The 51,230-nt window shown below is 44.0% G+C and overlaps 1 protein-coding gene across 1 annotated transcript; it reads right to left on the minus strand.

Annotated features, from left to right (window-relative positions):
• Window positions 1-8,414: 8,414 nt before the first annotated feature.
• Window positions 8,415-18,040, minus strand: LOC119443213 (uncharacterized). Its single transcript, XM_049662117.1, has 7 exons — window positions 17,885-18,040; window positions 16,946-17,062; window positions 13,722-13,789; window positions 11,163-11,306; window positions 10,983-11,070; window positions 9,303-9,473; window positions 8,415-9,185 (listed from the first exon to the last, which is right to left on the minus strand). Exons 1-7 carry the CDS (start codon window positions 18,038-18,040, stop codon window positions 8,904-8,906), a joined length of 1,026 nt encoding a protein of 341 aa, XP_049518074.1. The 3' UTR covers window positions 8,415-8,903.
• Window positions 18,041-51,230: the final 33,190 nt, after the last annotated feature.

Here is a 51,230-nt window from a genome sequence, read left to right on the forward strand (position 1 = left end):
GCTAGCTCCAAAAGCTGGTCAACTCGAATTCAGTCTGTCCCGGTGAAAGTGTCGGCCAATCAATGACGGCCAAGATAAAATCACCTAAAAGTATTATATTAGTGCCTTGATGCATGTTAGACTGCATTAATTTCCTTAAGTGTAAAATAACATCCACAGGTGAGTTAGGAGCCTTGTAAATACAGCCAATAAGGACGTGACGTTCACCCAACTGGTTTTGATCAAGACTGTTTCCATCGCTCTCTCAGTCTAGAATAGCATACGGTACATTGTTCTTTATCAAGAATGCTACGCCAACCTCGACCTTACAGATCTCTTCTAACGATCGAATACCCAGGGGTGTGACCTCTGCATCACTTACATCCTTACGTAGTCGGGTCTCTGTTATACCCATAAAATCTGGTTCATGCTCCAACACAATTCTCTCTAGGGATTCCAACTTATTTAGGATACTTCTGGCGTTCACAGTAACAATTTTAAACTTAACCTCTTTTGTAGGGGGTTGTCAGGCGTTTCTTGCGCCAAGTGACTACACAAGTTTCACCCTTTATTTTATCTTCATCCCAACCGAACATTAAATTATTAACTTTCAATTTACCGAAGATCAATGCCACTTTTGCTCCACCTTTCCTATCTCCAAAACAAGAGTTCCACAGCTTCTTTCGTAATTCAACAACCTTTTTAGAATAATCTTCGCTAATACATTGCCTTTCAGCTTGAAACATATTAAGTTATTTTCTTATCGCTGAAATCTACGAACTTTACTATGATCGGGTGGTTCAACCCAGGAATCTTCCTTCCAAGCCTTTGAATCCTCTCAGTAGAGCCTAACTTAAGTTGAGTATACCTTCGAACATGTTCTGGCTTACTTTTTCATTAGCACTTCCTCACTTTCATGCGTCCTCCACAACTCCGCGAACAATTATGTTGTTTCGTCGAGACCGGTTTTCTAAATCATCAACTATACTGCCGAGCGCAGCCAAATCAGCATCATTTTTATAACTAAGTTCTCAATTTAGTGAGCCTGTGGCGTGCTTCTTCCAGACACGGCAATTTATTTTCTATCGTTGATAGCCTTTTTAAAGAAGTTGCAAACTAGTCTCAGAGGAAGCTTGCTTTTCTTGTATTACATTAGGCTTGTGCAGGATTGTCTTCTGCTTCTCAAGTAGTTCCTTAAGCATACCGTCAGTTAAGAGGACCAGGGTTTTCTTCAACGTCTCCGGATATCAGAACAGCAACATCATCACCACCTGACAAACAATGACATAAGCAATTCCAAAGGATGTGACACGGCAACACGACCAAGCAAAGCTAATTGCTACGGAAACCAATTTTTTGACTAACCTGCACGAACAACGGTATGTCAGCGACATAGTCACGGTCGGGTTGCCGTGTCCACTGAAGGAAGGGACCGGTGAACTTACTTTTATAAGCGGTGGGCGTGTGCCCACGTCAGATTCCATTGACGTCATCGTGCGCCCAAATGTTGCGCGGTAACTGATGTACACGTGCGACAGCGTGTGGTACGGACGGAATGCGCCGTCTTCGCTTTCCAAACAGAGAAAGGCGGTGCATGATCGAACGCAAGCTCCTGCGGGCAGGAGCCATGGTCCGCGCGATGTAGATGATCAGCTGCAGTGAAGAGCACGCCGAAAAGGCCGAAAAGACCTGCAGGAACAACGGTATGTCAGTCGACATAGTCACGGCCGGGTTTAGAAGGTGAAACTAGAAGTAAATAAAACTGAGCTCAGCTCAATTTTACTTACTTTTATAAAACATTATCGCCACCGAAAGCGCGGGTTGGAATGAGCCCATCACAGCTTACGCTGTAAAACAAATGTGCTCCTAAATGCAGTGTGCACAACAATCCAGGAGAAAATGTATGTCTGGCTCGTTGCAAAGTAGTTGCTTGGGCTAGTTGGTGCTTGGCAGTCTGAATATAGCCAGAAGTGAAAAATCTAAGCAGCCCACTTAATCAATATGCACAGCAATTGTGCTTTACATCGCATTAGTTGCAAGACCAAGAAACTGCCAAAACGACAGCATACTGACCTATGTAGAACTTTTCATGGCAGCGAGAGGAATCGAACCAATACTCCGTGAACTGCCTGGTCACCCAAACTAACACGCGATGCATGTACTCCACATTGTAGCACTCGACAAGGTCCAGGTACTGCAAAGGCCAGGTACTTAAGGCCCTTTTAATCTATGACTGGAGTCTGTAGCTGCATGGTAAGTTTCATGTCCCTGCGTAGGCCTGCTGCTGTCCTCTCTGGTGATGGCGACTCCGAGTTGATGTAGAGACGACGTCCTGAAATGCAGATAGACATTAGAGTTCAATCGCACGTTTAATAGTGCTGTTATAATCTATCTACAGACTAAAAAGCTCACTGACAGGTTTCCTCCTGAGCATGCAGCTACTTCTGAGAGTCAAGTTTACAAGTTCAGTGGTAAATTTGCCCAGAAGTAAATTTTACTAACAAGAGTGCTTTTAGAAATCCAAACAAACAATGCATGCTGCTTATGTAATGACCCTCGACACTAGCCATGCAGGAACGTCATGTGTAATATTATTTCGTGGTTACTAATTTCTAAGGGCCAAAAACACTACACATCCTACAAGTAAAATAAGTAAACTATGTTAATGGTACCAAAAACAAGAACAAAAAGCTAAATCAGCTAAAATTTACTTTGTTGCCACCTTTAACTAAACTTAAGCTTGATACAACGTTTGGAACCCTTACAACCCTGGATTTTGCAAATATAAAATGTGTATTTAATACAGCCGAAAAGTTGCGAGTTCGGCACTTGTCACACTCAGTTTAGGGGCGAGGCACCTTAGGGCCGAGCCTTGTCCCTCGTCGTCCGTTGCCCGTAGCTCTGGTTTGCATATACTGTACACATGTACAGTACGGGGCCTGTTGCAAACCTAGATTTCCGCAGCCGGACAATCCCTGTCACATCTGCCATGCCTGAGGAGACTCGTCCTACCGATCCACCCACGGCACCGCCTTCGGTCGTCTGTCCTGGTGCGCCATGCCAACGGGATCCTCCCGTATTCACTGGCACTGACGATCATGACGTAGAGGACTGCTGTCATCGTACGACCGAGTGAGTACCCACAACAAATGGAATGACACTGACAAGCTTGGTTACGTACCGTTCTACCTGTCCGGGGTCGCCCATCTTTGGTTCCGCAACCATGAGGCTGACTTTTCTACCTGGACAGCATTCAGAACGAAACTTCAAGAAGTATTCGGTCGCCCTGCTGTGCGTAAACTTCGGGCTGAACAACAGCTTCGCTGTCGTGGCCAACAAAAGGGCGAAAGCTTTACCTGCTACATTGAAGATGTAGTTGACATTTGCCGGCGTATCAACCCAGATATGTCCGAAGATAACAAAATTAAGAACATATTGAAAGGCATAGAGCTCAAAAGGGCTACGACCTCACCTCGCTTTGCCAGAGCTATGAAGAGCTACGCAAACAACGGCTTTCTACGCGCCGAGCTTCCGCTCCGGACGTCGCGCTTTCAGCTCTGGGTGACGGTGTCAGTGCTACTTCTTCCAGTTCCGCAATCTTCGACCAAATCAAGCAATTTGTACGAGAAGACGTGGCACGCCAACTCTCTCTTCTGCCCGCCAGTCAGGTGTCGGAGTCACCCTTGTCTCCTTATCTCCGTCAGGTGATACAAGACCAAGTCGCTAGCGCCGTGCCACTTGCTCATCAATCGCCTCCTACGCCTGTTCCACTTACCTACGCTGCCGTTGTCGCAAATCCAAGGCCTCCGTCTGCATCTATTCAATCCAGACTTACCAGCGCTTTACACCGCACCTCCACCAAATGTTACGAAGCACTTTAGGAAGTCAGCGTTCGCGACTAGCACGATAAAGCAGCGAGAGGTAGCACAGCCAATCGAGCACGACACAAGGCTTATCTCTCTCGTCGTTTTCTCTCACAGACACATCCCCACTGCTCCTTATTTCACAGTACAATATATATATATATATATAATATATTATAAGACCGAGACCGACCAAACGGTCAAGCGTGTTTTATTCCAAAAAGGAAACGCCCCAGCTCATGCGCGAAAAAGTAGGAGAACAGGGAAGGTGCTGATGGCTATGTACAAATGAAAACAACGAAGTACGTTAATAGTGCTTACACTAACTTCCTCCTGTCATGGCAGCGGCCAGCCTGGCCGCAGATGAGAGATTAAACGCTGAGTGAAGGGCTTCATCCACGAAACGTGACCAATTTCGGCATTCCGGCGGCGCCGGTCAGTGACGGAGTGTACTGGGGGCATGAGATCTGCACAACGGTGTATGGGCCAATGTAGCGTTGAAGGAACTTCTCACAGAGGCCTGGAGTTCGGGCTGGAGTCCAAAGCTGGACTTTGTCTCCAGGGTGAAAACGGAGGTCACGGCGTTTGTTGTCGCAGCGACTTTTGCGCTCAGCTTGGGTAGCTTCCGTGCTTTGCCGGGCGATTTGACGGCAATGTGCAACTCGGGCAGCAAAATCTTCTGGAAGGGAGGCGTTAGGCGAAGAAGGTACTAAAAAGAATTCTCTGTCGAATATGGTGGAAGGAGATCTTCCATATACAAGGAAGAAAGGGCTGTAACCGGTAGTCCGTTGAATAGGAGTATTATAGGCGAATGTCACAAAAGGAAGAATTTTATTCCAGTCAGTGTGGTCAGGACGGATGTACATGGAAATCATGTCAGACAGCGTACGGTGAAAGTGCTCAGTGAGGCCATTGGTTTGCGGATGATAGATAGAAGTAGATTTGTGCACGGTATCAGCGGCCCGAAGAACTTCCTCGAGAACTTGGGAAATAAACGCCTCGCCACGGTCACTCAGAAGAACGCGAGACGATGGAGCGCAAGAAAAACTCAGCAACCTCAGACGCGGTACCGGATCGCAGAGGGGCAGTCTCGGCATATCTGGTTAAATGGTCGACCGAAGTGACAATCCAACGGTGACGGGAGGGTGTCAAAGGCAAGGGACCATATAAATAAATACCAACAAATTCAAAAGGTGCGTCCGGGCAAGGGAGAGGTTGTAGTAAACCGGCAGGAGGGGATGTCGAGCGTTTTCGGTGCTGATATGACGCACAAACAGTAAAATAATTTACACCCCTAAGGGTTTTTTGAGTGTCTATAACTAACCCCTACCACGCCTTTAAAAGGGTTTTTAAATCAGCAATCACACCCTTAAGCTGGGTATTATTCATTGAAGTAACACCCTCAAGTGAGAGGGTGTTTGAACAGCATAACACCCTTTGTCTCAAGGTTGCAAGGGTGTTTTCAGCAGCTTTCTCTGAGGGTGCGAGGGTGTATTGCAGTGTGTTATAAGGGTGTAATGGTGTTTTGAACAGTGTGTTATAAGGGTTTCAAGGGTGTTTTGAAGAGCTTCGTGGAAGCGTGCTGCATTGTTTACAGTGAAACACAACGAGCCTGCTTGGGTGATCACCAAGGTATAGTAAACACGAAACGGTAATTTTCAACATTAGAATAGAGACAGCTAATTTATTTGTGAATTAACTCTATATTCCGCTTTATGAGCGGAAATGAACCTCCTAGCAACACATTTTGGCTGTGATACGTTCACATGCAGGAACAGGTGCTCTAGCACACATGACAAGTTGTATGCTGGCTTGGCATAGCTAAAGTCAAATGCCCAATAGGCAGCCATCATGGCAGTGGTGCCCTCTTCAGCATCAATCACTCGAGCAAGCTGCTTCTTCTCGGCAAATAAAAAGAGCTCGTCTGCAGCTTCAAGAGTAGTACCCGTGTAAACAATGCACGGTGTGCAGGGCTTGTCTTCATCCTGCATAAAGAGACAGGTATAGTAATCTTTCCTGCTCCACCAATATGGGACCAGTAAAAGCTTACTGCACTGCCCCGATTACTTCCAGAATGCTTATCATTATAAATGAAAAGTACCGCACATGTGTAGCTTCCATCCATAAATTCGGAGAGAGAGATGTGAAATAGTTCTCCTTCGCCTGTGCACCAACACAGTGGCAACATGACTTAGAGATGTGCAAGATCAAATCTTGTAGCTTTTCTTTCCTAGTAGATCATGTAACTTTAGCCGACTTTCAACTCATTTTATTTTTAGAAGTTACGTGTGTACAGAATTACAATTCAGTGAAATATGCTAGTTCTGCTACACAACATAGGAAACTCTTCCAATAAGTGCATTTGTGTCACACGAATCTGTCAAATGTCGTCGAAGAAATGCGATATATTTTCTAATAATTATAATACATAATAATTCCAATTATAGTAATGATTATTATAAATTACATAAAAAGATTACAAAACATGTCGTACATTATTCTGTAGAACTTTAGCAAACTTACCACATGCACAAACATTGCATCAAGTGCCTTGGGTTCGTTCAGGACATTTGAAAGCAACTGTAGGACTCGCACAGCCCGGATATCTGAAAATAAAAAATAAACAGTCATTACCTTTCGCATTCTCAAAACACACTAGAGTGTTTCCTCAGTTCATGCATTTCGCCTGGGATTACTGCCTTTGTATCAAGCTCATGCAGGTAGCTTGTGTGTTTCTCGGATTATGCCACTTATTCAATGGTAAATTCCCTCAGAAGTAATTTTTAAAGCTTGAAGTATAGTCTGTATCAATGACGTATTCGAGGCACCAGTTTAAGAACTTCCAGTACAGGGGCGGTATTCTGCAAGAGTCTACCTAGTGGACTGTCCATTTCGGCTGTTGCTGATTGGCTGCTGCTTGACGTGCAGGAAAGAGACTGGCTGGCACCTTCCTGCACGTCAAGCAGCAGCCAATCAGCGACAGCCAAAATGGACAGTACAGGTAGACTCTTACAGGTAGACTCTTACAGAATACCGCCCCTGGTCTGAAAAAACGGAGGCTATACCAGCTGTGCCATCAAATCTATTATGAAAAAATGGAAAGAATTCCAGGACATCAAGAAAAACCACCCTAACATAACTGCAACAAAACACGTTGAACCTGAATAGTCACAATAAACAATTTTTAGCAAGAAGGTAGTCTGCACCTGAACTGTCTTTAAGACCTTTGTGTGTTTTCTAGCACCTGCAATTGCCAAATAATCAAGAAAGTGAGAAAACTGGCACCTCGGGTTGTTCTACTCATCCAACCATAGTTGCTGTTCACCAAAATTTCCAAAAAGACACGTCGAACAGTGCTACTGCTTGTCGCACATCGCGGATCTGCAGTTTTCTCCCCCCCCCAGCCCCTTCTCTTAAGTTCACCCACGATTCCAATTGGTCTTAAAATAGATGAGCAGAGTTACAGTTGCACAACCCTAAAAATTTCATGTGACAGGCTAATAGGCAGAAAGCAAGGCCTAACGCACAAACATGCAGCGAAGTACAGTTATAAACGGTTACACCAAGATTTTGGCGCACACTTTTGTCACTTACGTTTCCTGCGCCTTGTTGAACCATTCACAGTATGGGCCTCAATATGTGCGTAATGTCTTTCTTTTTGGCTCCCAACACTCCTCTCATAGCAAGGCACTGCGTCTTTTCGAACCCATTTCCAACACTCTTTGTGCCGTCCTTCTTTATCAGAATGTTGAAGTCCTCAAGGAACTGAAATATAGTTCAAATAAAACATGCACAATACCTTGTAAGCTCACATACAATAAAAAAGCTACAAATCAACACCACCGCTAAAGTAAGCCAGAGTATAATACATAAGCGTACCCCAATCGCATTAGAGCATAATATGTTGCAACTGTCGACCTATCGCATACAAGAATAGACTGGCTGCACTGAAAAATGAAAACAAGAATTGACTCGCCATCCCGGCCCTGTGAAAGTGGATGTCCAGTGAAGCTGTTGAAAACCACCCCTACAAATGCTGAGGGGGTGTGCAATGCTTCATTGCTCATTTCCTCCTCCGGCACATTAATCAGTGACGGGAGAATGCAGATGTGCGGACTTTCCCTGTGTTGGAATTCCACGGCATGCCACAGCTGGTCTTAGTGCCGTTTCTTTTTCCTAATTATGCATTGCCTATCCCAGTGATCGAAGCGCTGCTCCAATTGCTCCAAAAGAGAAGCACTGCTACCTGCTAATCCAAAGTGTCATTTTTGTTAGTAACTGCTCCGAACCTGCTACGAAACAGTGCTATGGACCACTTCCGTTGGAGTGGTCCATAAAACTTGCTACCTGCAGACATGTCAAGTTCGACGGTGAAATGTAAGATTACTTTCAAGTCATACTGATGAACTGCTTGCGTCGTCGCAGCAGCGATATGTGACCGATTACTTTTATCATGCGATATTCAGGTTATTGTATAAGCAATATGTTTCATAATAATTATTAATATGTATGAGACACTTTGGTGATGCTTTTAACTCCAAAAGTCCTATGGCATATTTTGCCATCTGCCCCGAAAACACCAATGGCTGCTCGAAAGTAGCATTTTTTTCTGCTCCGAAAAGACTTATGGCTACTCCACGTAGCATTTTTTCTGCTCCGAAGGCTGCTCCAAAAAGTAAAATAACGCTTCCATCACTGCTATCCATAGCAGGGCTGCAACAACAATGAAATCAGTTGTTGGGCTGGTTCTTTTATATATGAAAGGCTTACGACGTTATTCCCCCCGTTGCGCAAGCGGCTGCTGCTGCAACAGTAAACCTTACTGGGAAACATGTACGGGGAGCACTATGTGCTTCACATTGTTAGCAGGAGTGCTTTATGAATTATTGGCGCCGATTTTATGGCAGTGCAGCTAAAGCTCATTGCCTAATCGCTATCAATAGTAGTACCACACACATACCAGACTGCACTTTGGGCATGCAAATAGCAAGATCAGAGATAATTTCTTGCACCTGACATTAAGATCTACTTGGAGCATTGAAATACAGCCAAGCAGCCACATTATTTGCAGGAACCTCCAAAAGCTTTCACTGAAAGTTCACGACACATAAAATATGTAATGAAAGCACATACCCATTCCTTGTCTGCCAGGTACGGATATTTCTCCATAGCTTCCACGGGCGACATCTGGCAGAGGTCCTTTGCTCTTGCAGTGTGGGTCAGCTGCAGCCTGCAGAGCATTTGCGGCCTGTCAGGGTTTGCCTTTTTAGATTCGGAAACCAGCCAGGCTTCATGCTGTGCAAGGCTGCAGCTGTCCTCACCGCTGGACACCAAACCTTGTGCCTGCACAACAAGATATGAATTGCATTTTCTCAAGATGAAATGGAATGATAGATGCAATGAATAGAATAGCAATACTTTAATGAGATGTAGGTAGAATGCAAAGTATGAAACACTAACCAAAACGGGTCCAACTTTGCCACGCTGCAACACTTCTGCAGCGGCACCGTTCGATGTTCTCGGCCGCTTTGCCGCAGTGCCGAACTTCTGCCTATTTATTATCACTCTATCGGTGGCCAGCTTCCTTCTTTCATTCTTAAATTTATGCCGCAGCATCACAACCCAAGAAGCCTGCAATTTCAAATAATCTTTAAAAACTCACTACATAAAAAGTATCCCCTCTTGGTCCAATGATAATGGTCTGCAATAAATGACCAACACAAGACAAAAAAAGACAAACAATTGTGAGGAAACATGGTACCAGCAGCTCCTATAACAGATCTGTTTTTGCAAAATATTCAAAATTTTAAAAAATTGTGACTGGACATTTTTAATCATTTAACTTGATTGCTAAATGGGGTAGACATTACTTGCACATTAAATCAAAATACGAATTGAAATTACCTTCTAACCAGTATTGCACCTTTTGAATTGTAGCCAGTGAAATTGCAAGGCATATCTACTTGCAACAAATTATGAGGATGGTTTGATTTCAAACGTGCAGAGTCCCACTTCTTAAACAAAATGTCATTTTATGCTCTAGAGCAAAAAAATAACTAAAATGTCCATCTACTTTGTCGCACACTTTTCGAATGAATATCTTGAAACTGGTGTAATCCTGAGAAATCATTCACCGCGATTATGAATCGTGAAGTCATTGTTTACAAATTGTAAGTTGCAATATGCCCTAAAGTGATTGAAAACTTTAGTGCAATTTCGTTCACCAGTTAGTGAATAAAAATTTTCAAGGAAGTAATGTCCTCCTCTTCAAGTAAACCAGTTCCAAGGATTACAGTTGTGCCATACGCCACACGAGATTTGGAATCGCTGTTTGTGATTAGGCTTCTGTGACGTATGTTTGGCCACCTCACGCAATCCCTATGCTCGTACAGCACAGTAAGTACTACTCAACTAATTTGTGTTCATTCTTCACAACTATGACTACGAATTTGGATGATTCAACTGCAACAGTTAAGTGCTTGCACATATGATTGACAGCGCTTCTGGCGCTGTGCCAAGTATACTATCTTCGCACTGTGGCAAGAGCACTGTAATTCGTGCGACGCATCCAGTGCTGAGTCTCGCGAAAGTGATCACCGCAGAATACTGCCCTTGATATATTGAAAAAGCACAAAAATACAAGATTAACAGAGAACGACGAGGCTAATAACAAAGAATGGTGTGCACAAAACCATCTAATATAAAATACTTAAGCAAGTACCAGGTCTCTAAATAGGTAGCTACTGAATGCCCCGAAAGTTTAGCCTTCTTACCCTGTGTGCATCCTAGCTCGGCTAAAGTAGGCACTTGGTCGCCAGTTACTATACTCCATTGCACGAATAGTTTGAAGCACTATCGAAGGTACGAGGCATACACTGGAAATATCATTGCGCAGCAGAAAATAGTTCTGTGCGCAACTGCCTGACTAATGGCTGGATTAGAGAGTTGTTATCGCTTGGCACTAGATACATTACAGCAACACACAACCAATATTTCATTACATATTTGTATTTTTCAAGCTCGATCACAAACTAGATCCCTACTCTGAGCAGATTAGAAAAACAGCACAACTCATGCAGTGGTATCACAACTCAACCCCATAAACGAAGATATATGCAAGTATTCTGAGAGCCTACTCACATGTCCACTGCCACAGGGATCAGCAAGCTCTGGGTAGCGGCGCACGAGCGTGGACGCAGTGCCCTGGTGAAACTTGTGTGATGGATACCTGTAAAATTATTTAACTTTATGCAATAGTACCTCTTTCTGAAAGTAAAGAAATATTGCAATTTTAACATTGCTGCATGCAAGTTTACTCACATTGTATGCGCAGTCATTTCCTGAAATAAGGAGTCGACAATCCTTGTTGTTATATACGATGTGAGTGGGATGTTCTCCTTCACAACACCGTTGAGGAAATGAAGATCTGGGAGGGCAAAGCCCATCCCATCATCGTCCTCTTGGCTAAACAGCAACAAAGGCACAGAATTAATTACTGTAACTATACGGCAATAAAACTGCTAGTAGTGCTGACATTAGCAGAGAAATGGCAATGTTTTCAATGGCCAAGCTGCACCGTACACCAGTGGTACTACACGACCATTATATAGTATGTTAGTATTTGCACAGCAATCTGAATGTTAGGCTTTATTATCACTCCTTAAAGAAAGCAGACAACCCGCTTTTAGGGTACTAGTTTTTAAAAGTTTTTTTAGTGCAACATAAACCTGCGAGTAAGAGCCCAATGCTTCTAGAGTGGCAGCACAAAACCTTCCACATTTTCTGCATCAAAATTTATCAATCTGCAGTCGCGATCGTGTTATGAATATGTACACTGAAAACATTGATAAGCAAGCGCAATAGTGATTCTCCACCGGCTTTGTTGGCAACGGCCAGAATCACCAAGTAGTGCTATTGATGTAGGACTGGCTGGCACCCATTTCCAACACTATAACCCGATCGCATTTTGCATCTCACAAAGAAACCACCAAACTCGGGGTACTTATTCACAAACTTGCATGCGTACAAAGGCCTCATGTGTGCCGCCATGCAACAAAGGTCACCACAGGTTTGGGGCTCAGCACGATTTTGGCGTTCTACTCATTGCCACGATAGTAGCATTATCTAACATGCACACGAGATCATAACCTGCACATGAGTAAGCGTAAACACCTTTATAGTATATATGGTTTAAAACAATACATATGGTGCACCTAATAGTTGACCTGCATACAGAAATCATGCTTATGTGGTCTACATTCTACTTTAGAATTAAGGTTTCACCACGAAGTGGCACTTTATACTATTTTTCAAGACATAATGTGCCACTTCATAGTGATATTTCCTACTTAAACCATGAACATCAATGCTCAATTCAAAAAATATAAATTGGCCTTTTCAATTCCATCTACATTTTATGACATGTTATGGGCAGTTTTCCGTCCCTTTAACTTGCTAAAAAGCAGGTTGATTGCGTAAACAAAGTCTACAGCAAGAAAGCCTGTTAGCAGAAAAGTGGTCAGGCTGAAATGTTGCAAGCAGCCATAATTTCAAGGGACCAGAACTGATATTGACGGTTGCATTTGACAGCTATAAATGTAATCTACGCGATGTACTATGCCCCGAAGCAAGTTTCCACAAGTTGTTTGCAATATACCCCATGTTCAGTATATTGTCGACCCCCCAACACCAGAAAACTTCCATCAGAGCAGACCGCTCTTCATGTTGACTTTTACTGCTGCTACAATATACCATACGCAGATTGCAAATTCAGTTATGTAGGACACTAGAAATCTGAATAAATTTTTAAAGAGCACTAAAAAAACGGCTTAGCTGAGCACATGCAGACATCTGGGCAATAATAGACCAAAATGTCAGCAAGTTCCCTTTTGGAATCGCCCATTATTCAAACCTGACAACGCTCTTAGCCAGGTGGACGGAAGCCTTCATCACATCTATGTGAAGTCACTTCATCACATATTCAAAGAGTACTTATCCTGTTGCAGTGTTGAGCTTACTGCACTGTGAAAAAGGTGTTGAACGGACATCGAAAGTGGCAATTTTCACGCGTCATTCATAACAACATTTACAGTTGCTTTACGATTTTACCTGGCCATATGATTTTTGTAATACAACTAACAAAGCGCAGTAAAGACGAGGGACTAGTCGAGATAGGACAAGCAGTAACTTTCAACAAAGGTTTTAATGCAGATCCTGAGCATATGTATACACCCATCTGAATCTACAGAGAGAAAGAAGGAAAACTGCCACGTGCTGTCAATGTCAAGAATGAAACCTCTTTTTTTGATAAAGCTACTGACGGCCAACTGGCTGCCCAATGTAAAAAAATGTGATGTTCAGCCCTCCTTGCCGTCCTCTTTTCGATCAGACTGTTCTCGTGTATCGCCACTGCAACAGCTTGACCAGGGAAAATGTAGAAGCTACCGAGATGGCACGTGCAAGAGATGATTGGCCATCAGTAGCTTTATGAAAGAAAGGTTTCATTCTTGACATAGGCAGCACGTGGCAGTTTTCCTTCTTTCTCTGTAGATTAAGATAGGTGTATATATATGCTCAGGATCTGCATTAAAACCTTTGTTGAAAGTTAGTGCTTGTCCTGTCCCGACTTGTCCCTCGTCATCACTGTGCTATGTTAGTTGTATTACGATGAATAACCAACATGCCCAAACCTATTCCCTTGAGACGATTTCCTGCGAATAAATTTTTAATCAAATGTACCAGACCTGCTAATTCTGGAAATCATGTAAGCTAATCGAGATTTCACAATACCGCAAATATTCTAGCAGATACACAAGCCAAGCAAGGACTGCTTATATTTTAATAATGTTAGGAATGGGAGCCATGCTCAGCACTCTGTACCTTGTAGCGACGTTAAAGCTTCTTTCAAGGGCACCTGCTGAAATCTCTGCATCGTATAAGGTCGGCTCCTGCAAAGTTCAAGTTATTGTCGTTGTGCTAATACACAATGTTACGACACACAACATGGAATTCAAACAAACCTTTATTTGAACCTAAATTTGTGCCGACACGAAAGCTAAAAGGTGCTAGTCACCGTTTGGGCTGTCACTGATGCAGTCACATTCCCGAGATTAATTGAACAGTTCATCAGTGCAACCACTGTCACTCTGTCCTAGTGTCCCATGGGTCACTGAAGGATACTTGAGTAACTTAAACACGAAGATGCACGCATGACGCTACCAGAGAATACGTTTTCCCCAGTGCAGGTAGAGGGCACACTCATTAGTGCACCTGGAACAGCTAGTGGCAGACACTAGACCGTATCTGAACTGCTGCCTTTGTTTTGACGGCATGAAGTGATCTGTCTTTGACAATGAGTTCTGAAAAGTAAAACTACCTCCTGGGACACTTGGAAACAGAGGTGTATAAAGCAAAGTATCATTTTGTTAAAGGCTGTGCCATTTTTTAAAGAAAGATGTGCTTGGAAATGGAGCCGAAATGTAGCAAACCTGACATTGTCACAGCTATAAATCAGCAAAAAATATGCAAATGCATGAACAACCTCTCTCAAGTCCTGGATCACTTTCAAAATCATAGCCCTACCTTTTAATTTATTGGAGTTCAATGTGTCAATACAGGGGTTAATTTTAATGGAACACTCCTGTTTGTTCCTACTTGTAATTGCAATTGCTATTTGTGCACACACAATTTGTTACACGCTACCAACTGCGTTATTCTATCTCAAGTGTACCAGTTCGCTTGTTTTTATCATTCTTACCTGCAACACTTATTGTCTGTTATGTGAGGGCTATCTTAAATTATGAAGTTTTAGGGCCAAAACCATGATCTCATCATTAGGCACGCTGTAGTGGAGGGGGGGGGCTCTGGATTCATTTTGACCACCTGGGGTTCTTTAACATGCACCTAAATATAAGCAGCACAGGCATTTTTGCATTTCGCCCCCATAGAAATGCTACCGCCATGGCAGAGATGTGATCTCGTGACCTCGTGCTAGCAGCGCAACACCATAGTCACTAAACAACCACAGTAGGTACTGGTAATCTTTCATGACTATTATTGTTTTATTGCTATATGCATTTGTTCAGCCATGAGAAAAAAAACAATGCAGACAATGATAAATTTTATGCAAGAAAAACCAGTTGTTCTATACGACATAGTGTAACAGTGTGGGCATATAGAGCATTTTATAGTATGCTTTGACATAACGAGGAAAGTTGTTTTTAACTGAACAATGACCATGTTGCACAAATCCGGCTTGCTTTCCACAAACTCAAAAGATGAAAGAAAAGCAAGCTGATCTAGCATGCTGACCGATGTGCCATGCTGCTAGGGTGACATATCTGTGCAGCACTGCAATTGTTTAGAGCAACCAAATTTCTCGTTGATATCAAATCAGAATATAAAATGATCTATAACCCATATTTTTATTTTGACTGCTGCACTGCGTAGTATCCTATGCTGCAATCCCCCCCCCCATGTCGCAATGCATTTCTTCCCAACTTTACCCCAATTTTCGCAGAATTTTAAGCTTTAATTTCTTGTAAATATAGTATCAGCTACCATGCAAAACTAAACAGCTCACAATGTGCCAACATTTGTTATAGAACACGTCAAGTTCCCTTGCATGAAATATTTGCTGCATTCTGAATTTCTCTCTCTTCTCTGTTAGCCATTATTTTTTATCTCATTGCTAGTAAATTATTTGCGATAATTATGAAACATTGGTTTTTTCAAATTGCAGTAGTAGGCATGAACAATAATTTTGTAGAAAATATTCTGCATGACATAGTTTCACTTGTTTGCACAAAATTCAGAGCACCCTCATGGCAACAAACGTTTTTCAGAAGAAAAAAAATCGCTCAAGGTAGTACTGCCCACATTCAGGTGAAATACTATTTTTTATGTATTCTGATACGGTCGACGAGAGAGCTGGTACACTTAAGATGAAATGACCCAGCTTTGAGGCAGAAGTACTTTTAATTAGGTGTTGCCCTAAATAAGCTCAATAATTAAAACTATCATTCCTTAAAGTGAATTTGGCTGTCAAGGTACTGAGGTGCATGAATTTGCATTCCATTGTTTTTTTTCGGTTTAACCGGAACAGATCAAGCAGCTCATCTATACACATGAAATGAAAGCAGAAAGCTTTGCAGAAACAAGAATTAAAGGGGGCTGAAAGTGAAATCCTTCTATTCATAGGAAGCCCCCATGCTGACATTGGCCATTACATTCACCACAAAATCCAAAAGCTATGAGCACATACTACAGTGGCTAAAGTAACGTCAATGTGGCTATAGTGTCACAAACAACACATACTTTTGATTAGGAGATCAACTGTACATTCACTGTACAATACTACATTGTAAAAACTGCAAAATAATCTAGCATAATGTAGGAAACAATGCACTACTATTATTAAGGCCAGCATCATTGGAAATTGAAACTTGGAATATAATACCCTCTCGAACCGCCCTTAAAAAATATATACATGATCTTTTCCTTTGAAAATTAACTATTGAATGTTTTTCACATGTTATAAAGGCCCGGCATGGTGCATTTTTATAAATGCACAAATTAAAATATAGATTGTGTAATGTTTGGAACAATTTCCACATGCACAGCAAGATAAATACTACAGGCACATATTCATGGCAAACATTATGTAATAAAAAAGTAGGTATAAAGCACATGACCTGCACAGTCAGCACTGATGAAATGAAAGCCATCTCACAGCTCATCGGAATTGGCATATCAAATTTGGGTATTGAAAAACCTAATCTAGATGCATATAGCAAGTATTCACTAATTAGTAATATTTCCCTTTTCTTAATGTGACATGCTCCAAGCAGTTTGCATGCCTTTATCTCTGCTCTTCCCAAGAGTTTTCATATTGCCAAAGTGTGGCTTGCATTTGCCTGCATTCATTGTGAAAGGTTTTGTGAAGTCTAAATTGGGTATCACAGTACATATTATCAATATGACATAGCTTTCATTCGGCCTCTGCTTGCTGTACATGACAGGTGCTAGACCTGATGCACCCAGTTTGACAAAAATTGCAACACAGGAATGAAGGCACCTCAATTGTTTCAAGGTGTGGCACTAACCTCTTCAATGAATGCTTCTGCCTGATGTGCTGGCTTCACAACGCGCAAAACAGCCATGTCAGGGATTGGATCCTCGTCCAACAAATCCACAAAATCATTGAAGTCTTGGTCAAAAATCTGAATAAAACGTAGAACATGCTGCATCAGAAAAACAATGAGGAACGAACCACAATATGCAATTCTGAACAACGTTATGATGCCAGAAGACTCAAAAGTTGCTATAATGGCCCCAGTTCCCAGCGATGGCGCAAAAAGCGCCGGCCGCAATGTGGGCTGATTATTACGTTTGAACTCCTGAGCAGCTGCAAGGTGCTGCAAAGTACCACATTTCTCTCTTACCACAAACAATATATTGCAATTGTCACAGCGCACTAGAGAATTCAAAACAGCAATTTTTCATTCAAAGCTCCTCTGTTGACTGGACGTGCATATAACAGATTTAATTTTACGAGGCCTCATTTTTTACGAACCAAACACTAGACATGTTCCCTTTCAATTTGTTTAGAACTCAGAAAAAAAATCAATATTCGAAGTTCAATACTGTTTAAAAGTTTAAGTGGTTTAAAACCTTCGAACCACGAGTCGGCATACACTCATCACTGACATCACAGGCGTGAGATAGAGCCGCGAGTGTGAGCGGACCCATGCACGAGATTTAATGCGAATACGAATTAAAATTGGTGACAGTTATTTTAATGTGAAAGAGAGTGCAAGTGGACGTGTGTGAGCAAGTGCCAATGAGTGGGAGTACGAGCTTGAATGGGTGTTACAAGTGTGAAGAAGCAGTTATGAACGCGAGGGAGTGTTGATGAGTACGAGTGGTTGTGAGCAATAACGTGAGTGCACATGGGTGTGAGCCTGCTAAAATATCGTTAAGTATGAGAGTATCGCCTTATTCTGTAGACCTACGCTTAAAACGTTAAAATTTGCAAAGCTTACCTGAAATCTGTCGGTATCAAAGTTGATCTCTGCAGCCAGAAGACTGCAAACACTGGCGGATGCCTTCAGAGCACGCCAATTGGGCTCCTCCGCAAGCCGCATCTTCCTCCGGGCTCCATTGATGCCCACGGTCACTAGGCATGTGATAGCAGTCATGTCACCTCGATGGACGCAACGGAGCTAAAGCAGACTGGCAGTACGGACGACGCGGGTGAAGTGAGAGCTGAAGTGACGCAGATCGTCGCGAAGCAGCCGCTACAACGCTTTGAAATGACGAACCCCACAACCCGGTCTTATAAACACAGAGTACTGCCATGATGGCCATTTTGAAAAGTTGATGCTGATAGCGCTGCCTTCCTTGGACCGAGCATGCAAACACAGGGAGCGAGGAGAACGAGGCTTGGCCAACACACGCACACACATCAGCGCCCGCGCACACATCAGCGCCCGCGCACACACACATCAAAAAGAAGACGTGGGGGGAGAGCTGAACGGGTGATTGATGTGGTGTCCAAATCCATGCCACCTGTGACGGATTTTTCAGGAAAAGAAAGCCAGATCTCGTATGCAATGCTTATACTGGCTGGAGCATTTTGAGAGCCGAGAACACGAAATAAACGCCTTCTTTAAAACATTATTTATGCATATTCAGTGCTAAGCGTCTGCTTCATCCAAGTAACAAAAATACATCGAAGGCGTGCGATAGTGGATCACATAGTCATCATATTTAGGACACTACTCATTGCGAGTGCGCCGGTTTTGCATGCCCTTCGAGATCGTCACTTGCAGTCACAGAAATGGAAAGTCATGTTCACGAACCTAAGTGAATCGCAAAAGCTAAATCTGTTCAGCTGCATAAACTTTTTTGGCTTCGAAGGAAAGAGCAAAGCACATAATAGAAGTTGGAATTTGGGTAGCGGGGAACTGATTGCGCAAACAGACGTTGTTATAAACAAAAAAATGAGGCCGGGAAAAAGATATTTGGAGCTGTATTGCCCTGACAAGTGTCATAAGCAGAGGCGGCTGACGTGCTTCACTGTACGCCTCGCCCCCAAATCTGGCTAATTCATTGCTCCCAGGCAGATGTAATTGGAAAAGAAAAGTTGAAAGGCACTTTAGCATATGCTAAAGAGGATGAATGTGAAAGCCTGCGCGCTCAGAGACATTCATTAAATTACTTTCACATTCTCATTCGAATGCGTTGTTACTTGTTTTCTCTTGTTCTCTTTTTCGGTTGCGTAGACACCGCCACTGGTTCTGCACGTTAGAACGGTCTTGACAAGTCTATGAAGATCATTAAGACACGTACGCAGATTCACTGAATGTTTTTTTTATCACTTTAATCGACGAGCGTAGCTACATGGGCTTGTATATACAGTACCTTCTACTTCATTGTAGCGTAGAGTAGGAGGTAGACGGAAAGGCAAATTAGACAAACACAAAGCGCTAACTTTCAACAACAGATTTATTTCCAGTTCTCGCAGACGTACCTATACTCCTCAAAACGTTATAAGACACGTGTACATTGCTCGGCAAATATGAATTAGACCGGGCAAACAGGATGCTGACGCTTTTGTGGCCACATTGATTATTTTAAATGGTGTCCGTCAACGCGAACACAGATAATTGAGCTCTATTATTGATAAAGAAATTGATGGCGTACTGGCGCATGCATTCGCTTGAATTTTGGCGCCATAGCACCGACGGTCAATTTTCTTCTTCTTCTTTCCGGGATTTTACGTGCCAAAACCAGTTCTGATTATGAGGCCGCCGTAGTGGAGGGCTCCGGATTAATTTTGACCACCTGGGGTTTTTATTGCGATAGCAATTATATGGACACTTCCACCGGATTTCTGCCGTCGGCGTCGCCGTCGTCGTCGCCGTCGTCGTCGCCGTCGTCGTCGCCGTCGCCGTGAGGTTCCGTATAGATAAAATCTTCGCCGCGCGCCGTATGCCCGAGCGGAAGCGTGCGGGGACGCACGCTGTCACGGAGAGCGAAAGCATTCAATCTTCCACGCGCAAGCAAGGAAGCGGGAAGCGAGCGCCGGAGGGATCGAGGGGGGGGGGGGTGCATTTCTACTCTGCCAACAACCGCGGTCGTCGCTCGCTCGTACCGTCTCTTATCTCCACACGGCTCTGACCTTTACGCGCTGTGCATTCGCCGCTCAGTTTCCGTTGAAGCGATAGACCGCACGTACCTTCGTCCGCTGCGGCGTATATGCGCTTGCTGCCAGCGTTTTGACAGTCGTTGTCTGCAGTCATTCAGTGTGATCTATTCATGTTTGTTTGTGCGCGCTCACACCACAGTTAGTAATAGTCGGGCCACATTTTCCAACGCACGCTACACATGCAATGCTGCCCGGATCGGCAGTGCAGCGCTACAGGTGTGTCCCTTCGCACGCGCTGCCCACGGGCAGCGCTTCTCATCAACACCACCGTTTCACACGCGCCTTCTCGTGGTCATCGAGTCTGTCTTCATGTCGGTCTACTTACGCCGCAGCACACCTGCTTACTTAATCAGCTCACGTTTAATACAATTCATATTGCTACCAAAGCCGCTCAACTTACTTCGTATGACATTGCTGTGTTGCTATCGCATTCATTGCTTCGCCCTTAGGGCGAAACTGTGACATTTTTTAACGTGCACTACAATGCAAGCACGCGGGCGTTGTTTCGACACACGAGCCATCTTTCACCCTTATAAATGAGGTGATCATCGAACACTGCCACAAAAACAGTGTTGTAAACGCACTATTCAGCTGATAATGTCCTCAATATTTAGGCTATTTTTCAACAAGATGAGGATACCCAAAAATTTGCGTAAGGTAGTTGAAATGTTACCTTTTGTAGAAAACATCAGATTCACACATGCGCCGCCAAGCAACTACGTAGCTTAAGTAAGAGCGAATAAACAAATCTTTAATTGTATCGCGTACATTCTCTTCTTATACTTCTGCTGACGTGAACAACAGGTGAATGCTGATTCAGGAAATTTCAGGGCATGTATATTTGGATGCACCTGAAATAGCAGATTTTGAGTTTTGTTCACGTATTTTAAGCTACTGACGAACATCTGATATGGCGAACAAGTCTTTACGGTCACTTCGAGTAACGAAAGTGTACCAACTAAATAAATAAATAGGCGGCAAATGATCCCTACATATTAGTAACCGATATTATTACAGAACTTCCACGACCAAGTCAGCTTTGAAACAACAGATGCCAAATTTTTATATCGTCATTGAACTAGTTTGCGAAGCTGCACGCTCTCTATCGTAATTTACCGAATGAACCACAACCCTCTACGAGCTCTATGCTAACTCCGGCATGCCATGAGAAGCAGTACAATCTTGTCGGAGAGTTACACCGCTTATATCATTCTTCCGCAATTCCGCCAAACCCTCGATAACGTAGAAAACATAGAAAATGGCGCGAAAATGGGTGCCTGACAAGGTACGTAAATGCCATTTTAGTTCCGAACTTTCGATTTTTTAACTGATACGAATGTTTGCTGAAGACAACAACAAAAGCCTGATTGCACTGAGCCGCGTGGCAGGACTTTGTTGTTCTCTGTTAACTATATAGTATCAAAGTGTTGAAGTAAAATTCTTTTAACTGAAGTCGGATGTCTATACCTACACATTTTTTCTCTTGGCTACGCAATGACGCGGAAAGAATCAAAGCTTAAGAAGCTACAACATTTTTGGAAGGTGAAATAATGCCTTTCGGCAACTATGTCAACGCGCCAAACATTTTCAACGGTGATATTGAGCATCTAAAATACAACGCTTGATTTAAATTTTGTGTAATGTGATTATTTATGAGGGGTCACAAGTTGATTTGGAATAAAGAAACTGTTTTAGGATAAATAAAGTGAAGTGTACTGTGGAATAAGATAATTTGATTTTAGTAACGCAAACATTTTTTTTTCTTGCAGTATGTGACTCAGATTCACACATGCGCCGCCAAGCAACTACGTAGCTTAAGTAAAAGGGAATAAAGAAATCATTAATTGTATCGCGTACGTTCTCTTCTTATACTTCTGCTGACGTGAAGAACAGGTGAATGCTGATTCACTTGTTTTCAGGTCATGTATATTTGGATGCACCTGAAGTAGTAGATTTTGAGTTTTGTTCACGTATGTTAAGCTGCTGACGAACATCTGATATGGCGAACAAGTCTTCACGCTCACTTCCAGTAACGAAAGTGTACCAACTAAATAAATAAATAGGTGACAAATGATCCCTACATATTATTATCCCTACGCCCGCCAACAACTTGAAAGTTGGAGGCAAAGAGTTACTTCCATTAATAACTGCTGCTCTACTCAGATTAAGTTCTCGCGAAATATTAAATAAACCGTTTCTCAGTTTCCGGAATTTACATGCCTGGTACTCGGTAGCCCATGTCATATAAATAAATTTAAGGCGAAAGGTTTAGATCGCTCATAGGTCGGAAAATTGACCGTCCAGAGTTTTGCATGCGCCGGTACGCCATCCATTTATTTACCAATAATACAGCTCAATTATCTGTGTTCGCGTTGACGGACACCATTTAAAATAATCAATGTGGCCACAAAAGTGACAGCGTATTGTTTTTCCGCTCTTATTCATAATTGCCGAGCAATGTACACGTGTCTTATCACGTTTTCAGGAGTATACGTACATCTGTGAGAACTGGAAATAAATCTGCTGTTGAAAGTTAGCGCTTTGTGTTTGTCTAATTTGCCTTTCCGTGTCCCTCCTACTCTGCGCTACAATAAATTAGAGAAGGCACCATATATATATATAGTGGTAACTGGATTTTTCAATGGGCCAAGCGTATTTAAGAAAATCAGAAGCACAACTTCGCGGTTATCTTAGGTTTAATATTTTCCCAACAGTTTCGGGTGGACCGACCGAAACTGTTGGGAAAATATTAAACCTAAGATAACCGCGAAGTTGTGCTTCTGATTTTCTTATATATATATACAAACCCATGTAGCTATACCCTCGCTGATTAAATGGATAAAAAAAGCCCTTCAGTGTATCTGCGTACGTGTCTTAATGGTCTTCATAGACTTGTTACGACCGTTCTACCGTGCCTTAATAAACACGCAGAACCAGTTGCGGTGTCCAGGCAACCGAAAAAGAGAACAAGGGAAAACAAGTAACAACGTCAATGTCAAAGTAATTTAATGAATATCTCGTTAGCGCGCGGGCTTTAGCCTTCATCCTCTATAACGAATGCTAAAGTGACTGAACTTATTTAGGTATGGTCGTTCCAGTCTTGGAGGTTTCCACGTCGTCATAGACGATGGCACAGCTGTTTTTGACCCAAGACCAATTTTTGCCCCAATGTTCTAATATCAATTGTATTGGCGATTGATATTACAAGATTTATTTAGTTATTTCATTTGGCCAACACGACGCCCAGTGGAACGTAGCTAACCAGCCTGGCATAGCTCGCCCGTCCTGACGTGTGAAATTTAAATCCTAAAGAAAGTAATTGATGGCGTGGAAATGCCTTTTAAACTTTCTGTCCTTTCACCAACTCTCAAAACTGCAGGAATTGGGCAGCCGGGCGTTGGCTTTAGGCATTTTCTGCCCCGTCTTTCCACCGTACAATCTCCTGTTTGCACTGCTGCACGTGAGTACAAAAATAAGCGCTGCAGCTTCTGCAATGTGATCGGGGGGCGGGGGGGGGGGGGGGGGGGCTAGCCGTCCTGGGCGCATTTCATCGATGGCCAGGGAGTTCCAGAGAGCTCAATTATCACAACGAGAGAGCCATACAGGTTCATTGTGGCGATGTCCGCGAAGTTATCGCGCGTAATTGCTCACAGCCACCTTAAAACATGCATTATACACGTTCTTTAACCCCCCCCCCCCCCAACCCCCACCCCACGCGGCGTGCACGACAGTAGCATCATGCCTGTGGACAGGTCGAGGACACAGGCAAAGGCAGGTTCGCCTTAAAGGTCGTCAATTTCGTCGAAACTGCCTTTTAAACTTTCTTTCCTTTTACCATCGCTCAAAACTGCCGGAAATTGGCAGCGGGGCATTATGTGCGTGCATTATCTTTCAAACCATTCTGCAAGTTTCCTTTCGTAGATACACGACGCGCATGCAGTGAATGGCCGAACATAAAAGTGACGAAGGGAGCCAACAGGACCATCTTAAACTTTTGAATTAACGCAGGCCTAGATTCAGGAATGCGAACGGGCCCTTTGGACACGCACGTAGCTAACCAGCCTGGCATAGCTCGCCCGTCCTGACGTGCGAAATTTAAATCCTACAGAAAGTAATTGATGGCGTGAAAATGCTTTTGAAACTTTCTTTCCTTCCACCAACTCTCAAAACTGCAGGAATTGGGCAGCCGGTCGTTGGCTTTAGGCATTTTCTCCCCCGTCTTTCTACCGTACTATCTCCTCTTTTGACTGCTGCACGTGAGTACAAAAATAAGCGCTGCAGCTTCTGAAATGTGATCGGAGGGGGGGCTAGCCGCCCTGGGGGCATTTCATCGATGGCCAGGGAGTTCCAGAGAGCTCACTTATCACAACGAGAGAGCCATACAGGTTCATTGTGGCGATGTCCGCGAAGTTATTGCACGTAATTGCTCACAGCCGCCTTAAAACATGCATTATACGCGTTCTTTAACCCCCCCCCCCCAACCCCCACCCCACGCGGCGTGCAAGACAGTTAGTTTCTTAATAAAACGTCGCTTTATGCATTGGTGCACAAAGTTAACTGGAACGCCAATGCATTTCTCCGCAAAGTTCGGGAATTCATATCTCGAAACTGGTGTCATCCCGAGAATTCATTCCAAGTGGATCCGCCTTGTGAACTCCACCAGTGGCGTAGCCAGAAATTTTGTTCGGGGGGGGGGGGGGGGCTCAGGTTTCAGCGCGGCCTCCTCCTTATAGAATTTGTCGTGGGATCAAATGCATGAATAATAACTGCATTGCCAATTTCATTGTATATTAGATGCTGCAAACGAATTATTGAACGCTATGCAGTGTCCATTAAAATATGTATGTTTTCATAAAAGAACATATCCGTATGCCCCAAAAATTGTGGCAGAAATAACTGCTATCAGTGCTTCCGCGTTTTTTTTTTGCCTAATTAATCAGTAAAAAAACAACACATGCACTTTAGGACTATTGACCCTTTTCGCGGAGCAGTTTGTTTTAGAGAAACGAGATGGCGCTCACGGCGGCGCGCCATACCTCTCCTCAGCGACCGCGCACGAATACGAAACCATTACCGCTTCTACCTTGCTTCTGTGCGATCAGCTGTCGGAAATGCAACTGAGTTTTCGCTAACACACTGTGCTCCAATCATGCTAGATTGAATAATGTGGATTGAAGACGTGTGCAGTAGTTGGCTGCAAAAATAGTGACTGGCATGTTAAGGAATAGAATGAATCTGTGTGGCGAAGTTCGTGGACCGCTGCTGCAATTGTCCGAACGTGTTACCGGCACTTCGTGATGTACGGCTTTCCTCGAGAATACAAAAATTTACTCATCCGCCAGCCTTCTATCGCTAACCTTCAAAGACAGGGCTTCATACCCATAACGTCGGCAGGAGTGAGTACCACTCGTTAAACAATGACAAAGGGAGTAGCGCCGCTTCCTGTCATAGTAAGTTTCGCGCACCTTATCTATACACATCTGTCCTAATGGCAGGAAAACTTACGCCCACTCTATCGCCGACGTATCAAGAATAAGTGAATGGACGCACACTTGAGTATATGCGCACTGTATACACACCATAAATGACGGACTACACCTATGGTGCTGCAATGGTCGAAGCTGAATGTTTCGTGACGGTCCACAAGAGTAAGCAAGTTACTAGCTGTAATAATATTTGCTACAAGGTTTTACAATGTACAAAACAGCTACGTTGCAAGCCTTATGCGCAGCAAGAACAAATCTATCGGATTCAGAACTGAGCACACCCGCGAGCGATTAGGCAGAAAATAATCAGATAGTGGCCGCAACGAGGAACTTCACTGAGTCAGAAACTAACAAGCCACTGCTTCAAAATGTTTGCCGAATAAAGAACAAAGAGCAAAACACACTAATCCTGACTGAATTCATAATCGCAAAGCTTGAAATGCATATTTAGCCCCGCTTTTAGAAGCACCATATACACTGCTTGCGCCGTTTGGACATAGCTTAATCAGCTCCGAAAGCGCTTTTGCATGTTCTCTGAAGCTGCAGGTGATCAAAGCTTCGTGTCGTCCACCTAGTCACCGTCTACGATTTCTCCGAAAAAAGAGGTTTTCTAAGCCGCGCCGGCGTCATACATTCCATTGTAAACAAGGAGGCAACGGAGGCAGTTGAGGCAAGCAATAGACGCGTCCCCACGTGATCAAACATGGCAGCGCCCACGGGATCGCCGCGAAAAGGGCCAAAATCAGTTCGAAACCAGCAAATCACTGCATGCAGCTTATATGAAAAACGTAAAGGCCATGAAATGAATAAGTTGAGGACAAATATTTTGATGAATCTTTGTCATTCAAGAACCTTGTTTACATTTTTCTACATGTGCAACGGCCAGGAAGAAACCTCAATGATGCTATCCCTCGTTGCAGTCGATTGCGAAGGAGCAGCTGTAATTCGTCGTGTATTGTAATTACACCGAGATAATACTCGCAGCAGTGAGTAGAAATAAAAAGTGGGAGTTCTGCTAAATATATATTAGAAATGCGAAGATAGAATAGAATATACAAATGCGAAGATAAAGCTCGCTAAAGGGCAAAAAAAGAGTCGCTGGAAACAAAGTTCACTGCTTGTATACACAAAACCTCGCAATAAGATATTTAAGAATACGTATGAGTCTCCAATAAAGCTACGTATTTAAGCGAACGTCAGTGTATATAATGCGTCAAATAAGACAAATAAACATGTTGCTCAGTCACAGATAGTAAACTTTGCGCACAGAAAGACAGATGATCTATGCAAGAACACAACTATGATCGCAGAAATCGTGATATTTACTTGGGCCATGCAGCGGTCGCGACAGTGCCATGTGGGTAGAATAATGAAGGAATAATGCATAAATCATTACTAAAATGTCTAATTTAACTGCCTGCACAACGCCAACAATTATTCTGCACCCAAAATAAAGGTGGGTATTCCTTCGTTTCAAAAAAGAAATAAAAGCAGGTAGCTCAAAAGGAAAGAAAAGGACAAACGAAGGCCACAGATGATGCGGTAAGTTGAACTACCCAATATCCGAGTGTGTTTTTGGCGAACGGCGCGTGGGCCGGGCTTTCAATGAGCAAGGCTGGTCAAAATTGGTTATTGGTATCCTCGTAATTTTTCTATTCGCGTGATAATTGTGATCATGATGTTAACTGCTAGAATAAATGGAGAAAATTTCTGTGGTTTTAAAAGCTAATGAACGGTCATACGTTTTCATAATTAAAAAGTTATGGACCTGAAGGAACATTGCTTTTTACTTGCATTGATTTTTGCTGCTTCGCTATCTAAAGGACAAACTTCTCACGGCGGGAAAGTTGAGCGAAGCGGTCAATGACTTCGGACACGCTGATGCCGACGTCTCTGTCGGTGTATAGAAGCGCCAGCCTAACCATGCGTTCCACAGACATTGTAGAGCGCAAGTAGTTTTTTAGTAAACTATTGTTAACAAAATATTCTCTTTGCTGGCAGTGGTCACTGGAAGGGTGACTAGAAGCTGCAGCAGTATTTACACATTTACATAGAACCTGCTGTCGCAGTGAGAGATGGGCATCTATTCCGGTGCTAAAACCTGAAACACTCCCTTGATGTCGTTGGCATACTTGTTTAGGTACCTTGCAAAAACAGCAAGCTGTTCGATTCCAGCGATGTCCGTCGTTTAGTCAGGAAGTATGGAGAAGCAGCCTGCTTTTGAATCTAAGCTTTCTTTGATAATGTCACCACAGATTTCTATAATTTGGTTTTGTGCGTCTAGGCTTAAATACGAGGCAATACTGGGGCAACTTTACAAATGGTTCTACAGATATGCATCTCCACAATCAGCTCGCATGCGAAGAAGCACTCTGAAAATGCCTGTATTTTCAGCAGGGGCATTGCTTAAATCCATAGGGACCCTGTTCCTGCATGTGGCCACGGCGAGTCAGACCTTGTCGCCCGCAAAAAAAAATCCTCAATAATAGGCCGTTCACTTTCTTCTGTTTTCTCACATTTTACTTTGCCTGCCCTGGTCCAGCTGATCAATCACATTGGGCACGCTTCCTGAAAATGTTTGGAGAAAATTATCAGCTGCTAGCTGACAGTCACGGTGATATTTAGTATTTTCGTGTGTGTGGGAGATTGCGAGCGTGCGCTTCCATTTATGGAACGGCTTGGACACGAGCGTTCCAGTGCGCGCATGTTGGCCCAAGTTTATAAGAACATTAACCCCATAAAGTTCTAGAACTGAAAATCTTTTAAAGCATGCCTTTGGAAATGTCAGCGCACCTTTCGCGTCAAACGTTTATGAGAACTTTATACCCATAAACTTTTGTAATGGAAATCCATGCGCTCCGTTTATTCCGCGGCCGCTGCGAGATGCCGCAACGCGCCCTCTCGCTATCGAAAAGCCGTTGAAAGGTTGTGCTCGGATGGGGCTCCTTGCGTTACGTGACTCCAGGTGCAAGGGCGTTGTCATAAAATCCAGCCCGAGTTCGCAATGTTCGTGCCGAAATGTCTTTTCAAGCGTGAAAAGGACATTGTAGACAAAATCCAGCATGATTGCCGTCGTCGGTGGTAGTTTTGGTCGGCGGTGCATGCCAGCACGAAAAAATTTCGGGGGGGGGCTGAAGCCCCATCAGCCCCCCCCCCCCCCCTGGCTACGCGCCTGAACTCCACGGCTAGAATTTGTAAATTGCAATATGGGCCATCGGGTAATTAGTTAAAAACTTAATTAGTGCATTTTTGTTGATTAGTCGATTATGCATTTCAATTTTTTCTGCAAGTAATGTCCCCCTCTTCGAGTAGACCAGCTCATTAACTAGAATTGGGCTATCTGCCACAGTCAACCTTAAATAAATTTTGAAAGTGTTCGCTGAAACACCCTGTATATGGAATATGAACTTGAACGGTAGTCACTGACCTCTTCATTGTTGCCATATAATAACAAGGCTGTTGGGCGAGAACGTCTTACTGGGCCAATGGCCGAACATAAAAGTGACGAAGGGAGCCAACAAGACAATCTTAGACTTTTGAATTAACGCAGGCCTAGATTCAGGAATGCGAACGGGCCCTTTGGACACGCACGTGCACACTCCCATAATCGCATCCTATAATGTTGATCCTCATAATCACTCTTCGTATCCCTCTTTTACTCCGGTTCCCATTCCTTTTGAGCAGAGAAGCAGTCCAAATTTCCTCAGGCTAATCCCGGCGTTTTCTCAATAAAGTCTCGTAGTCCCGCGCTGTATAACCTCTATTATATTTGATGCATTCTAGAACAAAGCTGTCGACGTCGAAATCGTAGAAGTGTGTTTTTTTAGAAGTGATAAGGTGCCTTTGTAGTTGGCTAAAACTCGTTGGCAGGCTAGTGATTTTGATTAAAGTGCAAGCGCAACTGGACGAGGACAGAGATAGAAAACGACACACAGTGTGTTTCTATCTCTCTCCTCGTCCGGTCACGCTTGCCCATTGTATCATGAAGCCTTTGCACTACATTTTACTTTGCAAGTTCCTGCTTATCATTTAACGCGAAGAATAAAGAAATCCGAGGGGCTAGATGTTTTCTGAATCAAACACAGAATAAAGGGTGAAAAAATAGTCCAAATTAATTGCTGGTTCTGAAAGCAAAGCTTTATTTTTCTGGCGTTTTGGCTTTGGCGTGACTGATGGCTGCGGGGCCACTCAGTATCTCGGCGGACATGGCTTTCAACACTGGCTTGGCGTGTCGCATGGAGTGGGCCTGCAGCGCTGATGAAAGCGTATGCCTACGGCCCATTTTTTAATATGATGCATTCCTTAAACACCAAGGAAGAACAAAGCCAGGGCTCAACTAAACTCATTGAATTGACACATTTTAATAATGTCTTCATGAGGCTTTCGGAGAAACCTGGCTTGATCTTCAATAGAGAACAAATGTAGCTGGAAGGCGAAAGACGAATAAGGAGGAAAAATAAAGAACAATGTAAGGAAAATTTTGCCTCTTATCCTATCATATGAACCGACTGTACAAAATGCCTTAAGACACGAGACAAGGTGCCGCTCTTCCCTTTCTACAACACGAGTACTCACTACAAAATAACCCTGCGGAGAGGAGGTGCGCGGGGCGCGCCGCGCACGGCTGCAATGGTATAAAATGCCAGCACGTTGAGGAGTCGAGTCGAGTCATTGTGGGTATGCTTTTCCTGCCACTTCTTTGCCTGTCCGGCATCCTTTCGACCTGCGCCTGACGGACCCAGTACATGGCCACTGAGTTTCTACAAGTCATTACAGGCAAGGTAAGGCGCTGTTTTAATGATTTGTAATTTGTAAAATTGATGAAGTTACTATAAAATGATTATTACTAAAATTTATGCCGGCTGACCTGCGAGACTTTGTCGGAAAGAAACATTGTTTGCAAACTGCTTTTCAGTTTCCCACTTCTAGTCTTTGGAAATCTGGCAAATAGATGCCGCCGCTACCCGAATTTTGCTGCTCTCCTCTCAGTTTTTTCGAAAACCAACTGCTTCGGCGGTCGAGCGCTTTTAAAGCGAAACTTTCTTTGTGAACCCTCCCGGACATTTACTGACCGCGGCTGGTTGCTTGGTGTCCTGCAGGGTAACCTAACGCAAAAAAGAAAGTTAATTACGTGTTTGATAGAGGAATTGAACTTCCGTCCACCAGCAATGCGCAGCCGGAAGCTCCAAACACTAAACGGGAAAAGAAAGTCACAGTCGCACGTGTGATTCTATCGTGCTAACGCCGACTAGCTCTTTACATGGTCACTGTGTGTTTCACTTTGCATCGCACGGGTGTGCCCGCAAATTTTCTTTACGCCAGCGACCCAGGAATCAAATGTCCAAATATATAGCGCTTGATCAAACGATTCGCCAAAGCTTAGCTTCACATCGATTCGAAGATGCGCGTCGTATCTGCCCCCCCCCCCCTCCTTTTTTTCCTTCTCTCTCTTCAGCGTGCTCAAATGAATTTGCGATTGGAGTAGGTTGGATGGTGCTGTGCTGGGCGTCGTAGTAGATGACGCGATGGGCGTCCGATGCGTAGGCAGCGCTGGCCGCGCTTCTCGCACCTGCGCAGTACATCAAGGTGCTGCGAAGGCCGCGAATGCAGTATGGCGCGAGCCATGCTTGGCCGAGTTATCAAGTGTTCTCGGCAGCATATATTTCTATGCAGGTATACACTCGACAAGCCTGTTTTAATGCTTGGCATCAGGAGTGTGAAAGCGGAATAAAGTGTATGTGCGTGAAGTGAGGGGAAGCAGATCACATGGTAGAGGTACAGGTGCAATTCACGAATTGTAGCCGGCAAGACTGCGAGGCGTATCCGATTGAGATGTATTTCCAGAATGAGACCAGTTTGGAGATTACCGCCATTTAACTCACCGTAAAAATGCACTGTTAAGTGTTAAACGCGCTATTTTATACATTCAAGTACAAAAGTAACTGGAACGCTCATGTATTTTGTCCTACGTCTTTGTGGAAATAATTCGAAAGTAGTGTCATCCTCGAGATTCATTTCAAGTGGATGCGTCTTGCAAACTCACCGGCTACAATTCATAAATTGCAATATATATCTGCCATCAAATAATTAAGCTAATTAATTATTTCTTGAATTAGTTCATTATGTATTTCAATTTCTCGTGCTAGTAATGTCCGCCTCTTCGAATAACCCAGTTCATTTCTCTCGCATTTACCGCTAAATTGCCACTGGATATTTTTGTCTTGTACGGGGCTACATAGGCTGCTCGTAGTGTCAGTTTCTCTATTCTCGTCATACGTATTCGGTTGTGCCGTGGCAGCTGATTTACGGATCATATATAGGCATTGCTTACATTCGCTTGTGGTACCGGGTTGCTGGTAATGCGAAAAAATTAAATATATTCAGTAAAGGGCAGAACAAACTTTGGGGAGCTAGTGGGTCTGAAGCGAACATGGTATACAAAGCGATAACTGATAAATGTGACGGCATGCATTCACACATGCTAAGAACGCGGTCTATTTGTTAGCATTGAAAATTGCATTGGGAGGGGGAAAACGGCAGAATACACACAACACATACACTCGCGTCAAAACTACCGCTATTAAGAATTGCGCGCAACTATATGTTTAATTATTGTTCAAGCAATCATTGCAGAATCCGGCCTTACACGGCGTTATTTTTTGTTTGTCACTCAACTATTGCATTTATGAGCGAATTCTGCCATTATATGCTCTGAGCATACCTCATTTATAGCGAACAATCTAAACAATTCCAAGAAAGTATTGTTATTCTGATGTCATGAAACTGTGAATGCAAGTGTTTTCTTACTGTTGCAACCAAAGGAAACAAAGCAAACCATTTATAAAGCTTTGAGTGACATCTTGACACACCTTGCACATTTTTGAGCAGAAGACTATATAAATAATCGCGATATCCGGTATGCAATGGTGGCGTTCAAATATTTAAACTAAAATATTCCACAGTTATCGTCATTAGTGGTGGTTATGTAGAGTTTTTCTTTTGTTCAGAGTTTCTTTTTAAGCTTTATGCTGCCACAACTATGCCTAATACGTTGCTGTAACCACTTTTGTTTCGGCGTGATTCATTTAAACTGGGTTATATTGCTTTATATTTATATTGTGCGTGACATGCCTTAATTGATGTAAGCTGATGCAATGTAAACATCTATTGAGCTACTGGGCTCTAATATCAACCAATCACTGTGAGTATGTGCTAAAGGACCGATTGCAAAGCATTGGTATTGCAAGTTGCTCCCAACGAAACTTTGAGCCTAACATTCGTTTTAGACAAAGTCACGTCACAGTGTTCTGAAATGCCCCCCTCAAGTGCTTGTGCCAGACTTGGCCATTGAAACTGGCATGAGCCTTTTAAGCATATTTAAATGCTCGTGCTTATTCACCCATAAACCTTGCTAACTTTGATATTAGAATAAATATTCACAATTAGTGAATTGCTTCAAAAATCATACAGCTTCAATTACAGGGATGAGCATTTTTTCTATTCACAAGTTTTCTTGTGCGTATTATAAGGTAAAGCAACTTGGCAATTACTTGCAGCGTGATTAGGGTAACCACATATTCTGCAACACACATGCATGCTCTTTTATCACCTGCTTACCTTAATACTGCTGTTGCAAAGTTAAATATGAAGCTGCTGTGTTTTAGCGTTTGGCTTATACATATATACCTGACTAAAACAGCTCACAGCACCACATTCTGCCCTCTCTAGTGGAACATCTCCTTATAACTAATAATGTAAGATGTGCGCTGTGCATGACATCCTGTTTACTTTTGTTCTCCAGATGCCTGGAATTCACTTCATGCAGTGCCACAAGTGTGGAAAGAGAAAGTACACACTAAGGTCCCTGTTTCGCCACTTCCATGCTGAGCATGGGCATGAACGGAACTGGGTGTGTGGACTTCAAGGATGCCTGAGGACATACGGGCATTATGGGGATTACAGAAAGCATGTTTCAAGGTACCATTCAGGTCTCCTCGAAAGTATTGCGGATATGGAAGAGCCGCAAGGGACAAAAGAAGGCGTAGACAATGTGGAAGATGACAATGAGGAGGTCCCTGGCAGCAGTGAAGGTGATGAACTACTCAGTGAGCATACAAACTTTTCAGTGTCTACAGAAAGAAGTACAAGCTAGTCTTCTGATCAGTATCCAAACTTATTTAAAGAATTTGCACATCTACAACTGAAATGGAAAGAGGGAAAGCGCCTACCTAATGCAACACTTCAAGAAATATCTGCTGATTTTGTGATGTACCTTGAGCCTTTTGTAGCGCATTTTTCTGCTGAGGCTACTGGTGGCATCAAATCTGCCGCATCATTCGTTCACATTGACACAGCAACGCTCATTAATAATCAGGAACCTGAAAAGTATTGGAAGTTCTCTATGAAATTTGTAGAACCAGAAACTATTTGTCTTGGTAGGGACATGAATCAGAAGAAAGAAATGTTTACTTATGTTTCTGTCCTTAAAGTATTAAAAAACTTGCTCGAAAGTCCTGAGGCTGACACAAAAATTAGGTCTCGAAATTCAGGAGGTTATCTATTTGATGTTTATGATGGCAAAGAATTCCAAGAACATGCATATTTTCAAGGAAATACAGAGAAGCTGTGTATTCAGTTGTATACAGATGAGTTCGAGGTATGTGATCCCCTCGGAAGCAAACGGGGAAAACAAAATAATGGCAGTTTATTATAGACTTCTAAACGGCCCACCGGAAACAAGGTCCCAGCTTTCATCGATTCATTTAGCTGTGCTAGCGAAAGAAAAACTTGTCAAATATGGTTTAAAGCAAATTTTGCAACCTCTTGTTAACGACATTGCACATCTTGAAACTGCAGGCATTGTTATTAATGGGGAAGCTTTCACAGGTTCAGTTTTTTTCGCCTGTGGAGACAACCTTTCTCTGCATCGACTGGGAGGCTTCAGATGTAGTTTCAGCAACGGTAGAATATGTCGCCACTGCATGGCTTTGCACAGTAAAATTGGAAGGAAGCACCGACCAGCAGACTTTGTTGAAAGAACGCCAGCTGCACAAAATCGCCAAGTAAGCTTGCTTCAAAGCGGATTTAGCTGTCTCCCTATATATGGCGCACGGAGTGAGTGTGCTGTTGAATTTTCAGGTTTTCATACGACACGGCACCTTCCCCCAGACCTCATGCATGATGTGCTTGAAGGTGTAATTCCATTTTTGCTGAAGAATGTTCTGCTTTCTCTAGTGAAAAAAAGAATCATTACTTTAGAGTATCTGAACACTGCAATTGTGGGCTACTGCTATGCTGAAAATGACAGGCGTAATAAACCTGAGCAATTGTCAATTGCAATGCTGCAAGGCAGTATAAAAGGAAGTGCATCGCAGCTGTTTTGTCTATTTCGGTACTTGCCATTCTATATAGGTACACAGATTCCAAAAGGAGTTGAAGAATGGGAGCTTTACATTTTGCTGCGGAAAATAGTCGATATTCTCATGAGCCGAAGAGTCACTATGGAATATATCGCTAATGTAGACCGCCTCATCTCTTGCTTTTGTGTTGACTTCAAGCAAGTTTTTCGAGATCTATCTATCCCTTGTAAAATGCACTTTTTGATCCACTATCCAAAGTATATGGAAATGTATGGGCCACTTATAAATGCATGGGCAATGAGATATGAAGCAAAACACCAGTATTTCAAGGATATGGCCAGAAAGTTGAAGAACTTCAGAAACATCACATCTACGCTTGCAATTCGCCATAAAGGTTATGAAATGTACCTTAAGTCCTGTGGAGATCATGGTACATCCTTTAGAACGGTAGGATGCAAAAGAGTCGTGGTTGAGCAGATGCCTTCACAGATAAAAACAATACTCTCTACGAACAATATGAAGGAAGGAGATGCATTTTCTTTTAAATCTATATACACTGGCGGCACACTGTACACAGTTAGCAGCGTTGTGGCCACCGATGTTTGTTCCGATCAACCAGCTTTTGTTATGCTTAAGAGTATTTTTTCTGTAAACAGGCATATATTTGCTTTTGCTCAGAAGCTGGAGACAATAGAATACGACGAACATTTTCATGCTTACGTTGTGAGGAAGTGTCCGGAGTGTATTGTCATCAAGGATTTGACTAGCCTTTCACTGGACGTGCTAACAATTCACAGTGAAGGAAATAGGACTATTGTATGTCCACATCATGCCCTTATATAGGTTTTTCAATTATGTAGAACATATTTATTTTTAATTTTAACCCAAGCTGTGCTCTTACTTTACCAATCTTGATATCGCTCATAGTGTCTCTCATTATGTATCAGTCCCGCTCAAGTGCTTATGGTTTGTGCTGCACGGGAATCTATCTCTCCCTATGGAATAATCTTGTCGTAATGTAGGTACTTTGTATGTTGCTGTCAATTTGTACACTTCTAAGGGCAGTCTACAGATTATGTTGATGTACTCAGTTTCAGTTTATTTTCTCTGATGTTTTTCAAGTTGCAGCCCTGGCGCCCATCAACTTTCAGTTTTAAAGCGAAGCTTTGTACCTCTACCAGCCAAGGCTTTTGTCGTGTCCGTCGTTGTAATCAAAAAACGATCCCGACGAACCGCTAATTGCAGGTATAGCATTATAGCTTACTTGAATTTAGGCATTCAGCGTACAACTAAGCACTCGTTTTCGCAAGAAAAACCACAAAAACAAGCTTCAAAGTGATGAGCCAACATGATGGATGATAAGGGCTGCGGGAAAACAACGGAAAGAGGCTCGGCGCGGTCCCTAAGATTAGATTGCAGCTGTTGCAAAGCTTATGCAGCTGCTTGAAAGAGGGTTGACGTCATTCGAAACCCTTCCAGCCTAGTAACTGCTTCGGTTCATTTTCTAGACTACCCCACTATGGGTAGACCACGGAAAGTAAAGACGGCAGAAGAACCTAGATGGCGCGAGGTAACACTCGTTTTCATGATGACAGTGGCGGCCGCGGAATAAAAACAGCGCGAACCTCTTGGCAAGAAATGCAAAAAAAGAAGAAAAAAAAGTGGCTCGCTTTCTCAAATCTTGTATCTGACAGTGAATAAACAGCAAAGTAGTTACAACGAAACTGAAAAAAATCTCAAGTGCGCCGCAGTCACCGTGAGGGTGGCGTAAAAAGCTTCGCTTTCCAACCACCTTTACAGGGTGGATTGGCGGGCATTTGTTTTTCATAAATGGCGTAGCAGTTGATGTAAATGCTATTAAAGGAGTATAACCTAGCAGCATAAGAGTGTTTACACATTCCTGCATGCCTTGTAAAGACCAAATGATGCTAAGTAATGCACTAACAAGCGTAACACAATGGTGTCAAAAGATACATAGGGCGTTAAATTTATAGTTGACGTTTTTTATTTTTAAAAATCGGAACGTAAAGTCCATTCCTCTGGTGGATATTCGAAACATATATCCACGCCTACAGATGAAATAAATATACATAATATCTGCTAGCATTATGCTACATCTTCCGTTCTTTTGTAGAGAATTTTCTGCGGAGAGTAATGGTGGCGTAACATTGCCACCTGATTTCTTGAGAATGAAATAGCGAGGCACATTATTGAACAGAGCAAATTTTTGATGTCATTAGTACAGCTAGAAATAACCTGCCTCAATATAAATTTAAATTGGAAGAGACAAACATTTACCTAGGTTTTGGGTGATATAGAATGCCGAGAACTTTCCTCCACGATGCTCACGCTTCAGTGTTGTCTCTGTAAACATTTCATAGCTTCGACTGGAGGCCTCACTAAAGTAGAACAATAATCAGTAAACCCACTTTATATCATTCGAGATGGGGCTGCCATGTCGCATTGTTACATCACCCAAAACACGTTCCACACTTACACAGACGCTTCCTAATGTCCACATCCGTTTAAATGGATGTTCCTTCATATACAACACTATTGCGACATTATGACTCCAGTGTCATTTGTAGCTTTGATGTCCTGGCGTGTACATTTTTGCACTGGTTAGTAGTTGTCCTGCAGCATTCTGTAATCTTTTATTTCTGCAGCTTCGCTGAAAGGAGGCATTGTGACCCTGCGTTTGCAAAAATATTGCACCTCATGCACTTCTTGAGACTGTGGCCTTAATACTTTTAGTGCAGTGCAAGTGTGGCACGCCCTCGGTATCACTGTTCTGAAAATAGATTACTTTTACTCTATTATATTTGCTTTTTGTGTCTATAGTTTTCATATGTAATTTCTGTCCAGGCTTCAATAAACTTTTATTGTGTCCATGCGTTGTCAACATATAGTTATGTTACACCATACAACAATTCATATCCACCACCAACCCAGATGCACACAAAATTAGCAGATACTTGATTTGAGTTTGTTAGGTGGGCCATAATTAAAAAATGTCACAGTTTCGCCCTAAGGGCGAAGCAATGAATGCGATAGCAACACAGCAATGTCATACGAAGTAAGGTGAGCGGCTTTGGTAGCAACAACACGCAGAACTGTTGTCGACGCCATCGGCGTTTTGCCCGCGTTCGCTCAAAATGCGTGCGGCGTTGGTGACTGTTGCCGGAGCCTCTGATATAAATAGGCACTGCGTGCCGCAGCTAAACGTCGCCTCCCTTCCCTCCCCCTCCCCCACGGCCTCTCGCTCGTTGGAAGAAGGCGCGTTTGCTCAACATACATGGTGATTGTGAAGGAGAACAGAGACGCCTACTTCTGCAGCCCTTAAGCGAGCACGGCGCAGAACGCGCGTTTGTTCTCCGCCGTGCGTTCACTCCCCGTGAAAGACGCGCCCCTCGCGCCCTTTCACTCGCACATACAGCGTTCGGCGCGACGATTTCTTCTCCAAATGACGTCAAAAACTCCCATTGCTAACTAGACGAGTACCGAGAACCCAATGACAGGACTTGGCTCCTGTCCTGTCACTGTGTTCTTGGTCCTCGTTCAGCTTTCCCCGTGAATTTCCTTAAAGTACGATATCAGTATTCCACGGACTCTATACCAGTTACCGAGATGTAGTAGGTGAACAATTTTGTGGCTCTGCTGATGTTCCGTATGTGATAGAAACAAATGTTCAAACAGCACCCTCAATATGAATGCAAGGATGCATCATGTATTACCTGGGTACAATGCTGGCATGAAGAATTGCATTTTGCACGCTGACTGTAACAAACAGTAAAAGTGAAAAAGAAACACCCTTGCAATGTTTGGGTGATCCTTGATGTAAATACACCCTTGCTGGCTGTGAATGGGTTGTTCTGATAGGGAAAACACCCTACATGCCAAAATTTTAAACATCCCTGGGTTATTTTCGTCATCATAACACCCTTGTAGAGTGTTATGGCAACGAGTTCCCACCCTTTAGGGTGTAAATTATTTTACTTTGTAGGAGGCAATGTAGTTGGCCACCGTTGTGGATAGGCCAGGCCAGAAGCAGCGGGTCTTGATGTGGTCGTAAGTCTTGTGGAAGCCTAAGTGGCCAGGCGATGCGTCGTGAAGTGCCTCTAATACGCGCAGGCGAAGGCGGCGAGGTAGAACTGGGACCCACCGGTGACCTGTTGGGTGATAAAAGTAGCGGTATAGCACGCCACTTCGCAGGCGGAATTGTCGAAGCTGGCGTCGCAAGCGGCTGTTTGGTGGTTCCGCGAACCCACTAAGGCGATCCATGAGAGTTCGACAGTAGGAGTCGGCCCGCTGAAGCAAGACGAAATCAGAGCGTGATGAAAGCGTAACTAGGTCCAGGGGCGTTATCCAGAGCTGGTGTGAGGCAGGCGTAACATCGGAACGACGTGGTGGGGAAGACGACAGCGCGTTAGCGGGAGAGAGCGAGAGTGGGAAGCGAGACAATTCGTCTGCATCATGATGACCTTTTCCACACTTGTACGTTATTGTAAAGTCATAAAGTCTGTATCCAGCGTCCTAAGCGTCCTGACATGTTTTCATTGATGACAGCCAACACAGATCATGATGGTCGGTGACGATGGTGAAGTGGCGGCCTTAAAGGTATGGGAGAAATTTCTGAATCGACCAAACGATAGCCAGGGAAGTCTCTGTAATTGTGTAGGTTCGCTCAGCTGGAGAAAGTGTTCGGCTGGCATATGCGATGGCTTGCTCTTTAGAGGCTGCATAACGTTGCAGAAGTACTGCGCCAATACCTTGTGCGCTTGCGTCAGTATGGAGTATGGTGGGGGCTCGATCATAGAAGTGGCGAAGCACTGGCCCGGAAGTAAGATGTTGCTTAAGAGCTTGAAAAGCCGACTCGCATTCGTTAGTCCATGTGAAAGAGTCACCGGTAACCAGTAGCTTGTGTAGAGGAGCTGCTATGGCAGCAAAGTTGCGTATTAATCGACTAAAATATGACGCCAAGCCGAGGGAACTACGTAGATCTTTCTGCTGCTGGGGGCGAGGAAAGTGCAGAACAGCGCTAATCTTTTCGGGGTCTGGCTGGATGCCATATTTTGAGATGACATGGCCTAATACTTGTATGGTCTTGCTTGCAAATTTTCATTTTTTGTAATGATCTGGAGACCAGCATTTGCAAGGCACTTGAGAACTTCGTCTAATCGATGAAGATGTTGGCTGAAGTTCGAAGAAAAGATGACAATATTGTCCAGATAACAGATGCAGGTCTTCCATTTTAGTCCACGAAGTACGTTATCTATCATGCGCTCAAATGTGGCGGGAGCGTTACAAAGGCAAAAAGGCATCACGTTAAATTCATAAAGTCCGTCTGGTGTAGCGAATGCGGTCTTTTCTTTGTCAGTCTCGTTCATCGGAATTTGCCAATAGCCTGATCGACGATCAAGGCTGGAGAAATACTTCGCCCCCTGGCAGTGCGTCCAAAGCGTCGTCAATTCGAGGTATTGGATATACGTCCTTGGGTGTGATCTTATTGAGTGCTCAATAATCGACGCAAAAGCGAACGGAGCCATCTTTTTTCTTTACCAGAACCACGAGAGAAGCCCAGGCGCTAGATGAAGGTCGAATTATCTTACGCGCAAGCATGTCAGCAACCTGTTGTTCAATGACCCTCCGTTCGGTCGGCGAGACACGATAGGGGCGTCGTCGTATGATAGCGGAACCATCGGTGTCGATGCGATGTGTAGCAACATAAGTTTGGCTCAACACAGGGGAACAGCTATCGAAACAAGCTTTGTGCTTCGTCAAGACGGCCAGTAAGCCTTCGGACTGCGCGGCGGTTAGGTCAGAATCAAGAACGGCTGGGGGAGGGAAAGAATCATCCAAACCTGAGGTTGGTGCTGGCGATGAAGAAGGGCAAAGCGTGACTATAGAGATAGGTTGAGTGTCGGCGAGGATTGCCACAGTCATCCCTTTGGGCTGCATCACAAGATCTGGGGTCGTGTTGCAGGCAGACGGAAGGGCGCGGCCACGTGAAAACCGGACAAGACATGCGGCAATGAGGATTCTGCGAGAAGTACAGCGGGAAGAAGTGGCGACTAGAGCGACTCCGTCGGCGATCTGGCTGGATGTTACGGCTACGTCTTCGTGACCAGGACGCAGGACGTAGTCTACATCAATGGCGAAGTTCACGCATGAAGGTGAAGAGTCCGTAACAGGTGCAAGCGCTGTATCCGTGATGTGGACAACTTCCTCTCTACATGAAATGACGACTGAAGCAGAATGTAGGAAGTCCCAACCCAGGATAAGTTCATGGATGGAAAGTTCACGTTGGAAGCACGATAAACTCAATGTGGTGGCGAATGCTGTCGATGAGAACACGAGCAGTACACTGTCCGTCGGGGTGAATGAATGCATTATTAGCACCACGCAAAATATGTCCAAGATAAGGCGTTTTTACTTTCCGGAGCCGTGAACACAGATCACTACGAAGAACAGAAACGGCGGCACCGGTATCGATGAGAGCTGACGCGGGAACAACTTCAACAGTTACATAAAGCATGTTGACCGGGCGAACAGCAGGAATTTTTGAAGACCGATTGGAAGCAGTTTCCCCTCCAAAAACTGCAACAGTTAGTTTTCCGAGTGCTGGTCGGCAAGATGGGAAGTGGGGGGAAGCGGCGATGTAGAGCGCCGGTAAGGCGAAGGAGAACGACGTCTGGCCGAACGGGAACTATGAGGCAGATTGGGAGCAGCTGGAGGAGACGGGGAACGCTGCTGAGGGAACGAGTACGAACCGGGATAGTAGGAGTCTGGTCGGTGAGTGCGGTCTCTCTTGTGCTCAGCATAGCCTCGTGTTTCATCCTGCTGGCGACGGCGGCAGATGCGAGATATATGGCCGCGTATACCACAGTAAAAACAAACCGGACGAGGTGGACGCCACTGAGGGTAGGATGGCGCAGCAAGTGCTCTGGTTCCCATCGAAGCCAAATGATAATAGGTAACGTCAGTAGGCACGGAGGCCACAGTAGGGGTGGGTAGCGAAGCAACATCCGCGTATGTAGGTGACGGGCGCGCTACCGGAGCAAGATGCGTCGTGGGTGTAGTCATCGCTGTCAACTCCTGCTTTACGACCTCGCGCAGGTCGAAGGTGGGGGCGGGGGCACAGGCAGTAGGTGAACGCCTCTGGCTAGTATTTGAAGCTCTTCGCGGATGATGGTGCGGATGAGAGCACGTTGAGCTGAAGAATGGGGAACCTCAGGATCGCTGCTGTCATGTTGAAGACGAAGAGACTGCATATCGTCCAGGCGCTGACACGTGGCAGTGATGTCTTGGACAGAAGCCGGATTTGCACGATTAAGGCGTTGAACGCGACAGACCCAATGCCTTTTAATATGTGTCGAACGCGTTCGGCTTCCATCATGCTAGGGTTCGCACGGCAGCACAGAGTCAAGACATCTTCTATGTAGGAGGTGTAAGACTCTTCTGGAAGTTGGAGGCGCGTGCCCAGCTTCTGCTTGGCGACTTCTGCACGGCTCGACGAGGAAGCGAAGATTTGCCGCAGCTTGGTGGTAAACGTGGACCAATCCGCGATGTCGGATTCATGATTGAAATACCACGTCTTTGCGACACCGGTCAAGTAGAATGCGACGTGCCTCAATTTCTGGGTGTCGTTCCACTTATTGCAAGAACTCACGCGGTCGTAGTTGTCGATTCAGTCGTCGACGTCATCACCGCGGAGTCCCGCAAAGACAGGGGGATCACGTTGAGGGCACGTCACAGTCCAAGAGGGCACCGCAGGCGGAGTTGTTTGTGTGGTAGGGTTAGAGGCGCCGGGAGAGCCGGGGTTGGAAGTGTCCATCGTTGTAGGGTTAACCGGGCGCAGGCGGCGACCGGAACGTAGCTCCAGCGAGGACGGAAACGCGAGAGGACGTCGGGGTCTTGACGTACCTCCACCACTTTATAAGACCGAGACCGACCAAGCTGACAAGCGCATTTTATTCCAAAAAGGAAACGCCCCAGCTCATGCGCGAAGAAGAGGGAAGGTGATGATGGCTATGTACAAATGAAAACGACGAAGTACGTTAATTGTGCTTACAATATATATATATATATATATATATATATATATATATATATATATATATATATATATATACCGTAGCTATAGTTTGCATGGAGACCACTGGGGGCGCTGCGGTGCACAAGGGCGTGCGTCCCCGACGCGCGCTCTCTTTCTCTGTCGTCCGTAGCTCTGGTTTACCCGAATGATCCCCCGGTGTTTCGCCTAGTCATCATCATTCACTTCGTGGATATGCGGTGATTTTTACCATCATTGCCTTTTCTGTGCTTCTTTATTCCAAGAAATTTTCACCACTGCTCTCAGTTTTGTCAACATTTTTCTGTGTATACAATTTGAAAGTAATCAGACAAATTACGAAATTGTGACATGTCTGCCAATGTTTCAGCATATAAGCAAGGCTAATACAAGACCATAATGACAAGTATGAAATGTCATCTAACTGTAAATATTACTGCAACCAACTTACCTTCTCGCAGTGTTCCACATGCTAGGCACCATTGGCAACCAACGAAGCCTGTCAACTGTGGTTCCCTACAGCTGCTCTGGCAGGGACATCAACGCAGACACAAGCTAGGTATACTTTGGACGTCAGGTCCATAGCCCCATGCTGCCACACAATCTCCCCAACGGTCTGTGTGGCCTTCACGAACTTCTCAATAAAAAGAGCCGTATCAGGGTGTTTCCGCCCAAACCACAAGCCAGCGAGGAACGTATTTGCATTTCGAAGGAGCTGTGGAAACTCGTTGATCGACAGTTCAATGAGCTCCCATCTGTATTCACAGTTAATGTTAAGTCACTCCATTTCATAAGTCCCATTTGGTGGAGTCCTTTACAAATCGCCCCATTGGCAATGTATGTCGTCACTACATTTCCTGAACTTTGTTCGTCTCGTAGCCTGGTGAGACTGCTGAAAAGGAGCTCCGTGACTCTTGCTATAACGTGTTTTAAGCTGTTCTTTTATGTCAATAATTGCAAAGAAGCACCCTTTCTTCTTCACTTCTCTCACATCGGCTGCTAGCTGGCACCTGAGAACAAGAGACTCCTCATGTTCTCACTCATCTCAAGAAGCAACATCAACAATTCGCAATAGTAATGTCTCTGGGCTTCTGTTCAGATTTCGGAGTCCAAAGCTTTCGAAACAGGTATTTTGAGCGTGGGAGACCGCATAGCCGATGCCCAAACAAAGCGTCAACTAACTTTAACAAATCGCCAACCACTGACCAAGTGAGCCCATGCGCCACAACAAACGCCATAATCAATACAACAGCCTCAGCAAGTGCTGTTGATGAAGAGGGCAGTGTTTTGTTTCCGAAGTGGCGGACACATTGAGCTAGCAGCTCGGTGTCATTGAACTGTGGCACAGGCCCATTGGCGGGGTCACTTCGTTCTTCGTCGGCATGGTTACTGTCTTCACTGCTGCAGCCACTCTCGCTCACGGCGTCCACAAATTGTGACTGCTCATCGTCGAATAAGTCGTCACTGGTGATGACAGCTTCAATTATGGTTCTTGGCGGCTGTGCGTCGCTGAAGTGTGCTAGGCCACTGTCGTCAGTATCAGCGCTGGAAGCAGCTTCGCCAATCCCTCGCTGGCGATTTTCATCGCAGTTGGCAGTATCTGCGGTGTCTTCAGCGTCACCGGGTAGTGCGTCAGTCAAAGGGTGTGCCGCCCAGGGGCTCGGCGTGATGGGCCGCTGCTCGTTGTACCACAGCGTGGAGCAACAAAGGGCACGTCCGCATTGACTAAACAGAGCTTACGGCGATTCCGCTCTTTCTCCTTTTCTCATCGTGCCGCGCTTGCCACACTTGCCACGCTGATTTCCGCGCGTCGCCGACGTCAGCTTGCATGCAGGTACTACAATCACACCAACAAACGAGGCACGCAAACCGGCAGCTAAAGAACAAAAGTGCCCCTGCAGAGCTGTTGCGACTACTTGATTCTGTAAGAAAGGAACAGTGGCGCTAGCGAGTGTTTATTTTTAGTCCATGCATTTAATTCATGACAAAGCTAGTTATCGTACTTTAACATACGTGTCAGTTTGTATAAAAGTGTGCACACTATATTCACAAATAAAATTTCAATCAAGTTTACGACAGCAATTGTTGTTCCGTGTTGTCTGCTAGGTAAGGCCCGGTGTTGGTACATCGTATGCAGAAGAGTCACAATGTCCACGTAACCTTGCAAACATAAATTTTAAACATGTGAATGCGACAAAGCAGCAGAAATTACTCGCTGCCTAAGCAGGAAGTTGAAAGCTGACGTAAACCGCGCGCAGTCCCGCTGACAGCGCACAAATGAATTTATGAGTCCCTTACAGTTGAAGTGACAGTTCAACGAATACCTCTCATGCTGCGTACTATGCGCTGGAAGTCCCTGTCTGGACTCTTTTCGGGCCGATTCTCAATAAATAAACAAGTGTTCGATTTTGTAATTTGGTTGGTCTGCCCGCACGTACAGCAGCCCGATGCTGCCGATGCAGTTTTAGCCAACGATTATATAAGCTAGCATCTATAAACGTTGGTTTTAGCTACCAATCATACGAAACCTTATTTCCAACGTACATTCACGTGGATGTGCATGCACCAGTTCAACGTTATCACAGGTGTGAGAATGAAACTCGTCAGCAATATCCTAACCTAATGGAGTAACTGACATATTTCTGAATGATCATGTCTTTCCACTGAGGGAAGACCGTTGACTTCAAAATTTAAAACAAAAAGTGCCGGAACTAAAAACACCCCAAATAATTTAATATTGCAGCTTTTCAACAGCCAGTTTCGGTTCCATTTCTCAGAGGTACACCACAGAAAAAGGATAAACACGGACACAAGTGAAGGGAAACAGACAACACAGTCTATTAGCTTCCTCTTAATTACGCCTGAGATGTCATTACTCCTTGTGAGGGCTGTTGCAGGGGTATAGTGATCGAGCGACCGAGCGAGAGAATTATCTATATGCCGTTACATCGCTCATGCTGTCATTTAATGAATACCATTGCGCTCGCCATTTATATTGCTACGGTGCGTGGCCTATCCGTAACAATATATGTTGTAAGGACATTTAACGTACTACATCGTTCTATATATAAAGAAACAGTCGTTCTTGGTAATTTCAGAGCCCCCCAACGATGCTGAATATATATAGCAGAGATATTGCACAAAAAAGCACCCAATAACAGCGGTTCCCACAGCTCGATCGTGTGTGACCATGCGCATCTTCTAAAGGCTCATACACACCCTAGACTTGCAGTGGTTGCGCGACCATTCCTGACTGAAAGCGCGATCGATGTGTTCACACCGGCTAGCGTGACCTGCCGTTCACCGCACCAAATTCCTCGCGATAGTGATGTCGTTCACATCTGCTCTCTCTGCCATCACCTCGTGATGCCGACGTCATGTTCCGTTTGCCTCTATTTGCGACCAACTTACGCAGCGGGGTTGCCACAGTACTTATTTTAACAAAAATCATACGGTCGTCAAAACCAAGAAATGATTGTGAGGTACGCCATTATCAGGGACTACAAACTACAATTTTGACCACCTTAGCGCTCGTTTAGCGTGTTGTATGTATGGCGGAATTGTCTTCGTGCGCTGCGCATTTCCGGTGTCTTTAAGTGCATTTTCCCCAGATTTGCTGCGAAGTGGAAAACTAGCACATTGTCAGTCACTGAGCGCGAAGTCGTGTGAACCGGGGGGGGGGGGGGGGACTGCAAAGTCAGTCCTAGTGTGCTAATGCTGTGGATGATGCAGTCTGCAGACGTGGTTGCGCGAACAGGCTGTAGTTATAATTGTGACGGTTTTCACATGACATGACAGATGCCGTCTGAAAACCGGTGGGGTTGAGGGGGGGGGGGATCCAAGCTCCTCGCCCCCTTTCAAAATAAAGTCCTGCCAATCCTACTAAAGCAACTTCGTTTCCAACATGCTCGAAGCATATCCGACTCCGCGAGGACGCCCGCACCTGCCGCATGCATTGCTGCCGCAAGCGACCGCCAATTTATATGGTTGTCACTGCGCAGTCTACAAGGCGCGTGTTTTTTTATAGAACTGGTTAGGACTTCATTTATTTTATTATTATTTCTTCTCAGTCAGGGCACTGTGTGGTGCCCAAAAATGCAAAGGGGTGCGCGATCATCATCCTCGTCATGTATTTCGTAGTCAATCCAGGGCCAATCCACATAGCGGCCAAGTAAAGTCAGCGCAAATCTCGTGCTACCGAACAATGGCCACGTCGGGTACGGCGAGCTTTGCCTTCGTGAAATACCACGACGGTGCCAAGGCATATTTCGCTGATAAAGAAGTATGCCCCTACGTCGGTGAATAAATTGTGCAAAAAGAAGTTGGTGTACTGGTGCTATACAGGACTGCTGTCGGACCACAGTGATGACGACTATTACATCGCGGACATTGTGAACTCGGTGGTAAGTGATTTTGATTTGAAGGTATAGGGGTTCAATTGTTTTGACTTCGACGCGGTACCTATGCTTAGATTGTGCTGCTTGCATGCGGATAGCTGTCGCGCACCGCAAGTTAGGGGACGTAAACCGCCGCGCATGCAAAACGACGCTCAAAGGCGTACAAAATATCGCAAAAAAGCGTGGGGCTTTCAGTGCGCAAAGAGGCTCCTGTAGCACGTTTCGTGAAGTTAGAGCTTTCTTGGTGCGATTACAAACTCCACGGTTGGCTTGACTGTGAGTTGGCAGTGTTATCAAAGAAGCAGTTAATGAACCTAAATTGTGGAATACTGCTCGAAATCACTTTCAATGCTTTGAACACACCTATGTTTGGTTTCTGCGAACAGACCCTGCCGGATCTGTCGTAGCTTCAGATGAACAAGGCAGAAAAAAAAGCGAATTGACTGTTTTATTTGGTGGGGAAGGCTTCGGCGTCTAGAGAAATATAGGTTATATGTAGGCGAAAGCGTGCACTTTAGTTTGATGATTGTCAGGCCTAGAACGATTGAACGTGATTGTATTTTTCTCTTCGTGGTTGTAGGGACATCGGCCTTTGTGTCTTATCTTGTATCCAATACTCATTCTATCAACTATGCATTGAACCCATCTTTTGAGCAGTATGTCTAAATGCCTATATTACGTAAATGCAAAATCTACACCATAGTATGCAACAAGTAGCAATAAATTATTTACCATATTAGACCTTGTTCATGTAACTGCTGTGCTAGCATGCATTCGACCAACAGATTCAATTTTCGTATGCTTTCATTTTTCATCTTGTTTTTTTTTGTTCTCTTTACTGTGCTGTAGTAACAAAGGCCGACCTTATACAAAGGTTAACGAAGAGAAAGATATCCGCTCCAGAGTTCATTTTTGATGGCGACTCATCTGCACCAAGTGGTTTGGCCACGAACGTATGTATTAGAAAAAAAATACTGTCTTTGTGTAAATCATAGTAATGTAAATCATAGTACAACATTGGGCAAACTAATAAGCAAAAAGTGAGGTCCCTTTTCTACTGCCAAGACATTCACTTACCGTACTTATGCAACCCAAATTTAATTACCGTAGTTGACACAGGAGCCACAAATTTTCATGGCTTACTGCGTGATGAAAGTGATTCTAAATAAACAGGGCAAGTTTTCTTATGTTTACAACAATCAGGCTGCCTGGAAAGAACAGTGCCACGTGGCTGCTGCACCTAGTCTCGCATCAGGTAATTATGGCCCTCGTGGATATGAAAGTTTTCAATTCCTCACGTGCAAAAAGCTTGTTGCTTTAACAGAATGCTTGATGTCGGCGAGGTCGATGCGCGAGGCAGCACTACAGTAGTGCGGTGAACCTCACCGTCTTTCAGATTGAGCGGGTCGATGCCACTTGCAAAGGTGCACGTTTTCTTCACAGCAAAATTGTTCAGGTTTATTCAGCCTGAGTGTGCACACACGTAAGAGCATTGTCGATAAAGTAAAGCACCAATTGAGAGTAAAAGCGGGCTGTGAACTAACGCAGAGGAAAGTACATCCGTGTCAATTGCAGCATATACGCAAAACACTGCGAACGCATGAAATGATGACCAACAATGTGACGGCAACTGTGGACGACGCTGGCGCTCCTCACAGATGAGATCAAGTGCATATGCCCTATAGCTCTAAATCCTGCCAATAAACAGAATTTAGAGCTGTACATCTGGAACTATATTCTGCTGCAACCAGATATGACCTTATTTTTTGGAGTACGCTTTTAGCTTCGGAAGCGCTGCAATTTATTTGTGAGATAGAATATAAGTCCACAATTTTTGTTATGTTTAATGGGCTCCTCACTAGGTTTGAGCATTGCAGATGCACAAGCGCGTCATGTAGATCATGACACGCTAATGCGACACTGCACAAGGTGAATGAAGACCAACAAGTACCTATCCACATGTCTGGCTTTATTCAAAGCAGGGTGTTTCAGACCCATTCATTGAACTAGCTGGTTTTCTCAAATGGAGATTAAACTTGATCTAATGTGCTGGCATCAATGAAAATAGTAATGTATGTGCCTTGTAAGCAGGAACATGTAAGCAGGAACAGGCATCCCTGTGTTGTGTTTTATGTTAGCTGCCAACTACACTTGGTTGTACGCCATGTTGCAAGTAGTCTTCTTTGCACTGGTAATGTCAGAATGGCACAGTAAGCAAAAATATTTAAATGTGCCTTATCGCACTCTTTTGCAAAGGAGATTTATGTTAGAAATTTGCATAGAAATATGAAAAGGGTTTCACTTTTTTAATTTCCACATATTTTACAATTTTTGGGGCTTTTTCTTTTTTTTAATCACAGATTCCTTCAGCAAAAAAGGCATCCCGTAATGTTCAGGCAAAAAAACGCCGCAAACTGGCTGGGATAACGTCTGATCAGGGCACGAGTTCTGATGAAGGTGAGCATGATGTTCCACAAAAATTGCTTTTGGAAGAGCAGCAAAAAATGCAGCACTGTGTAGGAAGTTGGCTGCGCTGCGAAAAGGGAAAGATGACCTGCAGGCACGTCATGACCGCCTTGAGGACAACTTTCTCAACAAACATGGTGAGCATTAGCTTATAATTTTTTTAAATGTTTTGGGCTGCATGCCTGGTCACTACTCAGAAGACGAAGTACAATATAAAAAGACAGTGTATAGATTTGCATGCTGTGTTCAATGCAATTTGCTTTTTATCCATTTGATTTTCCTAGCAAGAAAGGCTAGAACTTCTCTTAATCCTAAACGAGCAACATATGGTACAATTCTTCGTGGACGAAAGCAAGGCGTGCGAACCCGGACAAAAGAGAAATGTACCAAACAACACAAACGCGTGTCTGTTTCTCTTAGGTCCTTGCCTGCACGGCTTGCTTTCTTCAACAATTATTCTCTATCAGCTATCTCAGCTTTCCGTCGTTATACAGTACAAGATACAAGAACAAAGGATCGAAAGAAATAATTAGCTAGTCAACAACAGAGTACTTTGTTTCATTTATCACTTAATCGACTTGTGTATCTGAAAAACTCAACAAGCGAATTAATAATGCCACACATCAGAACTGCAATAGCTGCATATGTTGACAGTATTGCTTCTTTTAGGTTACATTCTGTTTTGTCATATAGTACCATTTTATCCAGCTGTTTCACAGTGTATTCCTTAATTTGCAGAATTAGGAGGCAAAAGGTTATTGATTGAGAAGGCAGGGAGCATAAAGCTTTTATTTTATACCAAGCTTTCTCCAGCCTGACATTCAACGGTTTTAGTCGAATGACAGTACTTTTAAAACAGTTTTTCTTTGATAAAATGCAACTTCAGCCTCATTTCGATATTTTCTTCATACCGTGTTTTCATTACACCGTGTCTTCTCTATAAATGCAGGAATAAATTTGTCGACTCTGATGGGCATTCGGGGAATAAAGTAACAGCCAGTCAAATGAGCTGCTCTTCAGCTGTCGGGTTCTTCAACTCTGGCTGTGCTATCTTGAGAGTTCTGGAGCAGATGTTACTAAATGCATTGTCAATATCTTGAAGTATGCGCAATTTTTTTTATATTCAACTAGCGCATCGGTTACATAGTGTGGCCGCTCGTCTCCTTCCATATGTGATAGGCTATAGCCTACCATTTCACCATCCATATCCTTCCACTCCTCATTCTGCACAGGACCGTGTCATTTTTCATTAGGTAGAATTGAAAGGTGGGCTGCACAGACCTATATTTCCCTTTTGCGGTTTGCCTGGGTAAGGCAAATTGCAAGATTTTCAGTGGTTCCTGGTGGCCTGCACAGTAAGGGTTGAGAGAAACTTGGCTTATTGATATAGCTGGTGAAA

Source organism: Dermacentor silvarum, chromosome 1 (assembly GCF_013339745.2).
Source record: "Dermacentor silvarum isolate Dsil-2018 chromosome 1, BIME_Dsil_1.4, whole genome shotgun sequence".
NCBI lineage: Eukaryota > Metazoa > Arthropoda > Arachnida > Ixodida > Ixodidae > Dermacentor > Dermacentor silvarum.

Bases quoted from the DNA above. Each gene is read 5' to 3' on its own strand.
- LOC119443213 (XM_049662117.1), bottom strand. From the start codon at position 18,040: ATGACTGCTATCACATGCCTAGTGACCGTGGGCATCAATGGAGCCCGG. The intron at 17,063-17,884 runs GTAAGCTTTGCA...CGTTTTATTCAG, and splicing joins TTGATACCGACAGATTTCAG to ATTTTTGACCAAGACTTCAA. The intron at 11,307-13,721 runs GTACAGAGTGCT...GTTGCTGTTTAG, and splicing joins AGCTTTAACGTCGCTACAAG to CCAAGAGGACGATGATGGGA.